At 49.7% G+C, this 72,089-nt stretch overlaps 1 long non-coding RNA gene across 1 annotated transcript; it reads right to left on the bottom strand.

The window, feature by feature from the left end:
* Window positions 1–18,681: 18,681 nt before the first annotated feature.
* Window positions 18,682–49,018, bottom strand: LOC127327950 (uncharacterized). The gene is made up of 4 exons (XR_007868865.2): window positions 48,738–49,018; window positions 48,552–48,648; window positions 33,520–33,634; window positions 18,682–18,943 (listed from the first exon to the last, which is right to left on the bottom strand). It is a non-coding gene; the product is annotated as an uncharacterized lncRNA (long non-coding RNA).
* Window positions 49,019–72,089: the final 23,071 nt, after the last annotated feature.

Here is a 72,089-nt window from a genome sequence, read left to right as displayed (position 1 = left end):
GGGCGGCTAGGGTTTGGGGAGAGGGGGCAAGGGCTGCGACTTGTGCACCTCTTGGGGCTCCCCTTGCCCTCCTTTTATAGGTGGAAAAGGTCCTTGGATCGTCCAAGACCTGCCCCCAAAGTTTGGGAGAGTTCCGGTAGGTTTCTGTCAGCCGAAACCTACCAGAACTAGGACTCTTTTGCCAAATCCGAATCTGCTTTAGGGGAAACTTCTTAACCCTTAAGGAAAACATGGATACACCTATTATGGAACCCTACGAACTTCCTTAGACAGCCCGGGTCGTACCGGACACTTCCGGAACCTTCCACAACATTCCGGACTATTCCGGTCCTTCCAAAACCTTCTAGAAGCTCCGGTCAAAACACCGGACTTTTTCCGAACCCCGGAAAATGACTTCCCATATATGAATCTTATTCTCCAGACCATTCTGGACCTCCTCGTGATGTCCTGATCCCATCCGAGACTCCGAACAAATATTCGAACTCCATTCCATATTCCATATCTACTTAAAATGACATCAAACCTTAAGTGTGTCACCCTACGGTTCGTGAACTATGCAGACATGGTCGAGACTCTTCTCCGACTAATAACCAATAGCGGGATCTGGAGATCCATAATGGCTCCCACACATTCAACGATAACTTAGTGATCGATTGAACCATTTACATACGATACAGATTCCTTTTGTCACGCGATATTTTACTTGTCCGAGGTTTGATCATCGGTATCTCTATACCTCGTTCAACCTCATCTCCGACAAGTACTCTTTACTCGTATCGTGGTATGTCATCTCTTATGAACCATTCATATGCTTGCAAGCTAATTAGACGATATTCCACCGAGAGGGCCCAGAGTATATCTATCCGTCATCGGGATGGACAAAATCCCACTCTTGATCCATATGCCTCAACTCATACTTTCCGAATACTTAATCCCACCTTTATAACCACCCATTTACGCAGTGGCGTTTGATGTAATCAAAGTACCCTTCTGGCATAAGTGATTTACATGATCTCATGGTCGAAGGACTAGGTAACTATGTATCGAAAGCTTATAGCAAATGAACTTAATGACGTGATCTTATGCTACGCTTAATTGGGTGTGTCCATTACATCATTCATCAATGACATAACCTTGTTATTAATAACATCCAATGTTCATGATCACGAAACCATGATCATCTATTAATCAACAAGCTAGTTATACAAGAGGCTTAATAGGGACTCCTTGTTGTTCACATAACACACATGTATCAATGTTTCGGTTAATACAATTATAGCATGGTATGCAAACATTTATCATAAACACAAAGATATATTATAATAACCATGTTATTATTGCCTATTGGGCATATCTCCAACAACTGCAGACCCTGATGGCCGACGGGGAGACTGACAGAGCTGAACGCCAAGCCAACATCGCAGCACTGCAAAACCTTGCCAACCAGGGCCATGGAAATCATGACCACCCCGGAAAGCTCAAGAACTTCCAGAACACCAACCCTCCGGTGTTTAGCAAGACCGAAGAACCCCTCGACGCCGACGACTGGCTCCAGACCATGGAGAATAACCTAGAAGTGGCGGGAGTTGAGGCCACTGAGAAGGTCTTGTTCGCAACCCATTACCTTGCCAGACCAGCCCGAGCCTGGTGGACCAGCACCCGTGCCATGAACGCAGGTCAAGTCATGACTTGGGTGGACTTCAAGCTCAAGTTCAGCAAGTACCACGTGCCCCCGGGTTTAATCAAGAAGATGAGAGATGAGTTCCGCGAACTCAAGCAAGGACGGATGACGGTGGTAGAATATCGCGACAGGTTCCTTACACTGTCAAGGTACGCCCCCGACGAGACCGACACCACTGAGAAGAGGCAGGAGAGATTCCTGAACGGACTGCATGATGAGATGCAGACTGTCCTAGTCAACATCCCCTTTGCCGACCTTGAAGCCTTAGTGGACTCCGCCATCCAGATGGAGGGCAAGCTGAACCAAGCCAACGAGAACCGCAAACGCCGCATGATGCACCAGAGTGGGCCCAGCAATGCTCCGAAGTATCACCCCAGCTCAAGCGGAGGTTTCACCCCAAGAAACAACAAGCCCCAGATGCAGACTTCACGTCCAGGTTATCAGAACCGGAGTGCAGGAAACTCCCGGCCAGGAGGCCACCACAACAATAGCAACAACAACAACAACAACAACAACAACTTCAACCGCGCTTCGCCCAGAGCCCCCAACAACAACAACAACAACAACAACAACAACAACAACACCGCTCCAAGGACTGGGAGCAACGCCATCCCTGTCGCAACCAAGGACAAGGCCACCATCACTTGTTATGAGTGTGGTGTGGTGGGACACTACTCCAACGAGTGCCCCAAGAGGCTAGCCAAGAATGCCGCCAACGCCGCTGCACCTGCTCAGCAACAACGCCGCGTCTCCACTGGCAAAAAGTTTGCCCCCAACAACCCCAATAACCGCAACGGCCGTCTCTTCCACATGAACGCCGAAGAAGCCCAGGAAGCACCAAATGTTGTACTGGGTATGTTTTCTATCAACTCCGTACCTGCCAGAGTGTTGTTTGATTCAGGAGCATCGCATTCATTTGTCACCAAAGACTTTGCATGCACAAGTAAAATCCAACCTATCAGTTTGAAGCATGTCATGATAGTTCAAGTTCCAGGATCAACCACCAAAGCTAGAAAATTTTGCAAAAATGTACCCATCAGAATCCATGAAGTAGATTTTTATGCCAATCTGATTATTCTGGGAACCAAAGGTTTGGAAGTCGTACTAGGAATGGACTGGATGTCAAAACACCATGGACTGATTGACTGTGCCAATAAAGCCATCACCATGACTAGCAGCACCGGCATCCTAGTAGAACATGTATCTGAAAGACTGCCCAGAAAGTTTACCTGCAACCAAAGTGTCGCCAAGCCAACTCTAGATCAGATCAGGGTCGTTTGTCGATACCCTGATGTGTTTCCGGATGATCTACCAGGTATGCCCCCGGATCGGGATATCGAGTTCATCATCGAGTTAATCCCCGGAACTGGACCTATAGCCCAGAGAGCCTATAGTATGAACCCAACAGAGCTAGTGGAGCTGAAGAAGCAGATTGATGATATGTTAGCCAAAGGTTTGATTCGACCTAGTGCATCACCCTGGAGGTCACCAGTTTTGTTTGTGGACAAGAAGGATGGTGCCACTCGTTTATGTACGGATTACCGTAAGCTTAACGATGTCACCGTCAAGAACAAGTACCCCCTACCCAAGATAGAAGACATGTTCGATCAGTTGACCGGTGCCAAAGTGTTCTCTAAGATTGATCTTAGGACTGGTTATCATCAGCTGAAGATTCGTGCCACCGATATTCCAAAAACTTCCTTCACCACCAGATATGGGTTGTATGAGTACAACGTCATGTCATTTGGATTAACCAATGCCCCAGCTTATTTCATGAACCTCATGAATAAGACATTCATGAACTTTTTGGACAAGTTTGTCGTTGTCTTCATTGATGACATCCTTATCTACTCCAAATCCGAAGAAGAACATGAACAACATTTGGAAACTGTCCTAGAAACCCTTAGACACCATCAGTTGTATGCCAAGTTCAGCAAATGTGAGTTTTGGTTGAAGGAAGTAGGATTCCTGGGACATATCTTGTCTGCAGGAGGAATTGCCGTAGATCCCGCCAAGATCAAAACTATTACAGAATGGCAAGCCCCAACCACCCAGACCGAGGTCGCGCTTTTCTTGGATTAGCCGGATATTACCGCAGATTTGTAGAAGGCTTTTCGAGCATCGCAAGACCGATGAACCAACTGTTGAAGAAGGACAAGAAGTTTGAGTGGACTGACAAATGTGAAGAGAGTTTCCAACAACTCAAGAGTATACTAACCTCAGCCCCAATTCTGATCATGCCCAACATCGCCAAGCCATTTGACGTGTATTGTGATGCCTCCAAGATTGGTCTTGGATGTGTGCTTATGCAAGAAGGCAAGGTGATATATCATACCTGTCAAGACAGCTGAAGCAACATGAGCAGAATTAGCCAACCCATGACTTAGAGCTTGCAACCGTAGTCCTAGCCTTGAAAGTTTGGCGTCATTACCTCATGGGTAATCGATGCGAGATCTACTCTGACCACAAGAGCCTGAAATATATCTTCACCCAGAAAGAGCTAAATATGAGGCAGCGCAGATGGATAGAATTAATCAAAGATTACGACATGGAGATTCACTGCCACCCCGGCAAGGCCAATGTGGTAGCGGATGTTTGAGTCGACTGCCGTGTCAGTTGAACTCCATGATCGCGATCGAGCAACCCAGCCTGTTTCATGGGTTTGAACAGTTTAGACTTGAACTCGTTAGTGAAGGATTCCTAGCCAGCATAGAGCTTCAACCCACCTTGATTAGCCAAATCAAGGAAGCCCAGAAAGGAAACGCTAGCATCGACGGAATCAAGAACCAGATAGCTACAGGGAAAGCACCAGGGTTCACCGTAGATGAAGCCGGAGTTCTTTGGTACAAAGGACACCTATGTGTGCCAGCAGATTCTAAACTGAAGCAAGTCATCCTGAAGGAAGCCCATGACACCCTTTACTCAATTCATCCTGGAGGTACCAAGATGTATCAAGATCTGAAGGAGCAATTCTGGTGGCATGGAATGAAGAGAGAAATCGGAAGCTACATCGCCAAGTGTGATATCTATCAGAGAGTCAAGGCAGAACATCAACGACCCACAGGATTGCTGCAGCCATTGCAGATTCCAGAATGGAAATGGGACTCAGTAGGAATGGACTTTATCACAGGTTTGCCCAAATCCAGCAAAGGAATGAATCAATCTGGGTAGTTGTCGATAGATTAACCAAGGTAGCCCATTTCATCCCCGTCAAGACCACATACCAAGGCCCAAAGTTAGCTGAGTTGTATATCTCCAGAATAGTCGCCCTGCACGGAACCCCGAAGTCGATTGTGTCAAATAGAGGATCTCAATTCACCTCAAGATTCTGGCAGAAAGTGTATGAAGGACTAGGGACCCAGCTGAATTTCAGCACCGCCTATCATCCGCAGACCGATGGACAGACAGAAAGAGTCAACCAGATACTGGAGGACATGTTGAGAGCCTATGTACTGGAATATGGATCCAAGTGGGAAGACTGCCTGCCTTACGTAGAATTCTCATACAACAACAGCTACCAAGCCAGCTTACAGATGGCCCCCTTTGAAGCCCTGTACGGAAGGAAATGGCGTACCCCTTTGAATTGGTCGGAAGTCGGAGAGAGCCAAGTCTTTGGACCAGATGTTCTTCGTGAAGTCGAAGAGAAAGTGCACAAGATCCGCGAGTACCTCAAGACGGCGCAATCAAGACAGAAGAGCTACACCGACAAGAGACGCTGAGAGATGACCTTCGAGATCGGAGATTTTGTATATCTCAAAGTATCCCCCCTGAAAGGAATGCAGATATTCTAGCTGAAAGGAAAGCTTGCACCCCGATATGTCGGACCCTTCAAAGTTCTGAGTAGCCGAGGCAAAGTATCTTATCAACTGGAGCTACCAGAAGAAATGTCGGCTGTGCACGACATGTTTCACATCTCACTCCTCCGGAAGTGCCTAGAAGTCCCCGAGAAGACTGACGTGTTCAAGAACATCGATCACAGATCGGTGGATATCAACAAGGACTTGACGTATAGCGAAGTGCCGATTCGCATCCTAGAGGAAGCTTACAGAACCACCCGCACCCGAAGCATCAAGTTCCTGAAGATACAATGGAGCAACCATACCGAAGATGAAGCCACTTGGGAACGCGAAGACTTTATGAAGAAGGAGTACCTAGATCTCTTTAGTACCTAATTTTCTTTTAGATCTCGGGACGAGATCTTTTGTAAGGGGGAAGGTTTTGTAATATCCCAAATTTCAAATAAAGAAAGAAGAAGAATTCCAGAGATCCAAAATTTAGAACCAACAAAAACTTTTATTTGCATATAGTGCTATGCATAGGACTTGTGCATTTTTGAGTGATATGCCATGATGATTGTTATTGTGCTTATGTGATAAACCCTAAAACCCTAATTGGATCAAGAGAAGATCCCAAATCAAATCAAATAAAAAGAGAAAGAAATCAAATAAGAAAAACCCTAAAAACCCTCACATATGGCTTATGCCATTTTTGCAAATCTTTACCCTATACCATTTTGACCTTCACCATTAGTTGTAATATGTTACTCAACACTTATTAAAACTTTTGGAATCAAAGAAATACAAATAAAATCAAATTCAAACTCAATTTTTGATCACATAGAATAATGGTCAATCCTGCCATTTATAATCTGGTCACTACTTTGAGCCCCTGGATTTCAAGTTTTTCAAACCAAACTTTTGCAATTCTTTGCACCTCATCCAAGTACACATCAAGGTGAACAACTTTTGTAAAGACCATCATACCAAATTCTCCTTGGATCAAAATCTATGCTCATGCAAAGTTGAGACTTTTTAACAAGTGCAACAATCTCACACTTTGCAATTTTTGCATTTCTTTTATTTTTTAAATTCCACCACCACCTATGTTTGTCTCTGGTCATTTGCAACTCATCCAAACCAACCATTTTCAAATTTTGGAACCACTTTGCATAGATCAAATTTGGCACAAATTTGAAATTTGCAAATAGATCAAATCCCAACACTATTTGAAATAGTGTTTGCCTAACCCTAAACTCCACCACTTGACACCTACTTTGTCCCTTGGTCCCCTCTCTCTCACACCAGCATAGCAACCCTAAGGATGAGGCTAGCATGGCATGGACATGGCCATGCCGGCCATGTTCCACCATGTCCACCCCAACCCCTCTCTCCCTTCTTCCCCAGCCACGACCACAGTGCCATTGAGCTCCACCTCGACCTCCTACACCTTCCTATGCACTCCATCGCCGGAGAGGAAGCCAACAGCCACCGAAATGCGCGCGCCCAGGGACGGCCACGCCATGCCGATGACGTCGCGCATGCACGCCCGCAGACGCCCACTGGCTGTTGTAGATATGCCCAAGAGGCAATAATAAAAGTGGTTATTATATATCTTTATGTTTATGATAAATGTTTATATACCATGCTATAATTGTATTAACCGAAACATTGATACATGTGTGATATGTAAACAACAATGAGTCCCTAGTAAGCCTCTTAACTAGCTTGTTGATTAATAGATGATTAGTTTCATAATCATGAACATTGGATGTTATTGATAACAAGGTTATATCATTATATGAATGATGTAATGGACACACCCAATTAAGTGTAGCATAAGATCATGTCATTAAGTTTATTGCTATTAGCTTTTCGATACATAGTTACCTAGTCCTTTCAACCATGAGATCATGTAAATCACTTATACCGGAAAGGTACTTTGATTACATCAAACGCCATTGCGTAAATGGGTGGTTATAAAGGTGGGATTAAGTATCCGGAAAGTATGAGTTGAGGCATATGGATCAACAGTGGGATTTGTCCATCCCGATGATGGATAGATATACTCTGGGCCCTCTCGGTGGAATATCGTCTAATGTCTTGCAAGCATATGAATAAGTTCATAAGAGACCACATACCACGGTACGAGTAAACAGTACTTGTCAGGAGACGAGTTTGAACAAGGTATAGAGTGATACCGATGATCAAACCTCGGACAAGTAAAATATCGCGTGACAAAGGGAATTGGTATCGTATGTGAATGGTTCATTCGATCACTAAGTCATCGTTGAATATGTGGGAGCCATTATGGATCTCCAGATCCCGCTATTGGTTATTGGTCGGAGAGAGTTCTCACCATGTCCACATAGTTCGCGAACCGTAGGGTGACACACTTAAGGTTTGATGTTGTAAAAGTAGAACTTGAATATGGAATGGTGTTAGAAGTATTGTTCGAAGTCTCGGATGGGATCCCGGACATCACGAGGAGTTCTGGAATGGTCTGGTGAATAAGATTCATATATAGGAAGTCATTTTGTAAGTTTGAAAATGATCCGGTGAATTTATGGAAGGTTCTAGAAAAGTCCGGAAGAATTCACTTTGGAAGGCGGAGTCCCGGTGGGACTCCACCACCCATGGCCGGCCAACCCTAGAGGGGGGAGTCCAAGGTGGACTCCACCTAAGGGGGCCGGCCACCCCCCTCATGGAAGGGTGGGAATCCCACTTGGGTGGGAGTCCCACCTTGGGTAGGTTTCCCTACAACATGGAAGGTTTTGGGTTGGGGTCTTATTCGAAGACTTGTAGTCCAACACTTGGGGGTTCCACCTATATAATGAGGGGCCAAGGGGAGGAGGCCGGCCACCACAACCACACCACCTTGGCCGCACCCAAGGAGGCTGGCCACCCCCTCTCCCAAACCCTAGCCGCCCTCTCCCCTCCACCTCTCCCGCACCCTTAGCGAAGCTCCGCCGGAGATCTCCATCACCACTGCCACCACGCCGTCGTGCTGCCGGATTCAAGGAGGAGCTACTACTTCCGCTGCCCGCTGGAACGGGGAGAAGGATGTCGTCTTCATCAACACCGAACGTGTGACCGAGTACGGAGGTGCTGCCCGATTGTGGCACCGTGATCAAGATCTTCTACGCGCTTTTGCAAGCGGCAAGTGATCGTCTACCGCAGCAACAAGAGCCACTTGTAGGCTTTGGAAATCTTCAAGGGTGAGTCTCGGTCATCTCCTCATTGCTCTCGTCTTCTAGATTGCATCTTGGCTTGGATTGCGTTCTCGCGGTAGGAAATTTTTTGTTTTCTATGCAACGAATCCCTACAGTGGTATCAGAGCCAGGTCTATGCATAGATGGTTGCACGAGTAGAACACCATGGTTTTGTGGGTGTTGATGCTTATGTTGTCTTTAGTTTGAGTACTTTGCATCTTTGTGGCTTAGTGGGATGAAGCGGCTCGGGCTAACTTTACATGACCGCGTTCATGAGACTTGCTCCTCGTTCGACATGCAACTTGTATTGCATAAGAGGCTTTGCGGGTGTCTGTCTCTCCTACTATAGTGAAGATTCAATTTACTCTTCTATTGACAACACTAGTATCACCATTGTGGTTCATGTTCATAGGTAGATTAGATCTCACTCAAAAACCCTAAACCACGTAAAATATGCAAACCAAATTAGAGACGTCTAACTTGTTTTTGCAGGGTTTGGTGATGTGATATGGCCATAATGTGATGATGAATATGTATGAGATGATCATTATTGTATTGTGGCAACCGGCATGAGCCTTATGGTTGTCTTTAAATTTCATGTTGATTAGTATTTCAAAGAAGTTGTAATAGTTGCTACATGGGAGAACAATCATGAAGACGACGCCATTGACCTTGACGCTACATCGACGATGATGGAGATCATGTCCGTGCTTTGGAGATGAAGATCAAAGGCGCAAAGACAAAAGGGCCATATCATATCACATATGAACTACATGTGATGTTAATCCTTTTATGCATCTTATTTTTCTTAGATCGCGACGGTAGCATTATAAGATGATCCCTCTCACTAAAATATCAAGATAATAAAGTGTTCATCCTTAGTAGCACCGTTGCCAAGACTTGTCGTTTCGAAGCATCTCGTGATGATCGGGTGTGATAGAATCAACAAGTGCATACAACGGGTGCAAGCCAGTTTTGCACATGCGGATACTAAGGTGGCCTTGACGAGCCTAGCATGTACAGACATGGTCTCGGAACACGTGATACCGAAAGGTAGAGCATGAATCATATGATTGATGTGATGAACACTTTGAGTGTTCGCCATTGAAGTTACATCTTGTCTCGTGATGATCGGACTTGGTGTGGTGGATTTGGTTCGTGTGATCACTAAGACAATTCGAGGGATATTGTTTTGAGTGGGAGTTCACCTAGTTTTTAATTATATTGAATTAAAATTTGAACTCAATTTGTCATAAACTTAGTCTAAACTATTGCAAATATATGTTGTAGATATGGCGTCCCCAATCAATTTTAACCAGTTCCTAGAGAAATAAAAGCTTAAGAGCAACGGTAGCAACTTCACCGACTGGTTCCGTCATGTGAGGATTTTCCTCGATGGCGGAAATCTGCAATATGTGCTTGATGCACCGCTAGGTGACCCTCCTGCAGAAACTGAAACCGATGAAGTAAAGAATGTTTACGAGACTCGGAAAACTCAGTACTCTCAAGTTCAGTGTGCCATCCTGTGCAGTCTGGAAGCTGATCTTCAAAAACGTTTTGAGCACCACGATCCTCATGAGTTGGTCAATGAGCTGAAAGCTATCTTTGAAACTCATGCGACCGTGGAATGGTATGAAGCATTGAAACACTTCTTCAGCTGCATGATGGAAGAAGGCAGCTCCGTTAGTGAGCACATGCTCGCCATGACCGGGCATGCGAAGAAACTCAGTGACTTGGGAATAGTGATTCCTAACAGACTGGGGATTAATCGTGTCCTTCAATCACTGCCACCTAGTTACAAGAACTTTGTGATGAACTACAATATGCAGAACATGAACAAAGAGTTACCAGAACTCTTCGCCATGTTAAAATCTGCTGAGATTGAGATCAAGAAAGAGCACCAAGTGTTGATGGTCAACAAGACCACCAGTTTCAAGAAACAGGGCAAGTCTAAGGGAAAATTCAAGAAGGGTGGCAAGAAAGCTGCCACGCCTCCTATGAAACCTAAGACTGGCCCTAAGCCTGATGCTGAGTGCTATTACTGCAAGGAGAAGGGACACTGGAAGCGTAATTGCTCCAAGTATCTGGCTGATCTGAAGAGCAGCCTTGTCAAGAAGAAGAAAGAAGGTATATCTGATATACATGTTATAGATGTTTATCTTACTGGTTCTCGTACTAGTACCTGGGTATTTGATACTGGTTCAGTTGCTCATATTTGTAACTCGAAACAGGAACTAAAGAATAAACGAAGACTACTAAAGGATGAAGTGACGATGCGCGTTGGAAATGGATCCAAAGTCGATGTGATCGCTGTCGGCACACTTCCTCTACATCTACCTTCGGGATTAGTTTTAAGCCTAAATAATTGTTATTTTGTACCCGCGTTGAGCATGAACATTATATCTGGATCTTGTTTAATGCAAGACGGTTATTCATTCAAGTCTGAGAATAATGGTTGTTCCATTTTTATGAATAATATCTTTTATGGTCGAGCACCTGAAAAGAATGGCTTATTTCTGTTAGATCTCGATAGTAGTGATACACATATACATAACATTGATGCTAAGCGAATTAAATTGAATGATAATTCTACTTATATGTGGCACTGTCGTCTTGGTCATATTGGAGTGAAACGCATGAAGAAACTCCATACCGATGGATTACTTGAATCACTTGACTTTGAGTCACTTGATAGATGCGAAGCATGTCTAATGGGAAAAATGACTAAGACTCCATTCTCTGGTATTATGGAGCGAGCTACTGACTGATTGGAAATCATACATATTGATGTGTGCGGACCAATGAGTGTAGCATCACGCGGTGGTTATCGTTATGTTCTAACCTTCACAGATGATCTGAGTAGATATGGGTATATCTATTTCATGAAACATAAATCCGAAACTTTCAAGAAGTTTAAGGAATTCTAAAGTGAAGTAGAAAATCAACGTAACAAGAAGATTAAATTTCTACGATCTAATCACGGAGGTGAATATCTGAGTTATGAGTTTGGCATGCATTTAAAGAAATGTGGAATACTTTCACAATTGACACCACCGGGAACACCTCAACGAAACGGTGTGTCCGAACGTCGTAATCGAACTCTCTTAGATATGGTTCGTTCTATGATGTCTCTTACTGATTTGCCGTTATCATTTTGGAGTTATGCATTAGAGACAGCCGCATTCACTTTAAATAGAGCACCATCAAAATCCGTTGAAACGACACCGTATGAATTATGGTTTAATAAGAAACCTAAGCTGTTGTTCCTTAAAGTTTGGGCTTGCGAAGCCTATGTAAAAAGGTTACAACTGGACAAGCTAGAACCTAAAGCGGATAAATGCATCTTCATAGGTGAAAGAACATCTCTCACATTATGTTTTGTGTGTTTGATGTCAATGTATGTGATACACTAATGTTTGTTTAAGTGGTACAGAGATTACATAGATACATTTTCATGTGTGTTGGATGTGGTCAGTTCTGTCAAAAGGAAGCTGCAAAAAGTTCATCAGGCCGGATAATCCGGGCCGGATATTGTGGAAATATCCGGCCCCCAGTTTTCGGCTAAGTCTTTGAGGAAAAACAAGTCAGTATAGGGGCCGGACATTTGCCCGGATATTGTCCCGGTTTTGTCCCAGGGCCTTAATATCCGGGCCGGACATTTCGGAAATATCCGGCCCCCTCGATTTTGGCTAAGGACCTGAAGAAAAACAAGTCTGGCATAGGGCCGGACATTTGGCCGGATTTTGTCATAGTTTTGTCCCTGAGGCCGGATTATCCGGGGGGGGCGGATTATCCGGCCCTTACTTAGGCCGGAATATCCGGCCCCCCGGAAGCTGCAACGGCTCATTTTCTGAGGGGGGTATAAATACCCCCTTCTTCTACCTTGGTTGCTTGCTCAATCATTGCACAAGAAATCTGCCAAGCCACCTCCATTAGAGCCACCTCAAGAAACACAAGATTTGCAAGATCTCCTTCCTCCCCCAACCAAAGCTCTTGATCTTTGGAGATTCGAAGGAGAAGACACCGATCTACATCCTCACCGAAGCGTTTTTCATTTCCCCCTCTCTTGTTTGAGGGATCTCATGCTAGTGTTCCTATTTGGTTCCCTAGTTGATTTGTGTTGATGTATTGTTGTTGATTGTTGTATTGTTACAGATTTGGGAGCCTCCAATTCAGTTGTGAATGTGTGCCCCAAGAACCTTGTAAAGGCCCGGTTTCCGCCTCGAGGAAATCCCTTAGTGGAAGTGGGCTAGGCCTTCGTGGCGTTGCTCACCGGAGATCTGAGTGAAGCCTTCGTGGCTGTTGGTTTGGCTTTCGTAGCAACCACACTCCTCCAAACGTAGACGTACCTTCTTGCAAAGGAAGGGAACTACGGGAATCATCTCCGTGTCATCACGTGCTCTACTCTCGGTTACCTCTATCCTATTCTATCTCTTGTATTGCTTAGCTATATCTTGCTTAGTTGTTTGCCTTGTCATATAGGTAAATTCACTTAATTGCATATCTAGAGAATTTACCTTTGTGTCAAGCCTAAATTGAAAAAGAACTAAAAATTGGTTAGCACCTATTCACCCCCCCCCTCTAGGTGCGGCATACGATCCTTTCAATTGGTATCAGAGCCTCGGCTCTTATTTCGGGCTTAAACGCCTAAGAGTATGCCGGACGATGGACCTAAGGATGGGGAGGCTCAGATGGTCACCATGGATGATATCAATTCGTTGAGGTCGTCCATGGATGCCCAAATGGCAAGCATGAGACAGATGATTTCTGAGCTTTTGGCTCCGCCCCATCCCGTGGCTTCCACCAAAGAGGATAATGTCACGGATGCGTTAGGAGTGGGTGATGCTTCGGTATTACCCTCCTCTACCACACCCGTGGATGGTGATAACATAAACACTATCAAATCTACCATTGCATCTGATAGGGGAACTAGTGGTGATGAGAGCTACCATCGAGTACCTCCACCTTTCCAATCACCCGATATACCGGTTCCCCATCCTCATATAAACATCCGGGGCGACCCACCTAAGTTTTCCGTTAATGATTACGATATTTGGCAATTTGAGTTTAGCTCTCATGTTCGCAGTGCCTCCAATGAACTTTGGAGAATCATCGAGGAAGGCTTCAAGCCTTACAACCCCAACAAGTTGACTAGAAGAGAAGCGGTTGATAGTCAACTCAACAACACCGCCTTGCACATGATTCAAACTGCTGTGGGGACAAAGGAGTTGTCTCGTGTTCGGCATTTCACCACTGCCAAGGATGCTTGGGATGGTTTGGCCGCGAGTTGCATTGGAAGTGAGAGCACAAGAAGGAACAAGTATAATGCTCTTCGGAATAAAGCCGAAGGATTCATGAGGCTTCCGGATGAAGATCATGAAGACATGTATGGAAGACTTCTCACCGTTCTTTGGCTCCTTCCTAATGTTGGAGCCACTCACATTAATGACTCTTGGATCAAGGAGAAGTACATTGAGTGCATGATGCCGTTTGAGCCTATTGATGTCAAGACTCTTGTCGGAAGAGAATGCTATGCCTCTCTCACCTCTCAACAAGCCGTGCACGAGATGCAAGCTCTCAAGGTGCTTGAGCAAAACTCTCATGATTCCCGCAATCGTGCCATTGGGATGACAAAAGGGTCCAACCTTGCCTTGGTGGTCAACCCCGTGCAAGAAGTGATTCCTCAAGAATCTTATAGGGCATCTTGGAGCATGACCTATCCGGAAGACTTGGAACACCACTACCATGACCACATGGCGTTCCATGCAAACACCTTTTGGATTGATCCTTCCAAGGCCAAGGAGGACAACATCAAGAGAACCAACTCAAGGGGTCCCTCAAGCTCGGGCCCAAGAACAAGATCTTGCTACAATTGCAATGACAAGCGCCATTTCATTGCTGAATGTCCCTATGAGAATAGGGAGACTCATGGTGGAAGGCTCATCCCCAAGGACAAGAGCAAAGACTCAAAGGGCAAATATTCAAAGCCCCCAAACAAGAAATTCTATAACAAGAACAAGAAGGGCAAAAGGCCCTCAAGGATTGTGCTAGTGGCTAATGAAGAATACTCTTCCGATGAGATTGAGAGTGCTAGTGGTGATGAAGAGGAAAGCTCAAGAGAAGTGGCCGCCATTGTCACCACCAACATTCCCTCTTCCTCTCTCTTTGATTCACCCAATGAGAACCCTCAACGCAAGAATGCACATTGCTTCATGGCAAGGTCCACCTTGGACACATCTATTGTGCTATCAACTCAAGAAGAGTATACCTTCGGAGATGAAGATGTTGATGATGAAGAAGATGCAACCTCAAATGGATTGGTTTCCCTTGCCTCCCTCTCTACTAACTCTTCATCAACAAGTGAATCTCCCAATGAGGTCATTCATGTGGAGGAAGAAAGTTGCCCCATGGCTAAATCTTCCGAGGTATCATGTCCTAACCCCTCTATGCCTAACATTTCTAATGATCTAGGGGTTGACCGCGCTAGTCTAAAAGTGAAACAAGAAATGCTAGAGTTTGATGATTTCATTAGGTAACACTAAGAAGCATGTTTCAAGTCTCATGGTTCGTATAGCTCAACTAAATGATACTCTTGAGAAAAAGTGCCAAATAGAGAGAGAAGACTCTCTAGAAATACATGCTCTTAAAAATGCTCTTGAGGAATGTCAAGAAACTATAGCATCTCTTGAAGAGAGGCTAGAAAATCTTGAAGAACCTCAAGATAAACTTAACAAGCTCACTAAAGCTAGAGATCTTGCTAGAGCTAAGACTAAAGTGCTTATAAAGGAAAAGGCCAAATTTGGTGTTGATCATGAGAAACTTGTGAAGGATCTAGATGAACTAGACAAGGCTCACAAAGCCTTGAAGAGTGAATACTCTCTCCTCTCCGAGTCTTATGAGCAACTTCAAATTAGGCTTGCTTCATATGACATACCTAGTACCTCTACCCCTTCATGTGATCATGCAAATATTATTGAGGAAAATGCTAGGTTGAAGGATGAACTTGCTAAGGCCTCCTCTCCCCAAAGTAAACTTTCCTTGGATGATCTTTTGAGTAAGCAAAGATCAAACAATGGGAAGGAGGGACTTGGTTATAATACCAAGGCTAAAAAGGCAAACAAGAAAAAGACCAAGCCCGCACATGAGAAAGCTAATGGTGAAACCCGAAAGGGCAAAACCATTAATGATGATGGTGCGGGAATAGATAACCCTCACTACGTTCTCTTTAAAGATTATTATGGTGATGTTTATGCTAAATATGTTGGTCCATATGATGGTTATATTGCTTGGTCTATTTGGGTCCCAAAGACCCTTGTTGCTAACAAAAGAGGACCCATTGAAAAATGGGTACCTAAATCCAAGAATTGATCTCATGTAGGACTATGCCGCCGGAGGTTCAAAATGGGTACTTGATAGTGGATGTACAAGTCATATGACCGGCGGCAAGAACCTCGTCAAGGAGTTGAGGCCCAACATAAATCATATCACCGTCTCCTTTGGCGATAATTCTACATCCGAGGTATTGGGTTTTGGCAAGGTTGTGGTTGCACACAACATTACTCTTGTGGATGTCATGCTTGTCAAAACCCTTGGTTACAATTTGCTTTCCGTTTCCGCCCTTGGCAAGATGGGTTTCACCGCCTTTATTGATAATGATATTGTGGTCCTCTTGTGGAGCAAGACTCTAAAAGTCGCATTCGTTGGGTATCGCGAACACAACTTGTATGTGGTGGACTTTTCGGGGACCACCACGACAAGTGCGATGTGCCTATTTGGAAAGACGGGCGTGGGTTGGTTGTGGCATCGCCGCCTAGCCCATGTCAACATGAGAACTTTGCAAAGTCTTCACAAGGGGAACCATATTGTGGGACTAATGGAAAATGTGTCTTTTGCCAAAGATCGTGTTTGTAGGGCTTGTGTTGAAGGCAAAATGCATGACTCTCCGCATCCAAGCAAGACCATTATCTCTTCCAAGAGGATCTTGGAGCTCCTTCATGTGGATCTCTTTGGTCCCGTTACTCATGCAAGTCTTGGTGCGAAGAAACATTGCTTGGTGATTGTCGATGACTACTCAAGATACACTTGGGTCTACTTTCTCAAGACGAAAGATGAGACTCAACAAATATTCATTGACTTTGCTACCGAGGTGCAACGCCAACACAACCTCCTCATTATGGAAATAAGAAGTGACAACGGCTCCGAGTTCAAGAACTACACACTCAATGATTTTCTTAGTGATGAGGGGATTCGACATCAATATTCCGCTGCTTACACCCCTCAACAAAATGGTGTTGTGGAGAGGAAGAACCGGACTCTTATGGATATGGCAAGGTCTATGATGGCGGAGTATAAATCCCGCTATAACTTTTGGGCCGAAGCCATCTCCTCCGCTTGTCACTCCTCTAACCGGCTCTATCTCCGCAAGGGCTTGAACAAGACTCCATATGAAATAATCACCGGGAACAAGCCTAATATCTCATACTTCAAGGTGTTCGGGTGTAAGTGTTTCTACAAAATCAAAGGGGTTCGTTTATCTAAATTTGCTCCTAAAGCTTTGGAGGGTATATTTGTTGGTTACGGTGCCGAGTCTCACACTTATAGAATCATTGATATAGCCTCCGGGATTATCATCGAATCTTGTAGTGTGAGGTTCGAAGAAAATGATGGCTCCCAAGTGGGGCAAGTTGATGTATGTGCAGGTAATGAAATACCTCAAGATGCCATAGTAAGAATGGGTGTGGGATTTTTCCGCCCCATTGAGGGACACAGTGTGGCGTCTCGGGAAGGACTATGCTCTACCACGGTGGAGCCCTCATCTTCTCAACATCAACAAACCCCATCAAGTGAAGCAAATTATGCACCAACCCAAGAACAAGAACAAAACCCTCCCTCTTGTGTGCAAGATCAAGGACAAGATCAAGGGCAAGATCAAGGACAAGATCAAGGACAAGATCAAGGTCAAGATCAACCAAGAATTCATGATGGTTCCAGCGAGTATCCATTTGATATTTGCTCCGCACCAAATGATGTCCAAGATCAAGAACATGATGTTGAGCACTCTCAAGAAATTGTAGTTGCTCAAGTTGAAGGTCAAGACGGGGACCCAAAAGATCAAGTTGATCAAGTGATACCTCCAAGGCCAAGAAGAACCAAGGAGGAGATCGAGGCCCGTCGTCTAGCAAGAAGAGAAAGGAACCTTGAGCTTCGTGACCACACTCATGATAAGGTTCTTGGTGATATAAGGGCGAAGGTTTCCACAAGAAGGCAATTAGCTAACTTTAGCAATCATCATGCTTATATCTCCTTAGAGGAACCCAAGAAAGTATTTGAAGCTCTTGAAGATTCGGATTGGTTGGAAGCTATGCACGAAGAACTCAACAACTTCAAGCGCAACAAAGTGTGGACCTTAGTAGAGAAGCCAAAGGGGTGCCGCAATGTTATTGGCACTAAATGGATATTCAAGAACAAGCAAGATGAGTTTGGAAATGTTGTGAGGAACAAGGCAAGATTGGTGGCTCAAGGGTTTTCTCAAGTTGAGGGAATTAACTTTGGAGAGACCTATGCTCCCGTGGCTCACCTTGAGTCCATCCGTATCCTTCTTGCTTATGCATCGCATCATAACTTTAAGTTACAACAAATGGATGTGAAAAGTGCATTTCTTAATGGTCCCTTGCATGAAGAGGTTTATGTTAAGCAACCCCCGGGGTTTGAGGATCTCAACTTCCCTAACCATGTCTACAAGCTTGATAAAGCTCTTTATGGTCTCAAACAAGCTCCTAGAGCTTGGTATGAGCACCTTAAAGAATTATTGGTAGATCGTGGGTTTGATGTTGGGCTAATCGATCCCACTCTTTTTACTAAGAGGGTCAATGGGGAGCTTTTCGTTTGCCAATTATATGTTGATGATATTATCTTTGGCTCTACTAACAAAGCTTTCAATGATGATGTGGGGACCCCGGACTAGCTGTCCGAAATTCCCTGTTATGTATACAGTTCACGATCCCATGATCAGTGTGCCGTGAACACATAACCGAACTGATATCAAATTACACCATCCATTACAAAGCGGAATAAGAAAATTACAACATGGTCACATGACCAATACTTACATAATAGCCTCGAAGGGCCTAACTAAACATCAGAGTAGCATCATCACTTCAGTAGCGTAGTACCCAAGTCATCTGCCATAACCCTACAGGCAACTGACTGGGAAGACGTTCCTAGCTCGCATAGACGTCGTCAACTCCTTCTTCATCTGTCGAACTCCTTCAAGTCTGGCCAAGTAAATAGCCAGGGACAAAGCCGTGAGTACATTTGGAATTGTACTCGCAAACCATCAAGAAGGTGATAAAAATTCTAACTAGAGAAGACAAGAGAGGAAAAATAGTTTCTCTCGTGGATGTAGCATGTGGAAGAGAAATAGTTTCTCTTGTGGATATAGCATCCCGGCATCTCGAGTGATGGGGACACTAAGGGAGTCCTATGACATCTCTATACCTTTGTTAAAGAAGAGGTAGCATACCGCCATCTCAATTGATGGGGATACTAGGGAAGTCCTATGACATCTCTATATCTTTGTTGAAGAAGATACTTCAAAAGATAAACTACGACATCTCTATATCTTTATTGAAGAAGAGTCCCTCTACATGAAACACTAGGAAGGGTCACCCAATTTTGTTTCATTTTCCTCGACCATCTCCATATGGTCGGCACCAGCCTTTCCGTACCCTTCCGGTACATCCAACACACACATTTCCTTTGGAAATCATTTTCTAAACCAAAACTCGACATAGCTCGGTAACGGCCATCCCAACCGTCCATGACCGCGGACGCGGCTATTCGAATAGTTTTAACTCTGCAGAGTGTGCGCACTTTCCCCACAAGAACCGATAAATCCGCCGGGATCATCCCCGGTTCGACATACAAAAGTATGCGAGGCTCGGATAATCAGTCATAGTCCTTCGCCTGTCTCCCTTGACAAGAGTCCTCACTACAGGAAATCCGGTCTATTGCAACAATAATTATTGCAACGCCCAGTTTTCGTTGCAATAGAATGCAATATTGCTACGAAACCCCCATTCGTGGTGATAGCCTCCACATATTGCCACAATTTAGTTTTGTCGTAGTAGCCACATTTTTTGTTGCAAAAGAGGGTGTGTATTGCAACAAAACATAACGATGTTGTAATATGGTGGTCCTATTGCGACAATTATGCTTCGTTGCATAATCTTTCCACCTTGTTGCAATAGAGACTAGCTAATGCAACAAAAGCATAAACTTGTGGTAATATTTGGAAAGATATTGCAATATTTTCCCATGTTGCGCTAAGTACTCACATTGTTGCAAAAAATAGCTTGTATTGCAACAAAATACTAATTTGTCGTAATATTAGTATTTTGCCTCAAACCCATTTCGTTGCAATACTTTTTTTCTTGTGTTCAGAAATTATGTCTGAATTATAGATTACAATAGTTTTTTTCTTGTGCTACCAGCTGTTTACTCAATCTTCATGTCAAATTTAAGAGTGAAATAATTCACTTTATATTGATTCACGGTTACTACATATCATATAAATACACACTTGTTCTATAGCTCTTTCTCTTTTCTATGGAACAGAATGTCCTATAGCATTTCATATGTTTATAATAGCAGCCCTGACATGTTTGTAAAACTTTTAGAGGCAACAATCCTTGTTGGATTTTTCCAGTTAGTTCATCAGGCGAGGTAATTTTCAGTTATAGCATACATTACTTCCCATGTCTTTGCCTATATTGAGAGTATTGGGATTGAGATGTATATGCAGTACCTGAAGCAGTTGGTCCCTAATTTTGCCTTGTAACACGAGTACGACGCGGACAATGCTCCTCGATACACACCAAATCAAATCCGATGAGTAGAACGCAAGGAATAACGAAATCCGTCCGAGACTGATGAAATTGCACGCGGGGCCTCACTTTGCCGTTCGAGATGAGGAGGATGCACCGTCGTTGAAGAACCCTAGCGGCGGCGCTGCAAAAAGAGGGAAGGGCGGCCACGGCGTCAAAGACGAAGGACGGGAGGAGGTGTCGTTGGCACTTTTGTTTTTTTCCCTTAATGTCTAATTTGACCCTCAGCCCAAAGTGTAATAAAGATTTTTTAATAGTAAAATTCACGTAACTTGTCCGAAAAGTTCAAATTGGTTACTGAACTCTGAAAACAAATTAAGCTAGTAGACAAATTTGTTCCGGCCAAACACGTACGATCACTGGGACACATTGGCTACGTATTCTGCTGACGTGGTGCGGTGGGGCTCAGTATTTTGCAGTTTGACGGACTGAGCGTGCGCATTAGGAAAGTTTCAGGGTTTTTTTGAAAGATAAACATACCAATACCAGTACGATTGGTGGCAAGTTAGCAACTCGCAGATAATTCCCCAATCGCCCTGATCTAATCCCCAACCCTGCTTTTCTGGGAGGCGCCCCGATTCATAGCTATTGTCGCAATGTTTGCGTGAGGTAGCTTGATCGGTGGCACCAGCATCGGCGCCCTCTCCAGCGCCAACTCAATCGGCACCGACGGCGTCTGCCTGGTGTTGATCGCCAAAACCCACCGGCGGGCAGCGGCCTGTCAACACGGTAGAGCCGGGAAGAGCCTAGAGCTGCGGCTGGCTGAGACCCCTCCGAGCGACGGCCCGCAATGCTCTTCTGGTCACACGCGGCGATGCGAAGTGCAAGGGCGTGCCACCTGACCTATACCTGGTCAGGAAGGTGATGGGGATGCCTCGCTTAGTTCCTGCATGGCATACACGTAAACATTAAATCAGAGCCTCGATCGGCTCTCAGGCTATCCTGTGAATCGGCTCAAAGAGCCGATCCACCCATGATCCGTACGGGGTGCACGAATACCTGGTGATCCTGCTTGATCAAAATAAAGCTAATGAGATCTACGACGATTTAGGGTTTTCACCGCATAATCGGATCATCCTACTCCAGGTTGGGCCTCGCGGCCACGCACGGTGCTCGTAAGCCGATCCTAAACAAGGCCACACAACCAACGTGACGTTGATCATCGGAACATCCTGTTTAGGACTTGCGAACGCCACCCTACGTGCCGCTGGATCCTCCCCCCCTTCGTAAGGCCTAACTATTGCAGATATTAAACTAATCCTTGCGGAGCAAGGAGCAATCGTAACGGATCAGATCTACTAGATGATGAACAAGCAGGGTGCCGCCCCCACGCCTGAGATAGGCGTGAGGGCGGCTAGACATGCGAGGGTTGCACTACGTAAGCATGTTTATACGAAGAGCTATGCTAACCCTAACACATCTATGATAACTACGTTGCCCGCCATCAAAGACGCTTCAGTACGGGCAACGCATGAACAACGTGGGGCTTGTGCTGCCTAGATCGCAAGATGCGATCTAGGCAGCATGTCGCTTACCTGATTGAAACCCTCGAGACGAAGGAGTTGGCGATGCGCCGAGATTGGTTTGTTTTTGGGGTGAACGTTGTGTTGTTGTTTATTCCATAAACCCTAGATACATATTTATAGTCCAGCGGACTTTCTAATTCGGACGTGCACCTAACCGTGCACGAGTAAAACTCTAACTTTTAATCTAAAGATACGATCCACTAAATTACAGATACAATGGGCAATTCAGCCCAACTTCGTGCATAAGGCCAATTCTTGTTTTTCCTTCCATGTATATCTTCAAGTCTTTCTCAATCGTGGCCCACCTCCGACTCGGTCAAATTCTGGTGATAACACATGCCCCCCTGGTTTTGGAATTGGTAATTCCAAAATCACTCTGTTTTCCTTCGTCGGGTCATGTCGTGGCAGAACCGTCGCAGTATCCTTCATCATGATGCCCTGCCTCCTCAACTTCTCCGCGTGATCTGGCAGTTTTTTTTTCTTCTTAGGCACCACTTCCTCGGAAACTGCTGTGGCATTGAATTTCCACTATATCTCCTTTTATTTAACCGCTACGCACAGTTCTCCTCCGTATCTCCATCGCACTAGCACTCCAAAAGCCCTCCTGCCACCATGTCTTCTTCCTCCTCTGCTCCATCGGGTCCTTCCAGCCAGTCCTCCGCATCCCGTGAGCCGACGCCGGAGTACAATCCGGCAGAGGTCCATGCAGCGAACATCCGCCGCGCCATTGCGGCCGGGGAGGAGTCAGACCACGACTTCTCCATCTGGTCCGAGGACGACCAGTCCTCGACGGACGGGGAGAGCGACCTCCGCTTCCTCGCCGTTGGGGCAACGGAGGAGGAGAGCGACGACGACAGCTTCTCCTGCGACTTCACCTCTTCCGGGGAGGAGGAGGAGCAGGAAGAGGAGGAGGAGGACGATGACGAGAGCTCCTCCGACGAGCCGCCGGCCAAGCGGTTCTGCCCTTGGCCGGGCAATCTTAGCGACTTCGACAGCGACGAGGACGCCGCTGACGAAGAGGATGAAGACAACGAGGACCCGGTCGGCGGCCATTGGATCGACGACGAGCCCGCCGGGAGCAGCGCCGACAGCGGCGACGACGGCGACGACGAGGGCAGTGATGGCCCGTAGATAGGACCTCTAGAATAGGGCCAGTAGTAGTAGATGGGGCAATGTATCCCCTAGTACTTCCTTTTGAGAGCAATCAGCTCTTTTATGTAAGAAATCTAATCAATGAAGAACTTTCCCCAATTTGATCTTGCCGATTTCCTTTGAGTTTAATTTAGCCGATTCCTCCTTCTACTGACCTTGCCGATTCGCCCCCTTTGCCAATGCGTAATGAGCCGATAGTACCACACCGGTTCTTTGAATTTCACCCTTCCCTTCCTCAACTGATGCAGGATCTTTTCAGGAAAGCCTTTGAACTTTCTAACCAAACCCAATAATCCTCTTCAGTACTCATCATCGTGAAGAAGGTTGCAATGAAGGATCAGCCGATAGTATCCCCAATCGGCTCTTTAAACAGAGCAAAAGAGAGCATCCACCAGGCCTGCTGCCCCCCGAGCCTTACTCGAGGCGAGAATGTTAGAGAGAATGCGCCAAAGCCGATCCCTTTTCTTCCTCCGTTAGCCGATAATCTTTCGTCCTAAAGATTAGAAATCCTTGACAACGGGGTTCAGGAACCCGGATCGGCTCGAAGTGGCTGAAGAAGTTTCCATTGTTTTACTCACTCGAGGCAACAGAAGGTACCACCGTTGGCCTGGATCCGGTGGAGACTCGATAGACATTGCATAATTTCTGCTAAAGTCGATGGTTGTGCATCGGCTGTCTTTCAATTCTAACGTCGATGCCCTTGCATCGGCTGTAAATTTTTTTGTTTTTTTTTTTTTTACTGGCCGATTTTCTCCCATCAGCCCCCAGTATTCATTGCACACATGTACCCCTGCATCTGTTCCAGTATTCAGGTGCCCCCCGAGCCGAATCTGTTAAAGAATGGCGGATATCGGCTCTGTAACTCGCACGTCGGCTCCTGATAGGGTCAAAGGTGAACACAAGCAGAACATGTGGTGAGGATAATTTTGGCCGATTGCTGGGATCGGCCTCCATAATGATTAGAGCGCTGACTGAAGGTTCTGTAATGTCCCTTCATAGACCTTTGGGGCCGATCACAAGGATCAGCCTCGCCAAGTTACACGTCGCTTTGCTTTGACTACATGGTCAGGCCGGTGGATAAAACCAGCTTAACCCTTCCTTTTGTCACATCGATGCGTTCGCAGTCGTCTAAGTTGATGCCTGAGAGGGGTTCTTGGCCCGCTGCTTCCCATGCGTTCATGCCAGCCGTTGAAACTTCAACTGAATCATCGGCCTGGACGACTTCTACCTCATCTCCATCCCACTGTATTATGCATTGGTGCATCGTGGAGGGAATACAGCAGTTGGCGTGGATCCAATCTCTTCCCAACAGCACAGCATAACTGCTCGTGCTATCGACGATGAAGAACGTTGTAGGGATAGTTTTCCTTCCTACAGTCAGATCCACGTTCAGAACTCCCTGTGCCTCAGACGCTTGGCCGTTGAAATCGCTCAATGTTACATTGGTCTTGATTAAATCCGAGCTAGAGCATCCCAGCCGACGTAACATAGAATACGGCATGATGTTAACTGCCGCTCCGGTGTCTACCAGCATCTTGTTCACAGGCCTCCCATCGATATATCCTCGCAAATACAGGGCCTTCAGATGCCTGTAGCTCTTATCTTGTGGCTTCTCAAAGATAACCGGCCGTGGGCCGCAGTCAAGTTGTGCCACGGATGTCTCATCTAACCCTGGAGCACTGAACTCTGAAGGGAGGATGAACACCATGTTCGTGCCAGCCGATGTCTCATCATCGGCTCTCCTTTGTTTGGGGCGCCACTCCATTCTCCGTGGACGACCCTCTTCATTCAGGGCTCGCTGAACCTTTGCAGCCAGATCAGGCCGTGCCTTCCTCAACGTATGCAAGTATAACCTTTCGGCTTCCTCCAGGCCGCGCAACCGCTGAACCCTGCGTTTCTGCGAACGGCTGAGTCCGTCAGGGCACCACCTTGGACGGTGGTACCTGTCTTCTTCTTCTTCTAGTCCCTCGTCTTCTGAATCCTCAAGATCTGCCCAACGAGGTGACTCAGCGCGTTTGCTTGGTGGTGGGAGAGGCCCTAAGCGCTCAAACACAGACACGTTGGCTGCCTCCTTCTTCTTCTTGTTGCATTCTGGGCAATTGCCGATTGTGGGCAATCGGCTCATTCCTGAATCCCAGCAGTGTCTGAAGAAAGGGCAATCCCAGTGTCTGGCGTTGTCTTCTTGCTCCCTTGGCCTGTCCGTGGCACGGCGCTCGTGCTCCTCCTCATCGCGATCCTGCCGACGATGTCTTCTGGCTTCTCTAGCCAGACGATCTCCTTCATCATCATAGTTGGACCGTCGGCGTTGGTCATACTGACTCACATATTTGTTGAGGAGGTAATCAGAGAGAGGTCGCTGATATCTTATGTTCTTCACTTCTCCCTCTGTGACGTAGCGCTTGCCATCATGATGGAGCCGATCGCGTGGAGCGGCCTCTTCTGTGTCCTTGCTATGAGAGCAGCTGCCCTCATCTCCATCTTTGCCAGAGTGGTTCCCAGGCCCTACCATGTTGACGCTGAACGTGGGACCTGGCTGGCAGCCCTCGGGGTAGATGACTTCTACCATATTAACGGCGGGGAAGGGCTGGGTGTCTACCTTCATGGCGTATTGGTTGAAAATTAAACGCCCCTTCTCTATCGCCGCTTGGATGTGCTGACGCCACACCCTGCAGTCGTTGGTGGCATGGGAAAGCGAGTTGTGGAATTTGCAGTACGGCTTTCCGTTTAGCTCTTGCGCCGTAGGGAACTTGAGACCTTCAGGAATCGTCAACTGTTTCTCCTTAAGCGAGGTCGAAGATTTGTTCAGTCTTGGTCACGTCAAAATCAAATCCCCAGGCGGCCCTGGTGGTTTTACCCATTTGCAGGATACGGGAGTTCCTCCCCGAGTCCACTCAGCCACCGCTATTTCTTGGTCTCCCGCAGGCACTTCACCTTCCTCTGTATCGACCATGACTACTGCACGCTTGAACTTGTCTTGGTACAGGTCTGGGTGGCGCTGTTCATATGCTGATAGTTTCTGAACCATGTGCGCCGGCGAGGGATAATCTGCTTGGGAGGCCATGTCGGTGAGCTGTGTTGCAAGGCCAGCCATCGCCCGATTGTTGCTTCCTTTTCAGCTTATACGAACCGAATAACATCGGTTCCTAAGATTCCTGAAGCGCTGGATGTACTCTGTCACCGTTTCTCCGCGCTTCTGACGTAGTTGTGCTAGATCGGCAATGCTAGACTCGGAAGCTTCTGAATGGTATTGCGTATGGAACTGTTCTTCCAATTGCTTCCAAGACTGGATGGAGTTTGCCGGCAAAGAGGTATACCATCCAAAAGCCGATCCTGTGAGGGACTGTGAAAAGAGCCTCACGCGTAGCTGATCCGACACCGGCCGGTCCTAGTTGCGCCAAATATCGGCCGATGTGCTCGATGGAGCTGGAGCCATCCGATCCACTGAATTTGGAGAAGTCAGGGAGCCGATATTTAGGTGGCAGCGGGATCATCTCGTACTCGTCGGGGTACGGCTTGGAATAGCCGATTGCCCTCCTTTTCGGCATAATGCCGAACTGGTCTCTCAGTATGGTACTGATCTGATCCACCGTACTGGCTGCAGGAGATGTATTCTGAAGATTCGCCGGGGTGGCGTACTTAGCCAGCCATGTTTGCTTTTCCAGCTCTGAGCCAACTGCAGGAGCTGGGCTCGGGAGTTTCGTCGGGGTGGCGTACTTAGTTAGCCACGTCTGCTTCTCAAGCTCGTTGCCGACGTTCCTCCTGTTTGCGCCGAGTCCCCGACGTTGTGGCCTGGTTTGAGAGTGGCCAGTTGCCACAATCTGGCACATACGTGCATGCATATCCTTGAGGGATCTCCTTGGGCGCCTCAGCCAAGAACTGGTAGTCACTAGGGTCACCACCGATCTTGTAAACGACGAATGCCGGTGTAGCCGGCACTTCAGCTGGTGCTGCCAACGCGTATGGCAGCGGTGGACGGGACTGGAGTGGCAACTCTCCTTGGTGCGTCCCGAGAGCTGGTCCTGACGGCGAGTACTGGTGGCTCATGATCTCCTGGATCACGCGCAGAGCGAGACGCTCCAACACGTTGACCAAGTTTTCAGAGTGGCGGTGTAGCGAGTGAGCCACCAAGTAGTTGATCTCCTGCCGAAGGGCCCTGGTGCGTTCCTCCGACGGAGCAGAGAGATCTATCCCATCGAGTGCACCTTGTGGTGAGAACCCCTTCCATCTGATGCCATGGGTACGGGTTCTCTGAAAAGAGCCGATGAGGTCGGCTTCGAGGGTGGCCTTGATCTCGTCATGTTTCTTCTTGAGCTCAGCAGGCAGCTCCTCGTAGGTGACTGGCGTGCCGTCCGCCGCCATCTCAGATGTAGATGGCGATGTGGTTGATGTAGATGATTGTCCCACCGGGCGTGCCAGAATGTGTTGATCGCCAAAACCCACCGGCGGGCAGCGGCCTGTCAACACGGTAGAGCCGGGAAGAGCCTAGAGCTGCGGCTGGCTGAGACCCCTCCGAGCGACGGCCCGCAATGCTCTTCTGGTCACACGCGGCGATGCGAAGTGCAAGGGCGTGCCACCTGACCTATACCTGGTCAGGAAGGTGATGGGGATGCCTCGCTTAGTTCCTGCATGGCATACACGTAAACATTAAATCAGAGCCTCGATCGGCTCTCAGGCTATCCTGTGAATCGGCTCAAAGAGCCGATCCACCCATGATCCGTACGGGGTGCACGAATACCTGGTGATCCTGCTTGATCAAGATAAAGCTAATGAGATCTACGACGATTTAGGGTTTTCACCGCATAATCGGATCATCCTACTCCAGGTTGGGCCTCGCGGCCACGCACGGTGCTCGTAAGCCGATCCTAAACAAGGCCACACAACCAACGTGACGTTGATCATCGGAACATCCTGTTTAGGACTTGCGAACGCCACCCTACGTGCCGCTGGATCCTCCCCCCCTTCGTAAGGCCTAACTATTGCAGATATTAAACTAATCCTTGCGGAGCAAGGAGCAATCGTAACGGATCAGATCTACTAGATGATGAACAAGCAGGGTGCCGCCCCCACGCCTGAGATAGGCGTGAGGGCGGCTAGACATGCGAGGGTTGCACTACGTAAGCATGTTTATACGAAGAGCTATGCTAACCCTAACACATCTATGATAACTACGTTGCCCGCCATCAAAGACGCTTCAGTACGGGCAACGCATGAACAACGTGGGGCTTGTGCTGCCTAGATCGCAAGATGCGATCTAGGCAGCATGTCGCTTACCTGATTGAAACCCTCGAGACGAAGGAGTTGGCGATGCGCCGAGATTGGTTTGTTTTTGGGGTGAACGTTGTGTTGTTGTTTATTCCATAAACCCTAGATACATATTTATAGTCCAGCGGACTTTCTAATTCGGACGTGCACCTAACCGTGCACGAGTAAAACTCTAACTTTTAATCTAAAGATACGATCCACTAAATTACAGATACAATGGGCAATTCAGCCCAACTTCGTGCATAAGGCCAATTCTTGTTTTTCCTTCCATGTATATCTTCAAGTCTTTCTCAATCGTGGCCCACCTCCGACTCGGTCAAATTCTGGTGATAACACCTGGCTGGCGCCAGCTTGCCAGATGTGTGTTCGCTAGCTGCAGCTGCGTGCAGGTCGCCGAGGGTGGAGATGAGTTGTCCAGTCGATGAAGGGCGGAGGCGCAACTGTTTGCACGCTAGCTGACACTGCCATTTTTATACGGACGGACACACGTGTGGGATCACGATCGATCCATCTTCAGGACGACGTGATGGCACGAAGCGTTTCCATCCTTACAGCATCATGACAGCGTCAACAAAACGAACAACACCGCCAACAGTAATTTGCTTCCTACCTCTTCCCATCCAAGAACTATACAACTAGTTCGCCGGCGGCAGAAATAATTTTAGTAACATTATTTTTAGCAGCATATATATTTCATAATGCTAAGAAATATTATTTTTCAATTTTTTTTACTGCAAACATTCTCTCCAAAAAGAATTACTTTCCCACCACCTAATTAGTGTTTACCCAAAAAATCAAACCTCCCGCTAAACGCCCGAATATTTTTGTTCCCACCAAAAAAAGTAGCCTATTTAACCTTCCCGGTAAAGGCACCTGACAACTACTCCCGATTAGTACTCTAGCGAAATCACAGCATCATCACGGTGGCGATTGGATCTGAGTTCTCGTCTTCGTCGGTGCTCACGGCGTCAACACACCACCGCCGATCGGGAGTACAATCTCTCAGGTTATTTTCTTCCAATCCCCTCCCATCGTCATCAGGCTCCTCCACATCGCCCACTCACATGAACCACGCGTTTCAGCGCCGCCGCTACCGCCTGCCACCAGCGCAACCATTGCCGCGCTGCCCCACGTCGCCGCTATGCCATGTATTGTCGGGATGTCCGCCGCCCTGCCCTCTAGTGTCGTTGCCGCGCTGCCCCACGCCGCCACCCCGCCCTCAAATGCATCTGGGAATGTTGACGCGCTGCCACTGCCCTCGACTCCGTCAACAACCTGGCGCCAGGGGCGGAGGCAGGGGCGAGCAGGAGCGAGACCAATCGATCGAAACTGCAGTAACTACTGGTATGTGCGCTAACAGCTGGAGATTAGCACTAATAGTTAGCCCATGATCAATTGATTTAGATTAAAGCCCTGTAGCCCATCTCTCCATCCATAGGGCCTTAGTTTTCCTGGAATTAGCAGATGGATCGTGCCTTCTTGGGTTTCTTGAACCGTGCCTCTCCATGAATTAGAAGGGCATCACTGTCACATTGTAATATTTTGCTAATGATCTATATTTTGAGATTATACTAGAAAAATCGGTTGTACTGTGTGCGTGATTACATTAGAAAAATCTAGTCTCACAAGTAAATCGAGTCTGACTAGTTGTAGATTGATGAATGCTTGTACTGAATCCTTTTCTGATTGGTGAATCATTGTATTAGATGCTCAACATGGATTCTAACTTTAATCCTTTTCTGATTGGACATTGTACTCCCAATGATTTTACTGAATCTAGTCTCAACATGTGGTTTATTCTCATCCGAACTGAAATAATAATGTTCATCTGAACTGAAGCATGTTCAGTATTCATCTAATATATGTTTTTGTCATTAGAAGTTCAGCATATCTTCACACATAAAAGGTCATTGGTGTTCGTACAGTACACATGCTTCTACTTCAAAGCATGTTCATCATTTTTGTTTTTGATGATTGGTAATTGAATTTGTGATGATTCTAACTGAAAAGGTGTGCTTAATGCATGTTCTGGATTAAATCGTGCTTCTGAACATTTTGTACATTGTGAGTTTGTGATCTTTTATAATTCCAACATGACACTATCCAGTTGCTTGTGCTTTCCTTCACAAATGGCAATTCAATGTGTGATAATAACTATGTAATGACAGGCTTCTCTTGTTTATAAGATGCTTTCAAATTCTTATATAATGGTAGACCTGCTATCCAAATACTTTGTAAAATCTGCATGTGCATGCAATCATACTATGGAACTCTGAATAGTTTTCTCATCTATTTGACTAAAGCAATGTTAGGATGCCTTAAGTAACCTGATAATTTTGTCCTATGGTTAGGCCATAGATGCAAACGGAATCCTGCCAGTAGGTGATTCATGCTTTGGACTTGTGCCTTTTCTATATGTAATGCTACCTCTTCAAGGTAGTTTGGCTTGAACAGAACTAGTTAGTAAGAGAGCCACGCGTAGGTGCTAAGATAAGGTTTCTGGAAAATATTTAACAGTTATGTGCATTACTCTGAATCTGAGGTGTTATGTTCTCTTTGTGGTACCTCTGGTGGAAACAAAATGTGATCCATTCAGCTTGTCTATATTTTGTTGGACATGCATACTATCATAGTCATTCTTGCATCCTTTTATTCAAAAAACTCAACTGCCTGCATATTAAGCAAGAGAAATAATACAAGACATTCTAAAAGATTGTTTCCAAGATATTGAAGTGCTAAAGTATGCATGCTTTATGTTTTGTGTTTTTTTTTTCTGAATATGACTCAATTTCTGATCGTACCTACTCAAGGGCACAAGGATGAGTTCACGGTGGATGCTGCTGGTACACAACATATTTACTTCTTGATCAAATATATGAATGGTGCACATCAAATATGGTTTGTTAATGCTATGTCCCTTTATTGTTTTTGTGCGCAGTAAGAAATGGCTCTGTTGTCTTAACAAGGATGGAAAGTATAACATAATACATAAACAAGGGTGAACAACCCAGATCTGGTAAATTGTTTATCTCACTTAAGCTATCCATAGCATTTGCTATAATGCATAAAATCCTTGTATGGGTTAAATTGCTAAATCTTCAATATTGCTAAATCTTGTATAGGTACTCAAGGACAATCTGACACTCCAGTATCTGCTAATGACATGTGTGCGCTGGATGTTGTGATAATAAATTGCTACCACATTTTTCTGCATGTTGTGATAAATATTTTGCGCCACGGAACAAACTTTGTTGAAATAGAGTATCGCCACAAAAAATTCAAATTGTGGCGGTAGCTTCTTGCTACAAACATTTTGGATGCTGCAATAAGTATGTAGCGCCACAACAGTGCATAATGTTGAAATAGAGTATCTCCACAAAAAGTTCACATTGTCGCAGTAACTTCTTGCTACAAGTATTTTCCCTGTTGCGATAAGTATTTGGTGCCACGAAACTGGATTTTATTGAAATAGAGTATCGCCACGAAATGTTAAAATTGTCGCAACACCTTACCGCCACAATTTTTTACAGTTGACATACCTATTTATCGCGACGAGTGGAATGATTGTCGCCATAAGTTAATAACACGAGGGTAGCGATCCGTGGCAAATGGCTAATGCTACAAACTAGTAGATGTTGCCATAGGTTATCACCACGGCTCGGTATTGCCACAAAAGAGAGTGCGCCACGAAACGTAGGTCGTTGGTATAGGTTATTGCCACAAATGTATATCACCACAAACTGGCAAATGCCACAACATGGTTGCATGTTGCGACAAGCTATCTCCACAAACCAAATTGTGGAGATAAGTGAGTGCTGCCACGGGAAAACATGTGGCAACTTCCCACATAGTTGTTGCAATAGATCACTTTGTTGCCACAATCGTGTTTTCGTTGCAAAAGCCTATTACCATACATGTAATTGTAACGCTTGCCAACGAACGTCATTTCGTGGCAATAGGTGCGTATTGCCACAAAACGGCATCTATCGCGACAATTATTTTTGTTGCAATAGACTCGATTCCTTGTAGTGCCTTCCCTGCGGGCTTACCCCTTCCCGGCACCCCGGTAGCATACCTCCTTTTGAGCGTATCTCCGGCGCCATGACAGAAGACCCTCAGTAGTCGTCCGACTGCAAGTTAATGCAGTGTATTGCCTCCTTCAGAGCGCAACCCGGTGTCAGAGGTCATCGTGACCCTCCTAGAGAGTTGTGAAGGTGGCTTATGCCAATTTCAACAGACGTCAGACTAAGCCCGTACCCACTTTGGATAATGTGGTTGCGCTGTGTAATTGTTCCGGGCGAATACAAAGAACCATGTGTCGTTTTTCTCAAAACCCCAAGTCACACCCACACTTTCCTCTTTCCAACCATCTTTGTCAAGATCCTTTCCTTTCATAAACCATACGCTTGGGTAAGGTTGCCTCACCCAAGGTTTTCATAAACATTTACAACAAGGTAAACCTTGAGGGGTTCCCAACCTAAAGTTTCATGAGTTGACTAATACAACACTATGGCCGAGATGAGGGTCATCACACCATTGAGGGTATGAAAAAGAGGTATTGGAGTGGATCATACTTGCTTGGGCTAAGCATGTATTATGACAACATAAGATGAAACTATACTTTCAGATTTGTGGTGCTATCTAACCCAATCAACAGATAGGGATGAGAATTGACCAAAACCAACACCATTTAGGGAATTAGGCATACTCATCACAATTTGAGAATACACCAAGGTCATGGTATTGATACTTCTACACTAGAAGGTGGTGTAGTATGAATCTTGTCCCGAGGTGGAACATGATCAAGCTAAATATAGAAAACAAGTTGGGTAGCAATGGACATGATACCATACACCCAACCAATTACCAAGACCTTGACAAGATAAAACTACTAGAGGTACCATGCTTGCATCCAAGCATAGATGACAACAACATGGAGATCATCACACATAGAACCATGATGCTATTGATAGCACAAGATGACATCCAAAGAGACATCATATCAGAGATCAAAAGATGGCTTGCCTTGGCTTATTTGTCCCTGGACTTCTTCAACTCCATCAAATAAGAATTCCCACAGTACAAATAAAATCCTTGTCCGATTCCACTTCTTCTTCTTCTCCTCCGAAATTGTTCGCATCTATCGCCGGAAAATATAAAAGGAACACAATCAATCACATTGCTCCAAACATAACAAGCATGCAACATTCAACAATCAATAGCTAACCACTTTACTAAGGGCTAACATACAAAAGACTTATAGATACTACAAAGCAACTAAAAGAAAACCCCATTTATTTACCTAGTAAAGGTATGAGAGTGCCACGACTTAGCAATTGCCTCTCTAGGTATTTCCATGGCACAACTAAGTATCCCCTGGTAGATAACATCATAAAGAGGACAAGAGCATTAGTTTGACATCAAAAACATTCACAAAACATTTTCAAACATTTTTGGAAAAGTAGAAAACAGTTTTCCTAACTTAGTTTGCTCACATAACACAACATCCAAAATAGGAAGCAAACCACATTCCACATCATTTGAAAACTTAAGCAAAACAATAGGGCTAAAGTTGAGTTGCAGAGGTTTTGTTTTGCAAGCATAAAACAAAGGTTGCCCAGTTCTAAATAAAAGAGTTGGTCAAGGTTTTTAAATAAACCCAACAAGTTTTGGTCCAACAATGCATGTCACACATATACCTTACTAACAGTAACGAAAATGCATGAACAGAGACTAACACTATTTTTCCTAGATGGCCAGTACTAATACAAGACTAACCCAATTGGATTCACTCAAAAATATTAAACCTACAAATTTAGGAATTTGTTTGAATCTGACTGTATAGAAAACAAGATCTGTAAGCCATAAATCGTAGAAAAATCCTAAAAATATGGGACCACTGGCATTTGAAAGGTATTTAAACAGAGAGGCATACACAATTGGATTTGGGTTAAAATTATTTCTGAAACTCTAACAAATGGATTGACAAGATTACTGCATGTCTATACCATTTGCTTTACCTCTAGAGTTACAGAACAGATAAAGGTTTGAAACTTGTTTGAGATGATTAAGAAAACATTCCGTAGTCCTACAGAACTGGAATCACTCAATTAGGTTCAAAAATGGATTTTTGGTGATTTAAAAGCTAACAGCCATGCCTGCAGAACACACAGAACAAGTTTAATTCACCACAAATCGTACACGGCTCATAAAAATATGAGGTCAGCTGCATTGGAGAGGTATTGAAAAGCTGGTTCTTACCCAATTTGTTTCATTCAAAAATTCGTTTCCAAGCTCCTGGTTTAATTTGACAAAGCCAGATCTGTTGTCGGGGGGAAGACCCCGGATAGGGCAATGGACGCGGAGCAGCCGGCTGGCCACTGGCCGGCTCGCGGCAAAGGCCGGCTGAGGAGCAGCCGGCTGGCGCCGTGGCCGGCTGGTCCGGAAGCCGGCTGGCTCTAGGTCCTAGTCGGCCTGGCTACGGCCACCAATGCTGTAGCTGGGCCGGCTTCTACAAGCCATATCCGACTGGGGTTTGTACCTCAGACCGACTCGAGGCTGGCGAGTCTTGCACTGGAAGGAACCGGGTTGGTGGTCCGGGTTCCTAAAGTCCACGCTGACTCCATCTTCCGTAAAGCGCGGGGCACTGTGGAGCAATAGTGCCACGCGCCGGACAGGCCGTCAGGGCTTACGACGATCCGTACTGGCTACAGTGGCTGACGGAGACAGGGACACCTCCTCTCCATACCGCTGACCGTGGCAGCCGGATGGGACAGGCCACGATGCCTCAACCACTCCTGACGTCACCGCCTCGGGAAGGAGCGGAAGCCGGAGCCGGCCAAGCCGGCCAGTAAACTATAGGGTCTTATATGTAAAGTGCCGGTGCCTATATAAGCCGCACTACCCCCTCTCGTGCAGGGGATCGATCATTTTACTACTTTCACCCACCTACAGAGCTGCCCTGTGAGAGAGACCATCATCTCCCTTAGCCTCTCAGGAGCAGCCGAACACAGCTCTAGGAGCACCATTGTATTGTGTGATCATCATATACACTCATAGCAGGAGTAGAGGTTTTACCTCCATTGGAGGGCCTCGAACCTGGGTACGTCGCCGTGTCGCTCGTGCCCATACCCGCATCCGGATACCGCCGTGAGATCCCTCAGGAACCACTTCGATTAGCCACCCTATGGCATATGCCGTGACGATACCACGACATTTGGCGCCCACCGTGGGGCCCTCAGCATCCTCGGCCGGTGTCTTCATCCGGACGGGCCTCACCATCATCACCGGCGAGCGAGTCGCTTCAGGCTTGATCTGGAGATTCGGCTCCCTCAACTGCGTCAGCGACAACGCTGGCTGCTTCGCTGACCGGCCCTTCCCAGCCGGCGGCAGCGTCATCTCCTTCGGCGGCTTCGACGTCTACGTCGCCACCGTCGCACCGCCGCGCTACCCGCGGCAGGTGCTGCGCTGCGCTAGCCCTCCTCCGCGAGCCGGCAGCAGCGCTTCCGCTAGCCCCGCCGTCGTGCAAGTCATGATGGCTGGCGACGAGCTCCCCACCAAGAACCCGCGCATGCGTGGCCCCAACTTGGAGCGCAACATCGACCCCAACGCCTCCGGCTCGGGCCCGAAAGCCCCACCACCACCGTCCCGGCTGGATGCAGTCCGGGCAAAACTGAGCACCCCGCTCACGGCTGGTGCAGACCCCACCGCCATCGAGGCGGTCTTGGAGGCGCACCGCCAGCTCCTCCTCAAGCAAACCGAAGAACTGGCTGCTGCTAAGCGCCAGATGGAGATCACCCAGCGCGAGTACAACCGCGCCCACGGCCTCACTCCAGGCGGCGACGAGCCAAGCCGAGCCGGCCATATCCGCCGCAGGGGCCGCGACCTTGGCGCTGAGATCGCCCGCGACGGCGCTCCTTCGCCGGCTCCGTCCGCGGAGCTCCCCGTCTACAACACCCCCGACAAGAACGTGCACGCGGCAGAAGCCGCCGCGGAAGAGCTGAACCGCCTCGAGGGCGAAGAGTTACGCCGCCAGACCAAGCGGGTGACTGAGCTGCTCAACGCAGCCAACAGGCAGATCGCCGACCCCAGGTATGTCAATGCCCCCAGAGCTTCTCACGCTCGTGGAGCTGCAGGCAACGACAGGGAAGGCGCCAGGGACACGGCCGAGTCCGCCTCCCCAACACCAAGCCGGCGCCATGACTCCCGGGCCACGCACAGCTCGGGCCGGCCAAGCCACCAGCCGAGCGGCAGCAGCCGCAGCCGGCCCCCTCCAAGCCGGAACCAGGAGCAAGACTCCGGGCCCCGCCGTCATCACCGGCCGGCTCCAGAAGCAAGCGGCGCGCGCCAGCCGGCACACTCCCGGCTGGGCCCGCGCATCGAGCCCACCGACGCCCGGGACCGCCTCGACCGGCTGGTTCCATCCCGCATCGCGGAAGAAGAGGGGCCAGCCGGCCCAAAGTGCTTCGGGCCGCGGATCCTCAACGAGCCCATGGTCGACGGCTTCCAGCTCCCGCGCGACACCCCCAAGTACGACGGCACCGCCAAGCCGGAAGACTGGCTGCTGGACTACTCCACGGCAGTCGGCATCGCCAAGGGCAACAAGCGCTGGGCTGTGCGCTACTCCCCCCTCATGCTACTCGGCTCCGCCCGCACGTGGCTCAACAACCTGCCAGCCGGCAGCATAAACGGCTGGCTGGACTTCGAAGCCGCCTTCATCAGCAACTTCACCGGCACTTATCGCCGGCCGGGTCGCCCTCAACAGCTTGAGATGTGCAAGCAGGGCCCGGACGAGACGGATCGCGCGTACCTGACGCGCTGGTGCGAGATGCGCAACTCTTGCGAGGGCGTGCACGAGATGCAAGCCATCAGCTTCTTCATGGGCGGCTGCCGGCCCAACACCATGCTGTGGCACAAGTTGCGCCGCAGTGACCCCAAGTCGATGGCCGCCTTGATGGCCATCGCCGACAAGTACGCGCTAGCTGAGGAAGCCGGCAAGGCACCGGCTGACGTTTCGCCGGCCCCCACCAGAAGGGACAACAACAAGCCGGCTGAGGGCGCCTCGCACGGCAGCCGGCGGGACAACTACCGCGGCAAGCGTCACAGCGACCAGCCGGACCGCCGGTACGGCTCCACCCACGTAGCCGCCGTGACAGACAACGCGGCAGGCGGCAGCCGCCGCCAGAAGCAAGACCGGCAGTGGAAGCCGAAGTACACCTTTGAGCAAATGCTCGACTCGCCGTGCAAGTACCACAGCGGCAAGAACCCCTCCAACCACACCACCCGCGACTGCCACTTCATGAAGCGGCTGACAAGCGGTGAACCTCTACCGCCTCCCCCCCCCCCGCCCCCACCAGCCGGCGGGCCGGGTGGCCAAGCCGGCGCAGAGAACGCCAACCTCGAGCACCACGAGGCTAACCAAGTGCACCATGGCGGCCGATATCTGGCCGAAGATGCCACCTACATCATCTTCACCTCCGAGCCCGAGGATAGGACGAGCCAAGAGCGCCGTTCCCTCGAGGTCAACGCGGTCATACCGCCGGTCCCCCAGTACCTAAACTGGTCAGAGCAGGCCATCACTTTTGATCGCCGCGACACACCGGCTGTCCTGCCGAAGCCGGGCAGCTACGCCATGGTCCTCGACCCCACCATCGGCACAACCCGGCGCAGCGTGCGTTTTTCGCGCGTCCTCATCGACGGCGGCAGCAGCATCAACATCCTCTACCGCGACACCGCCCGCAAGCTGGGCATCCAGGAGGCCGAGTTGCGCCCCACCCCTACCGTTTTCCATGGCATCGTGCCAGGCCATTGCTGCCAGCCGATCGGCCGGATCACGCTGGAGGTGATGTTCGGGAAGCCGGACCACTTCCGCATAGAGAGAATTGAGTTCGAGGTGGTGGACCTCGTGAGTCCCTACCACGCGCTCCTGGGCAGGCCGGCCCTGACCAAGTTCATGGCGGTGCCCCACTATGGGTACCTGAAGATGAAGCTGCCTGGCCCCAAGGGGGTCATCACCATAGCCGGCGACTATCGTCGCTCCATGGACTGCGCCACGCAGAGCTCCAAGATGGCCCAGACGTTGGTCATCGCCACCGAGAAGCAGCTCATCCACGACGCCGTCGCCCTCGCCAAAGCCGCGCAGACAGACATGCCGGCTGCGGGCAACCCGGCTGGGACGACTCACTTCCAGCCGGCCGACAACACCAAGAAGATCCTGCTGGACCCGGCGCAGCCGGACAAGTTCGTCACCATCGGTGCCGGCTTGAACAAGAAATAGGAAAGCGAGCTCACCAGCTTCCTCCGTGAGAATCGGGACATCTTCGCATGGACTCCAAGAGACATGCCGGGTGTGCCGAGGGAGTTGGCTGAGCACCACCTCCACGTCCGGCCTGAGGCCAAGCCGGTGAAGCAGCCTCTCAGGCGCTTCGCCGAAGAACGAAGGAAGGCCATCGGTGAAGAAATCGCCCGGCTCCTAGCTGCCGGCTTCATCATGGAAGTGCTGCACCCGGACTGGTTGGCGAACCCGGTCCTGGTTTTGAAGAAGAACGGCTCCTGGCGCATGTGTATCGACTACACCAGCCTGAACAAGGCATGCCCGAAGGATCCCTTCCCCCTGCCGTGCATAGATCAAGTCATAGACTCGACTGCCGGCTGTGAACTGTTGTCTTTCCTAGATGCCTATTCAGGCTACCACCAGATTCCTTTGAATCCGGATGATCAAATAAAGACTTCGTTCATTACCCCATATGGGGCTTACTGCTACACGACTATGCCGTTCGGCTTGAAAAATGCAGGCGCCACCTACCAAAGGTGCATGCAAAAATGCTTGCAGGATCAAATCGGCAGAAACGTTCATGCATATGTGGATGATGTCGTTGTAAAGACCAAGGAGACGACTACCCTCCTTGATGACCTGAGAGAAACCTTCACCAATCTGAGAAGATTCCGGATGAAGCTCAACCCGGCCAAGTGCACATTCGGCGTGCCGTCTGGCCAGCTCCTTGGCTACCTCGTCTCTCAGCGAGGGATCGAAGCCAACCCGGACAAGATCAGTGCCCTGGAGAAGATGGAACTGCCGCAGTGCCTCAAGGACGTCCAGAAGTTTGCTGGCTGCCTGGCTTCCTTGAGCCGCTTCGTCAGCCGGCTGGGAGAGAAGGCACTGCCCCTGTATCAATTGATGAAGAAGGCGGACAAGTTCGTCTGGTCACCACAGGCAGATGAGGCCTTCCGTGACTTGAAGCGCGTGCTCTCAACCGCGCCAATCCTCGCAGCGCCGGCTTCAATGGAGCCGATGCTGTTGTACATCGCAGCCACCAACCGAGTGGTTAGCGTCGTCCTGGTGGTGGAGCGCAAAGAAGCCGAAACGAGAGCGGCTGGTCCAGCGCCCAGTCTATTACCTCAGCGAAGTGCTCTCCCAGTCGAAGCAAAACTACCCCCACTACCAGAAGGTCACCTACGGCGTGTACATGGCGGCCAAGAAGCTCAAGCACTACTTCCAAGAGCACCCCATCAGGGTGGTTGCCACAGCGCCTTTGGCGGAAATCATCGGCAGCAAGGATGCCAACGGCCGGGTTGCCAAGTGGGCCCTGGAGCTAGCCGCCCACACCATCCTCTACGAGCCACGCACAGCCATCAAGTCGCAGATCCTCGCGGACTTCTTCGTCGGCCCAGGCTGAAATGCAGTACCTGCCGCTTTGTGCCGGATTCCACACCTTTGGAAGATGCACTTCGACGGCTCGAAGATGCGCAATGGCTTGGGAGCCGGCATCGTCATCACCTCTCCCAAGGGAGACCGGCTGGACTACGTCCTGCAGATCCACTTCGCCGCATCCAACAATGTGGCGGAGTATGAAGCGCTCATTCATGGGCTGAAGCTGGCCAAGGAGATTGGCGTGCGTCGCATACTCTGCTTCGGCGACTCCGACTTGGTCATACAGCAAGCATCGCGGCGGGACGCGAAGGACGCCAACATGGCCTCGTACCGCTTCCATGTCCAGCAGTTATCCGGCTTCTTCGACGGCTGCGAATTCCACCACGTGCCACGAGCAAACAACGAGGCGGCTGATGCCTTGTCCAAGATTGGCTCAACCCGGCAAGCTATTCCGCCGGGTGTCGCCTTGGCAGTTCTCAAGAAGCCGTCCATCATACCGTCACCGGACTCGGATTCAATATTCGTGCCGGCTGACCCGGGGGCTGCTCAGCCGAACCCGGGGGCTTCATCGCCCAAGTCGGGGGCTAACAAGCCAAACCCGCCGGCTAGCATGCCGAACCCGGGGACTTCTCAGTCCAACCCGGGGGCTTCATCGCTAAACTCGGGGGCTAGCAAGCCGAACCCGCCGGCTAGCAAGCCGAACCCGGCGACCATGCAGTCGAACCCGGAAGCTCCCACGCAGGAGGCCCTGTTGGTTAGCGTATTCGAGATAAGATGCGTACCTTCATGGGCACAAGAATTCCTCTCCTACCTCACCGACGGTGTGCTGCCTGATGATAGAGTCCGGGCCGAGGCAGATTGAGAGAAGGGCCAAGGCCTATACCATCATCAACCACCAGCTGTACAAACGCAGCGTAAGTGGGGTGTTCCAGCGGTGCGTCGAGCCGGCTGAAGGGATTGAACTCCTACGGGAAATCCATCAAGGAGAGTGCGGACATCACGCCTCATCCAGAGCCATAGTGGCCAAAGCCTTCCGGCACGGCTTTTACTGGCCGACTGCGCTCAGAGACGCAGAAGAGTTGGTGAAGAAGTGCAACGGCTGTCAGCGCTTCGCAAAGCAGAGACACCAGCCGGCTTCCGCCTTGAAAACCATCCCCATCACATGGCCATTTGCCGTATGGGGCTTGGATATGGTAGGCCCATTCAGAACAGCGCGAGGCGGCATGACACATCTCTTGGTGATGATTGACAAATTCACCAAGTGGATCGAAGCCAAGCCAATCAAGAAACTGGACGGGTCCACAGCCGTCACATTCCTCAAGGAAATCATTGTGAGATTCGGCTACCCCCACACCATCATCACCGACAACGGCACCAACTTCTCCCAAGGCATCTTCTCTCGCTATTGCGGGGAAATGGGGATCCGGATGGCCCTATCTTCTGTGGCACACCCAGAGTCCAACGGACAAGTGGAAAAGGCTAACGGCTTAGTACTAGCCGGCATTCGGCCCCGGCTGGTGGAGCCGCTCGAGCGAGCAGCCGGCTGCTGGATTGAAGAACTGCCCAATGTGCTGTGGAGCCTGCGCACAACGACAAACCGCTCGATCGGCTTCACACCTTTTTCCTCGTATACGGGGCCGAAGCCGTCTTGCCGGCTGATATCGAGCATGATGCGCCAAGGATCAAGCTCTACACGAAGCGAAGCCAAAGAAGCTCGCGAAGATGGAGTTGACCTGGTCGAAGAGGCCCGGCTGCTGGCTGAGTCTAGATCTACTATCTACCAGCAAAGCCTCCGACGCTATCACAGCCGGAAGGTCCAGCCCTTGGCATTCCGAGAAGGAGACCTAGTGCTCCGGCTGATCCAGCGGACAGCCGGACAAAGATAAACTGTCATCCCCATGGGAGGGTCCCTTCATCGTGAGCAAGGCAGTAGGCAATGATTCCTACTATCTCATAGATGCCCAAGAGGCTAAGAAAAACAAGCCGGACAAGGCTGACGAGGAGACTAAACGTCCCTGGAATGTCAGGTTACTCCGCCCATTTTACACATGAGAGCAGGAATGTATGTATCCCTTGTATCCCTTTTGTAAGTTATGAAAAAGCTTGCGCCGAGAGCGCCGTTTCCGACAAGTTTTTCGCATACTCTATTTCGTTTCGCCAATTGGCTTGAACCCTTTCACGTGGTTGGCTCAGTAACGTGATCCGGTTTCCGACAGCCGGCTTCCGATCCAGCTACAGACCGCAACCCGGCTGTCCGGCTGGCGGGAGTAAGGCCTAGGGAGCCGGCACGCGAAAAACGACTAAGGGAAAGAGTAAAAGCGAGTTGACTTGCAACTTTTCATAAAAGTGCCGGATTGCCGAATTCAGCTCGGTGGACTGAAATACTGTCGGCCTCACCCAGCGGCCCGCTCTTGATCCGGCGACGGATCGCAAGTCGGACGTACGACCGGCAAGGGCACAGCCAAAGAGTGGGGCGGATGGGAAAAAGCGAACGAGTCGAAAGAAAGCAACTCGGCACGCAAAATGATTAACAAACACATTAAAGTGTGACTTAATTAAAGGGCGATAATACTGTCTTACATATGCACCCAGCATCCCGGGGATTTAACGAATTGTCTTGGCAAAAGCAACAATTGAAAGACAGGTAGAAGCTAAGCACCGGCTGAATCAGGACCAGCCGGAGGAGCATCAGCAGGGCCGGCTGCCGGGTCATCCTCGGGCACGTCGTCCGCCTCTTCGTCCTCAGCCTCCTCCTCCTCGTCGTCAGACGGCGGATTCGGGTCCGCGATAAAGATGGACTTGTCGACGAAGTCGGCAATGGCGCAGGCGCGGGCAAGCCGAGCAGTCTTGTTCTCCGCCGGGAGCTTGTCCTCCACGTCGGCGCGCCGGAACTCCAACTGGTCGAGGCTAACCTCGTTATACCAGGAAAGCACAAAAGATAGCGCCATATCGGCTCCGGCGCGCGTGGCCAACTCCTTCCAGTCCAAGAAGCGGTCGGGAGCCCTGTCCAGCCAAGCGATGAGATTGGAAAGATCTTCCGGCAGCGTCTCCATCGGCCACAGCAGTCGGATCAGCTCCTCCGCCGCCTTCCGCAGCTCCCAGCCAAGCTTGGTGACTGGCTCCACGCGGGCGGCGATGGACGCCAGATAGTCGTCCATGGTGAAGCAGTCGGAGCTCTGCTCCCCAGTGGCCTGCCGGCGATCCTCCCGCGCCCTGCCAACAGCCGCTAACGCCTCCTCCTGCGCCTCAGGGAAGGCCGCTGCAAAGAAGAAAAGCATGTCAGAAGCCATCAAAGCCGAAATAAGCTGAAAAATGCAAATTTTCGAAGTCCTAAAGTAAGCCTAGCGGCAGCCGGCAAGATCCGACTGCCCCCAGCCTGAAGATGGAGATTCTGAAGCTCTAAAGTAAGCCTGGCGGCAGCCGGCAAGAACCGACTGCCCCCAGCCCAAAGATGGAGATTTCAAAAAAAAAAAAAAAAAAAAAAAGCCTGGCGACAGCCGGCAAGAACCGACTGCCCCCAGCCCGAAGATGGAGATATCGAAAAAATCAAGTTTCTGCCGCCGGCTGCCAACCTAAGCCGGCAGCCGACGGCCGAAAGCCGGCAAAAGGGAAGGCATAAGACAAAAGACTCACCCGCCAAGCCGCGGTCGAGCGCGCTAAGTTCCCCCAACCACCGCTTGGTGGTGGCCGACAGCTCGTTGGACTTGGTGGTCACCTCTTGCTGGAGCGAAAGCCGTTGCCGCTCCACCTCCTCCAACCGCTTGCTCAGACCCTCCAGCTTTTCCTCCTGTTCCTTCTTGAGGGCGGCAAGTTCCTTGAGATGGTTAGCCTCAAGAAGGCGCAGCCGTTTCAGCTCCCCGTCAGCCACCTTCAGCTTGGCGGCAGCGGCCCGGTTCGCTTCCTCGCTCGTGGCGCATTGAGCGCGGGCAACTCGGAGGTCCGACTCAAGCTGCGGGACCCGGGCGGCCTCAGCTGCAAGCCGGCAAAAATGGGCCGTCAGTAAAAAAGAAACTCACAGGAAAAGCAAGTCAAAAGAGAGAAGGCCTCACCCTTGACAGCCTCCAGCTCGCGAGCCAAGCCGGCTCGCTCGATCTTGGCCTTGTGGTAGCTAGTCACCACCTTGTTGTACAAGACGGTGCGTCGCTCCGTAACCGCCTGAAAGGAAACAATCAGATATCCAGACGAAACCCGGACCGGCTCCAAGCAGCCGGACCATGCCTCGGAGGGCTACCAGGATAATAACAAAATTGCAAAAACAAGAAGACACCTACCTTGTCAGCATCCTCCAGCGTTGCTAGCTGGGCAAGGGCCTCGGCGGCCTTGTTCTTAAGGCTGGCCCGGTAGCCGGAGAAGACCATCTTCATGGGCGCCGCACCAGGCTGTCCCTCCCGGTTGAACACCTCGCAAGAATCCGCCTTGTGCCACGCAGCCTCCATGGTGCCAGCCGAGCCAAGGCTGGAGTCAGAGGCAGACGGCACATGCAGCAGCCGGGCCCCCTTGGCCAAATGAAGGCCCTCAGTTGGGCCCGGCGGGCCCCTCGTCCTCACCAGCGCCCGGGAGTCGGCGTCCTTCGAGCGCGCTGGCTCCTCCCTCGCTGACTCCTTCCCGGTCGGCTCCCTCCTCGTCGGCTCCGAAGCTGGAGGCGGCGCGGTCGAAGCAGTCGGCCCGGTGGGAGCCGTCGCATCCGGCGCTTGAGGCGCTCCTTCCGGAGAGCTCTCCAGCACCACGATGTTGGGCGCGGGCCCGCCGACTCCGGTCGAAGGCGGCGCAGCCCCACCAGCTCCAGCTCCAGCCGCAGATGGCATGCCCCTGCCAGCTCCGGCTGCCTGCTCCACAAACGGGGCGCGGCGCGGCGCGGGAACATGTCGTCTAGGGTCGGCCGGCGCGCCGACTGACCCTGGTCTCCGCCGCCAGGCGCCGCAGAAGGCGCCGCAGAAGAAGACGCCCCCGCAGAAGGTGGTGTGGCCGCAGGTGGCACGTTAGCAGCCGGCGGCGTGCGCGCGCGTGCTGAAGGTTGCGGGGTTGGCTCCCTCCTTTGCCGCTGAAGCAGCGACATGACGGGAGGAGCCTGCCGAGAGCCGCCTCCCTGGGTAAACTTAATCGCGGCCCTAGTTGAACAAGCAAGAAAAGATAAGTACAGAGAGGAAGGAAAGAAAAGGAATCAAACAACAAAGGAAAAAGAACTCACCCGGCTTTCTCCGGGACCTTCTTGGGCGCCAGCCGGCGCTGTTTCTTGGCCCTCGCCTCCGAAGCGACCGTAGACCCGACGCCGGCCCGCTTCCTCCCCTTCGGCGCAGAAGTCGCCGTGCTCGTAGGCGGCACCGCGCGCAGAGGCACCACCGGGATGGGCCCCGTGCCGGATTGGGCCGGCTCCGCCTGCTCCTGCTCCTGCTCCTGCTCCTGCTCATGCTCAGGCGAGGGCGGCGGGTTATGCTCCCCACAGCCGCCACGATCCTGCACCACCGGCAGATCGTCGTCGCCGGCTTGGTCGCCGGCTAGGTCAGCCGGGTCGATGTGATCCGGCGTCCAGACCTTCGTCGCCAAGTCGCCATCCTCGATGCCTTGGCGGGTGAAAAGCTGAAAACAACAAGATAAATATCAAGTCGGCCACGCAGCCGCAAGCCGGAAGACGGCAAAAACGTTAAACTTACCAGTTCAGGCGGCTGCTCCCGGTTGTAAGGTGGCAGCCCCCAATTCCAGTTGTCCGGCATGTTGGCCTTGGTGATGTTGTTCACCCGGTGAGCCACCTGGGACTTGGAGAGCTCCACCTTCGACGTCCGTGTCGGGTCGAGCCGGCCGGACATATGGCCGATCTTGTGGACGCGCCACTGGAGCGGTATGACCCGGCGCGAGATGTAGGTGCAGAGGAGGTCCTCGGCACTCAGCCGGCCCTCCGCGACGCACTCGCCCAGGAAGTCCCACAGGAGGTTCACCTCCGCGTTCGGGTCCGAGGACTTGGCGTTGTAGCCCCAGTTGATCCGGCCGACTGGCGGAGCCGGGTTGTATTCCGGCAGGTTGAGCCGGTCGAAGGCCGGGCTCTCATTCCGCACATAAAAGAAAGACATCTGCCAATTCTTTACAGAATCGACAGTCGGAATCCGCGGGAAGGACGTACCCGTGCGAGGATAGATGGAGGCGGCGCCGCAGGTCCTCAGGTGGCCTTCGGTCGTCTGCGCCTTGATGTAGAAGAGCCGGCTCCAAAACTCCACGTCCGGCCACAAGCCGGCGTAGCCTTCCATGAAGGCCACATAGCAGCTGAGGAGGATCATGGCGTTGGCCGGCAGGTGGTGCGGCTGCAGGCCGAAGTGGTCGAGGAACCGGCGGAAGAAGTTGGAAGCCGGCAGACCCAATCCGCGGTCAAGATGCGCGCCGAAGACCACGCGTTCGCCGGGCTCCGGCCGAGGCTCCTTCTCCGCACCCGGCGCCCTGGTAATCACCCCTGCCGGGATGCGGCGGAGGCGCACGAGCCGGGCAATGTTGTCCTCCTGCATATAGGAACCCTTCCAGGAGCCGCTCGGCTGGGCCATCGAGGACGAAGAAGAAGAGGAGGTCCAGGAGAGGCGGAAGGGCGAAGAAGAGCCGCTCCTCGCTGGAGGAGATCGCGGTGGAGAAGGGCGCGCCGTCGATGCGCGTGGCCCCGTGGCGCCGGATTGGCGGGTTTGCGGCGGCAGCTCGGCGGAGGATCGTCGGGGCAACCGCTCGCTGAGGTTCGCCCGAAGAACGGAAGAGGAACGGCGTCGGAGCAGCGAAGAGCCCGAGTGAAGAGAAGGAGCGAGGCAGGAGCGCGAGGAGGAAGAAAGGGGCAAGTGCCGCCTCGATACCGCCCCCGCGGCATTTATAGCCGACCGCGGCGGGCGGTTGGCCTCCAAGTGGCCGACGTGGGCCACGTCTCCGGATTTACTGCGCCGTAACTCCTCCCACGACCGCTACCGTTACCAGAAACGGCCACACCACGTCGCCCACTACCGCACCAGATCCGGAGGGACATTGATGTGACCAGACGAACCGACCGCCAGGCCAGGCGTCAGATCAGTCAAGTCGGGCGCAGGGCCCGAGGCGGCGGAGACTTCGGCGCGCCGCAAGCCGGAGCCGGACGATAAATTCCATTCGAACCAAAATTCATCAGCAAGGCGGAGACGCCATCAGATCTTGCGAGAAAGCGAAAATTGTACAAGTGTAAAAAGCAGCCGGCGGGAACGAGCCGGATGAGGGCGCAGCCGGCTGAATGGAAATTCTCAGTCGGCCCCTCCTAGTGCCGTCAAATATATTCGAGAAGCCAGGAAAACCTGCCTAGGTCCTTCTAAACGCAGGACCTTGCCAGCTTCGGGGGCTAATGTCGGGGGGAAGACCCCGGATAGGGCAATGGACGCGGAGCAGCCGGCTGGCCACTGGCCGGCTCGCGGCAAAGGCCGGCTGAGGAGCAGCCGGCTGGCGCCGTGGCCGGCTGGTCCGGAAGCCGGCTGGCTCTAGGTCCTAGTCGGCCTGGCTACGGCCACCAATGTCTGTAGGCCGGGCCGGCTTCTACAAGCCATATCCGACTGGGGTTTGTACCTCAGACCGACTCGAGGCTGGCGAGTCTTGCACTGGAAGGAACCGGGTTGGTGGTCCGGGTTCCTAAAGTCCACGCTGACTCCATCTTCCGTAAAGCGCGGGGCACTGTGGAGTAATAGTGCCACGCGCCGGACAGGCCGTCAGGGCTTACGACGATCCGTACTAGCTACAGTGGCTGACGGAGACAGGGACACCTCCTCTCCATACCGCTGACCGTGGCAGCCGGATGGGACAGGCCACGATGCCTCAACCACTCCTGACGTCACCGCCTCGGGAAGGAGCGGAAGCCGGAGCCGGCCAAGCCGGCCAGTAAACTATAGGGTCTTATATGTAAAGTGCCGGTGCCTATATAAGCCGCACTACCCCCTCTCGTGCAGGGGATCGATCATTTTACTACTTTCACCCACCTACAGAGCTGCCCTGTGAGAGAGACCATCGTCTCCCTTAGCCTCTCAGGAGCAGCCGGACACAGCTCTAGGAGCACCATTGTATTGTGTGATCATCATATACACTCATAGCAGGAGTAGAGGTTTTACCTCCATTGGAGGGCCTCGAACCTGGGTACGTCGCCGTGTCGCTCGTGCCCATACCCGCATCCGGATACCGCCGTGAGATCCCTCAGGAACCACTTCGATTAGCCACCCTATGGCATATGCCGTGACGATACCACGACATCTGTCCAGATCTTGATCTGTGAACCATTTCAGTTTCACGAGGTCAATCGAAGTGAAACCACCGCCAAAATGAAGGTATTGAAGTGGGCTTTCGCCCGCAGTTGAGTTTGCTCAAAAAGGTTTTGTAAAATGGAACAAATCTAACAAACAGTGAATCTGCATGTTTCCAGAACTTTATTTACCAGGGAGAATCTGTAGCGAATTTGAGGATGAGACCAACGCCAAGTTGTAGATCTTTTGAATACCTATCCGCGGAACTTTGAATCACTCGATTTGGATCTGCACACGAGATTTGGTGGATTTTACAAGTTAGTACCAGAATCTGAAACAGCAAGATAGCAGAAATTACTGCAGGGATTTGGACGAACTTTGCTCAAGAACTTCAGATCTGAGGATTGCTCAAGCTTCTCCATGCTTGGACCAACATGCACCTGCATCAAGATCCAATCTTAGCAATGGAGGAAGAGGAAGAGGAGAGAAAACCATCTAGGGTTGGGGAGAAGAAGGAGAGGGAGGCTCTCATGGTGAGGAGGAGCTTGAGGGAGGAGGGAGCTTCATCTTGGAGTTCTTTCCATGGCCATGGCCGGCCATGGGAGCTAGGTGGAGCTGCATTTTCGTGGGGGAGAGTAGGAGAAGAGTGTGAGGGAGTAGATAACACTAGTAGAAAAAGGGGCAATAGGCCCGGTCCATTTGGGCCTTCAGACCCGGTTCCCGAACCGGGACCAATTAGGCGGGACTAAAGGGGGTACCCTTTAGTCCCGGTTCAAAGATTAACCGGGCCTAAAGGCCTCGACACGTGGTGCGGCCAGGGAGCTCGCGGTGGAAGGCCTTTGGTCCCGGTTCGTGGTACGAACCGGGCCTAGGTTTCTCTGCCGCGGCAGAGAATTGCTATTTCTCTGCCCGCGCACGTATTTAGGCTGTACCAGCGTTTCTCTGCCGCGGCAGAGAAACAGGGCGTTTCTCTGCCGCGGCAGAGTTTCAGCAATGCATATATATCATTCAAGAAACCACAAAAAATCGTCATGAATATATATAGACATCGTCAACAGTACACGACATAGTCAACACAGTACACGTAATGCATGCATATTTACAATACAACATCTCCTCGACGAATATCCTCCGCCGTCACGATCTTCCGATAGTGCTCTCCACCTGGGGTAAGGACCTCGGTAATAAAGAATCCCGCGATTTCCTCTTGAATTGCTTTTATTTGATCCGCTGTTATGAGAGTGTCCCGCAGGCGTGTCATCTATATTTAAAAAAGGAGATCAATATATGAATGGAACTCAATACAATAGATGGTACTAATTAAGATTAATTGTGAAAAAAATTTATCGTACACGAGTGTGGTGTATTTGGGCATCCCCACCCTTGGGACAGGACATGTCACGCATGAAGGTGCAGACGTAGTATCCACATAAGTTATTCCCTTGTTCCTGCCTCATACACTTTACGAAAAAATAGTTCGATCAAACTAATAATCAAGCATCGTATTGAAAGTAAATATCATATATAAAGTTTCACGGACATAGCTATATATATAGTACTACTTACAGGGTAATCTTCAAATGTAAGCTCCGGTTTCCATTTACCCGGAACAGTATTGATGAACCGTTTCCAAGCCCTGCCCGGCAAAAAATAATGAGTAAATGAGTAATTGATTAGTTGATGATATCTTCGAATTAGAGCAGATGAAGATGCCAATACGAAATTGATTGAAACTACCTCTGGAGGATGGCAGCCATGTCCGCCCATTCCGCATATTCTTTATGTTTCGAGTCCATGACTTTTACGACTCCAAGGTGAAGATCAATGATTAGGAGAATAAAGTGGAAACTGCACAAGCATAGCTCAATGATTACGAGAATAAAGTGGAAGGTGCACAAGCATAATGTATGTTATATATAACACTCACTTGAAGTTGTAGGGAAAGAATATATTCTCTTTGTCTGCTTGCTTCTCTAAAAACATTACGATGTTGTCCTCTGTGTCCTTGGCGAAGTCTCGAACCGTAACTTCATGAACTGTGTTTGGGTCTATGAACCCCAGCGGTAGGAGCTTGCCTCTTTTGTATTCCAGCTTCTTCATTCTGCATAATTAAATGTATAGCGTACACAAAGAATATAATGAGGATAATTGTTAGTGCAAATGAATGAGCTACAAACTTAATTACACAAATAAATCACTTACGAGCGTGTAACTGATGACAGCTTTGTCGAGGGCGTCTTGATTGAATAACTGAAATAGTTCTTCTAACTCAAGGTTTATCTCGTCTTTCCCCCGGAAGTAATGCTCATCTCTAAGATACACGGTGAGGTAGGCATCACCTCTTCGACAGGCTTTCAGGTACCAGTCATGCAACCTTCGCATCTGAGTCCCTAGACGCGCGAGCTCGCCAGGTTTGACGAGATCAGATCCGTATCTATACTTGTTTACCACTTGAGCCGTTGGATAGTAATCTTCGTACTCAACTGATGCTCCCTGAGCTCTAGCCGCCCGTTCGATCATCGATGCCATCTCTGGATCATGATAGGGCTCCACGATGAAGTGGGGTACGGCCTGAATGTCCTGCTGTCCAAGCTGGGCGACTTTTTTTGCTTCTTTGCTCGCTCTAGAGGACTGTCCAAGAGAGCGGTCATAATCAGCTCTCAGCTCAGGTCTCTTCATTCTCGTCTCGGCAAAGTGCTTCACTGTCTGCAGTGGAATAAACATCTTCTTCGGCGCAAGAAACGCCTTTTGCTCTTCAGTCTGCTCATGTGGTAACAACTCTGGAGTCTGTGCCCTCATTGGAGTTGATGATCTCTTCGGAGCTGTAGGAGGTGCCGCGGACCGCTTCCTCTTTTGCTTAGGTGGAGGCGGCGGAGTCTCCTAACGAGGAGGAGGAGGCGGCGGAGTATTTTCATGCGGAGGAGACTGGTCATGGATAGGGGAATCATCATCGCGCAGAGGAGAATCATCACGCGGAGGGAGGCACACAGGTGGCGGAGGAGGCGGAGGTGGCCTGCTTGTTGGCTTCTCACCTGGAAACACAATGTTCTCCTTCCGCCATTGCACGGTGGTTCTACGGGCTTCTCCTAGTTCTTTGATTTCCCCATCTTCACCTGCAGGGTGCTCAAGCACCAACCCCTCATACTCTCTCAACACTTCATCCACCATCACAACAGCAAAGTCGTCTTGGACCGGACGGCAATGGTAAGACCTTGTAGGTAAGAGGATACCGACCGCCGCCTTGAAGGATAGGTTGAAAACTTTAACATGCAGCTCACAAGGACGGCTCTCAGTGAGATCATCCACGGGGGGGTAGCGAGGAGGCTCGACCACCTAGTCATCATCATCATCATTATCCACCTGCTGAGAGGAAGCCACGCTGCTTTTCCGGTGTGGTTGAGATTGCAGCGGGGCGAGGGCATTGAGCAATGCAGGATCTACAGCCTGCCCCTGAGCCATCTGAGATGTAAGTACTTGGCTTACCATGGTTAATTGGGCTTTCATGGTGCTCATACCCTCCTCTAAGTTAGCCAGGCGGTCTGTTTCCCTTGCCTTCCTCCTCTCATGGCTTTTATCAGGAAATCTCTTCCTTTCCGCAGGAAAGCCATACTTCCACGGAACGGAGCCTTCTGTGCCTCGTGTTCGTCCGGAGTGTTCTTTGTTCCCAAGGGCGCGTGTCAGCTCATCGTTCTCTCTTTCGGGCTGGAACAACCCCGCCTCCATGTCCCTATGTGCTTTTTCCAGGGCATCAATGGGAACCTTCAGATGAGCTTTCTTATAGATGCACTTCCCTGTTTCTGGATCCAACGTTCCCCCAATCCCGTAGAACCACTCCTTGCACCGTTCGATCCAACCGTGTGTCCCTAATCTGATCCCTTTACTAGTCAGTTCCGCCTCAGCTGCCTGCCACTTAGGATGGTTAGCCCTGTATCCACCTGGACCCAGAATTTGGTGATATAGCTTCAACGCAGCATTTGCCTTATTTATTTCCGACCTTCTCTTAAATTCTTCGACTCCGTGTCAGTACTTCACGAATTCGTCCCAGTGATTTTTTACCTTCTCACTGTCCGGAGTCTTCTTTAACTTGATAAGGCGGCGCAATCTTTTCTTGTGGCTCTTGAATAGTTCGGCCATCTTCTTCTTGCCAAACTCGCGGAGGGCCTGCTCCATCTTGGCCTTTTCAGCGTCACCCCCCTCTTCGGGTACTATGTTGAAATGTGACATGAGCTTGTTCATAATGCTGTTTTTGGCTACATCATCGATATAAAGACCTTGAGCTTCTTCCTCTGCAGACAGCACTAGTCCCTTCGGCTTGTGCCATTCTCGAACGGTGATCGGGACGTGGTCCCTAACAAGCACTCCGCATTGAGCTATAAATGCCTTTGCACCTTTCTCTGGAGCAATCGGTTTACCATCCTTTTCGATGTGGGTGATGTCGTGCCTAACACCGTCATCCAACTTTTTGGCCGGGCCTCGCTTCCTCGACTTTACAGAAGAAGTGCTCGATCCGGAGGGCTAAAAAAGAAATAGTTCATAGTCAGTACAATTTAATTAGTTAATGCATCTAGTCGATCAATAGCGGCTTAATTAATTTATATACCTCGGTGATAACTACAGTTCGGGAGCCATTATGATGATCTTGTTCCTCACCGGCGCCACTAGGATCTTCTTCCTCAATATTCTCCGCTCCCTCACCGGAGTCATTCAAATAAGTTGCGGTGACATCGTCACCGCCATCATCTGGAATAACGTCATCGTCGCGATCATCCAGAGTACCGTTTGCTATGAGTTCCTCCATGAAATTTTCTTGAATTTCATCTCTGTCCATGCTTTCTACAACGACCTGCAAGCTATACATAGGAACCATCATATGATCAAATTAAGGATAATGCAGAAAACTGAAAATGGAGTTACGTATGTAGTTCTTAACTAAGGATCGATAATATAGTGCTGAAAGCAGATACTGCAGTTACATGCATACATAGATCGGGTTCATGTTTATTTAACCCTAATACATATCAATCACTACTACAACCACTCAACCGCGCAGACCGGATCCTAGAGGGCGCCGACCGGGTCCTGAGCCACGCTGGGTGTACCCCCAAAGCCACGGAACAACAACGGGAGCATAGCTAACATGAGATCCCCGCATAACGCTCCATCCGGTCCTATACATGTTGTCTAACGCGTACATGTAACGGCGAACGTGCTGGTCCTCCGCTTCAATGCGCTGAGCTACCTCCTCCGGCGGGGCCGGCTCCCTCTGAAACGACCGTGGCCCATAAGACCTCCACCAAAGAATATCCGGGTCGACAACGGGACCCGGATTCCGCACCAAGGTGCGCGACCCGGAAGCTAAGACCTCCCAGTGCCACCCCGGCGGAGCCCAGTCCCGGACCTCCCCCATCTGCTCCATCTCCTCTAGAAGAGTCAGACCACGGCGCGGCGGCTGTCGCGGCATCGTAGCTACGAAAACAAATCATATATGTACTAATATAAATAAAAAACATGATATTGTGCTAAATAAAAAACTTCACTACTTTTGTACTAACGCCGCGTTCCACGACCCCGGATCGATCGATCCGGATCGGGGGTCGGGAACGACAGCGGGAGCGGTAGCGGGAATTGAATGACCCTGTTTTGGGGGCGTCGGCAGGGGCGCCGGCAGTACCGGCACCGCCACGGACTCGGCGCTCCTCCTCGCTCGCTCTTTCTCTATTTCGCGACCCTAAGTCTATGTTGCGGCGGCACCGCTACGGACTCGGCACCGCCACGGTCTAAGTCGTCGGGCGCGCGGGGGCGGCGCCGACATAAATGAATCTATTTTGTTAATTTTTTTGTAACTAATAACTACACTAATTTAAATCAAACTAACTATTTCTAACTAATTTACTAACTATTTTTGTAACTAAACTAATTCAAACTATGTACTAATTTAAATCAAACTAACTATTTCAATTCTAACTAATTTACTAACTATTTTTGTAACTAATTTACTAACTATTTTTGTAACTAATTTACTAACTATTTTTGTAACTAATTTAAATCAAATTATGTACTAATTTACAAATCATCTATTTTGTAACTAAACTAATTAATCTAACATATATAAAAACAAAAAAATTGAAACTATATGCATGGCCGTGGCGCCGCCGGTCGGCCGGCCGGAGGAGGGAGAGGAGGGAGAGGAGGGAGGCGCCATACCTGCGCGCGTGGTGGCGGCGGCGGCGGCGGAGGTCGACGGTGAGGAGGCGGAGGCGAGCGGTGGCGGCGGTCGGCGGTCGAGGAGGCGCCGCGGCGGGCCGGGCGCGCGCCAACGCGTGCGCGCGCGTGCGGGAGAGAGAGGAGGGCGGCGGGTGGCGGCGGCGGCGGCGGTGGCGATGGCGCGCGCGGGAGGGCGGCGGCGATAACGGCGGCGGCGGCGATTCGGCGACTGGCGGCACAACTGCTTCGTCTCCGCGGGATTGATCTCCGCGGAGACGAAGTGTTTTCTTTTATACTGCCCCCCCCCTTTGGTCCCGGTTCGTGTTACAAACCGGGACCAAAGGCCACTTTTTAAAAAAAGTCCACTTTAGTCCCGGTTTGTAATACAAATCGGGTCCAAAGGCCACTTTTTAAAAAAAGTTTCATTCCCGCCTTATTTAAAATGAAAAAAAAGTCACCGCACTGCCACACGTGTCCACCGCCGCCACCGCCATGCATGTACAGGCCACCGTCGCCACCGCCGTGTACTGGCCACCGTCGCCACCGCCGTGTACTGGCCACCGTCGCCACCGCCACCGCCTGGCCACCACCGTCACCGCCATGTACGGGCCACCGCCGTGTACTGCCCACCACCGCCACCGCCATGTACTGGCCACCACCGCCACCGCCACACGTGTCCCTTCCCCGTGCCACGTGTCGCCGCCGCTTCCACGTGCCTCGCCCCGCCACCACCATCGTGCGACGTGTAGATCCCGCTTCCACGTGCCACGCCCCGCCGCTTCCCCGCGCCACCTGTCGCCGCCGCTTCCACGTGCCACGCCCCGCCGCTTCCACGCGCCACCTGTCGCCAAACTTGCTGCGTCGCTGTGCTATAAAGTGCCGCGTGCGCGCGGAACCACACGTCGCCGTCGCCTCCGTTCATTCGTCGCCGGGATGCCGCCGCGCCGTCGCGGCTCGTCCGACTTCCGTGGCGTCCGAGCGCGTCCGAACGGTAGGTTCTACGCCTAGATGCGCGCCGGTCGCTTCCGGCTCACCCTCGGCACGTACAACACCCCAGAGCTGGCGGCGCGCGCTTACGACGCGGCCGCATGGCGATTTCGGCGGCCACGGTGCAACATGAACTTCCCAGACGTCGAATCGCTAGAGGAGGCGGAGTTCCTCGCGCCGACGCCGTGCCTCGTCGACGACGAGGACCTTCGCCGCCACCGCCAGGTGCAGCGCCGGATCGCAATCGCCGAGCACGACGAGGAGCTGATGCGCCAGTGGAGGGCGCAGTTCCCCAACGACGTCGACAACACCGCCGCGTTCTTCGCTGACCTCCGGGCACAACGCAGGTCCAACAGGCGCCACCGTCGAGCCGTCGCTGTGTTCGAGCTCGATAACCCGAATACAACTTGGGCCGACAACGACCCTCGGTGGGACGACATTTGGACCGAGACAACCTCCGACGATGAGTAGATCGACTAGACTAGTTGTTTATCTATTTTATTGTATTTTCAATAAAGTCGTTGTGGCAGACGCTGATGATGAGAAAAGTTTCCCTTGATTACATGTGGAATTAAAGTACAGAACTCAACTGAAAATTAATTAAGATACATGGCCAGATAGTACTCGTGCCTAGCCCTATAGTACTCGTGCCTAGCTCAACTGAAAATTAATTAAGATACATGGCCAGATTCGACTGTTCGAGTCATTCAGTCATACTCTTGCCTAGCCCTATAGTACTCTCCACTGTAGTCATCGTAGTCGCCGTCATCATCGTCGCTGGCATCGGGGTCGCAGTAGTCAAACCTCGGCGGGAGAGCACGCGTGGGCTGGGACTGAGGGTAGCGCAGGCGGGGGCCACGGTGGGCCATGATGCCCTGGAGAGTTCGGTCGCGCCACCACAGCCGACGGCCGGCCTCGTTGAAGTTCGAAGGAGGCGGGCTGCCCTCCTCGTGCCTGGCGAGCGCCCTCTCACGCCGATTGATGAAGAAGCTTTCCCAAGTCGGGCTGTAGTCGGGATGCCACTGGGGATTCCTCCGCTGCTCTGGCGTGAGCTCGAAGTAGTAGTGGTTCGTGATGGCCATCTCGCGCGCCACACCTAGAGGGACAGGAGGGACCGGTACCCCTCCGACGCTCAGCAACCAGCCGGTAGGGACGCGGTAGCCCGGCGGGCAGGGGTAGTTCGACGCGCAAAGCGCCTCCGCCTCCCGGAGGGTTAGAGATACGATGGAAGCCATGTGACCTGGTGATGAGGTTTGCAGATATGAGTCTAGATGTGATATGTAAATGGAGGCCAAGCCAACATATATATAGTGAAAAAATGGCGGGAGGACGGAGGCGGGAAGCAGTGGAAAGCGCGGGAAGAAAAATAGGCGGGAACGCAGTGGCGCCAAAAACTGTCGGTGGGATAATGTAACAACCCAAAAATTTCAAAACAAACAAAATGAATTTCCCTAGTTCCAAATTTTGGAACCAACAAAAACTTTTATTAAAATGAGATTTATACATATAGATCTTGTTCAAATCTTGTGTTTTACCATGATGAGTGTTATTATGCTTATGTGCTAAACCCTAAAACCCTAAAGTGATCAAGTGAAGATCACCAACCAAATAAAATAAAAGAGAAAGAAATCAACTAAGAAAAACCTTAAACCCTAATCTTCTCCAAAAATCATTTTTGGATCTATTTTGAGAAACCCAAAATAAAGTAGAAGACATATAGGGGCATATAGCCCTAATAGGTAAATCTTGAACCCTACCTTTATATTTTTATGCTAAATGGGGGTGAACCATGGTGAACCCCACTAAACCCTAAACCTCACCCCTCTTTTCACCACTATTAGTTATAATGAAATAAAAAGAAATTAAATAAGAAAGAGGCATATGTGCCTATGGCTATATTTATAAAACCTTACCCTAAGCCTTTCTACCTTGCTTAGAGGTTTGGAAAACCTTCATACACCTTACCTAGTACCTATCAAACCAATTCCAAGTGGTTTCCAAAGAAATTAAAAGAGAAACTAAAAATGCCATAGAGGCATATGAGAGAAAGTGCAAATTTGTGAATTTAAGGATCTTGACCCTAAGACTTGTTGTGAATGGTGGGATCACTCCTATATACCATTTCAACACTCAACAACACCAATTGGGTCAAGTCAAGTCAAATTAACACTCAAATGCAACATATGCATAGAAGCATATGTGCCACATAGCCATTTCCCCAAATCTTGACCTATGCCCTTCTACCTTGACCAAATGGTGTGAAACCATCTCCAAACCTAATATAACCCTAAATTGACCCTAACCCATGCCCAAGTGAAGCAAGGGGAACAATTTACACAAAATAATAAAATTTGAACCTCACCCCTTATGTGTTATGGCCAATTTTGCAAATCTTTGATCAAGACCTTTTGGAATGGATTCAATGGTTTGAAAATGTTTCTAAACTAATAAGAATCACATTAGAGTCAACAAAAGTCAAAACAAATGGAGAGAAATCAAATAGGGAGAAAATCCCATTTTTGCTCACATACACATTTAGCCATTTTTGCAAATCTTCAACCAAGGCCACCTTTGCTTGATCTATTGTTTGTAAAACTCTTATATATGATAAACAAACACAATTGTATCAAAGAAACAAGAATCCAATCAAAGGAAATCTCAAATTCAATTCACATATGATAATGGTCATATGTCACTTTTATTTTTTCTTCACCACTTTGCACCCCTGGTTTGGACTTTTCCTAAACCAAACTTGGTCAACTATGACCATGTCATCCAAGACCATGTCAAGGTCAACAACTTCCATGTTGACCACCATACCTAATGTTGACTAGGTTGACCAGAATAGAGGAGACAAGTGATGACATTGAAATAAAGAGAAGATCATCTCACTTTTGCCATTTTGCATTTCTTTTCCAAATTGAACCCCACCACCACCATTCCATCTCTCTGAATATATAAATGAGATCCACCAAAGGATTTTTCCAAAATTTGACAAAAACTTTCTTTCGGGCATTTCCACAAACACCTTGTGGGCAGAGTGAAATTTGAAGCCCATGCTGCATTTTTGCTTGGACCAAGTCTACCTCTGCCCTTGCCTGCTGCTCTGGAGCATCCTGCACCTCCCCTCTACCTCACCATCCACTGGCCTGCCCTTGCTTTGGACATCTTGACCAGAACTAGACCATGCCGGCCCTCTTGTCACCTCACCATGCTCACCCCTCTCCTCTCCCATCCAGGCCACCTCAACATATCACATAGCTTGCCCTCACTCTACTGATCATGACCATACACTTGCTGACCCAAGTTGACGACCACACCGCCCAGAACCTGTGCGCCCAGACACGCCCAGCACATGCCAGGATCGGCATGGACGCGCGCCAGGACGTCCCTGGACGCGACAGAGCGCCACGATGCCCCACTGACCCAGCCCTCGCCTCGCCATCAGCGTCCGCCAGGAGAGTCGCCATGACGCCAGCAGCCTCCCAGACAACCCCACTGGCCCGCGGGAACCCTGTGCACGACGCCATGGTCGACGCCATCCGCCACGAACGCCAGGGTGCGAAGACGATGACGAGCGCCATCGGCCCTCGTTTTCACCACAATCACGCTCTACAGCTCCGCCATGACGTCGCCTGCACGAGAGCATCATCGCCAGTACCCCTGCGACCCCTTACCGTCGTCACCATGATCGACCGAACCATGCCGCGCTGCCCTCCCTCGCCCGCTATAAAAGAGGGCATCCCTCGGACGATTTCTTCACTCCACCTGCTTCTCCTCTCATCCCTGAACCTCCCTGACTCCTTCCCCTCTCCAATTAAGCCCGAGGCCACCGGAATTTGGACGGAGTCCGCCGCCACGGAAGCTCAGCGCCGCCGTTGATTTCCTCCACCCCAAGCTCTGCCGCGACCACCCTCTGCCTCCTCGTCCTCGACAACGCTGCCGCGAACCCTCGCTGTGCCTCGCCGGAGCTCCGGTAAGCCGCCAGCACCAAACCCTTGCCGTGCCTGTGCCGCCGCTCGTCGACGTCGACGACGACTCTGCGTCGTTAGATCCTCATTTGATCCTACGGTCCACAACACAGCATACCGCTTCGGCGTTTTAAACGCCCTGACAGTGGACCCCACTGTCAGGCGGCCCGCCCGCATCGCCAGCGAAGCTGGGCCGGCCCATTTAGTCTCCCGCCCCCGTTTGAATTCAAACTGGTTTATTCCTTTTTCTTTTAAATTTGCAATCTGGTGTTAACTTTGAAATTTAATGGGGACAAATCCACTGAGCCAAATTTTACAAATTCTATATATTTAGAAAGCTCATGAAAGGCCCCATCCAACCACACTGGATTCAAATCAAAATATGTTGTAGAATTACAGTGAGAAAATAAACAAGACAGGGACTTTTCTGCTTTAGAATAATTATTAAAAATCAACCCTTTTGAATTTTGAAGTGATTCCACCTCTCAAAATTCACTTTTCAAATACTCTAATTGATTATGTAAAAAGGTGATATGAGTACTGTATATGATCATGGGTTAGAATCAAATAAGGGCTATGTAGCCATTACTAGCCCATTTAAATTTTTCCAAATTTAAGATTTCAAATCTATGAGGTGTAGCACCTCATTTAAATCATCTTTTCAAGTTGTATGAAGTAATGTGATGACCCTGGTTGCTTGGTCTCATAATTGCTCACTTAAGAATATTAAATGTTTGCCTTAGTAGCATTTAAATTGTCCCAACAAATTATTAAATCTTATGGGAGTGTTTCTCTCATTTAAATCTTGTCATGAACAATTCAAAATGAGGTAGAGACTCTGGTCATTTAGGTCTCATATGAATTGTTGATGATATTAAATCTTTACCATGTTAGGATTAAAAAGGTATGAGGTGTTCACCTCATTTAAATCATTTTCTCAAATGATAAGTATGAAGAGGTTGACTTTGGTCAACCTAGGTCATATATTGTTCATGAGAGAAATTAAATCTTAATAAGATAATGGGAGGAAATTATTTCTCTAAGTAATTAAAAGTAACCCCTTATTTAGTATGAGAGGAAATTATTTTTCCTAAATAAGAAGAACAACACATTTACCCACTTAATAGTAATGAGTGATGCTAGTTTACTTGTGTAACTTATATGAGGTGTCTCACTTCATTTAAATCTTGTCCCAAGTACTTTCATATGAAGTTTGAACCCCTGGTCAAATACTCTCACCTGAAATACTTGGAGATTTTAAATCATAATAGGCATTATTAAATGGTATGAGGTATCCCTACCTCATTTAAATCATTTTCTCAAATGATGATGATGAATGGTTGACTTAGGTCAACATAAATTCATGTGTGATGATTTGAGAAATTAAATCTTAAAGAAGATTCAATGAGAGGAAATTATTCCTCGAGAACTATATGGAAACTATCATTTACATATAAAATGAGAGGAAATTATTCTTCCTCAAAGCAATACCACCAATGCACCAAATTGTATTAATTGTGTGCATAGAATAGTTTGTGTGAATATATGTGATGTTTGGAATAGCCAATGAATTGTTTGGTGATTGTATCCTCGTATTCGTATTTTAGACGCTAGTACCGAGGAGTATCAAGAGGAGGAGGAGATCTACTTCCAAGGAGAAGAAGAGAACTTTGACCACCACCTCAACCAAGGCAAGCTACCACCATTGCAAGCTAATCTTCTTGCAAGATAATACCCTTGCAAAGTGCAAAGCTCTACAAGAGCAAGGCACCATTACCTTTTACTCGATGCTTAATGATCCTATTTCCCAGTTTTACTTTGCAAGCTTTATTTACTTTTGTTTTATCAAAGTACTTTTTGATTCATGATTCATTTGGTTAGTATTGGATTAGTACAAGAGTATCAAAGTTAGCCTAGAAGCAAAGCAAATTACTTAGCACCCCTCATCCTTAGATGCTAGTTGCTAAATTGAAAATGACTACTCTAGTTGGGAACTTGTGAATTGAAATGACTTTGAAAACCTTGGAATGATGAGTCATTCTATTGAAAGATTTTGAAGGTGAATATGACTGGTGAATGACTTGGTGAATTTTACCAAAACTGATGTTTGGGTTCGGATGCGATACCTTTCCAATTTTGCAAGTACCCCCACAATACCTGATATGGGTAGGGCTTAACTAGAAGTTTATGTATCTTAGTATGGGTTCCCTCTAAACAAGCGTCATCGGGGTTATGCTGGAGGCTGCCTCTACAAAAGTGAAGTGATATGAAATGACGGGAAATGAGGTGAATGTCCGGCCCAAGCCCTGTGCAGTTCCCAGGCTGACAGTTTGTCTTCACTGGGAGGCCAAGCTCATGGGGAGAGATGCCTATACTAGGATATGTAAGTGAAAGGTTATGGTTGGTAGTCCGCACACGGAGTGTGGTAAATCAGGGCCAGTTAACCCTGACGGATTATTGCAAATGTTGTGGCATAAGTGTACGACCTCTGCAGAGTGTAGATCTATTCGGATAGCCGCGTCCACGGTTATGGACGGTTGGAAAGGCCATACTGTTCCGTCATCAGAACTTTTCTGAAAAATATGAATGGTGACTTGTGACTTGAGTTTGAAAGGTGACTTTGACTTTGAATCACAACTGAGTTGTGGGAATGACACTAATGTTCCCACTTGAGTTAGTTGAGCAAATGAAGGTTCTTGTTTACTAAAGTGTTTATGAAATAAAACCAGCTTTATGCAAATGAAACTAGAGCTTAGCATCCCCTTCCATAGTTGATAATACTTACCTTAGTATTAGTTTGCGAGTACTTTAAAGTACTCATGGCTTTGTCCCTGGCTATTCAAATGGCCAGACTATGAAGAGGAGTACCAGAACCCGGAAGAAGGACAGCAGGACGTCTACGACAACTAGGATCACTCCTGACGTCAACAGTTGCCTGTGGAACAGATGGACCACGACCGCTACTACTTCGCTTCCGCTATGTGTTTTGTAATAGGATCTCTAGATCCTCTATGTTGTATTAAGACTGGATCATGTGATCCTTTGTTGTAAGACAATTAGGCGTTGTAATGAATGATGTGTTGTGATATTAATCTATTATGTCTCGCAAAAACAATATTCCTGGGATTGCGATGAATGGCATAATAGGCATCTGGACTTAAAAATCCGGGTGTTGACAAGTTGGTATCAGAGCCATTGTTGACCTTAGGAGACCCTAGTTAGAATGGACGTCTGCAAAACTTAGTTTCAAAAACCAAAGAAGTAAATATTTGTGAAAAACTTATTCTCACTCTTATCCTTGAAATCTTTTTCAAAAGGAGAAATTCATACTCTACTTTCTTTGCAAGCCTACATAAAATTTTGCACACCTGACTACTTCTCTAAGTTACTCCTCCTCTTTGTTCACAGATGACGTACCAATGGGAGTCCTATCAGCTTGGTTCCGGAGGCGACCTAAGGATCGAAAAGGAGTTGAAGCAACTAGTGGACTTTCTAGGACACCCGTATCCCGAGTTCTTCGGAATACCTCTCAAAGCTCAGTTAGGAGAACCACCTCGGTGGGACGTTTCTACTGATCTACGAAGGAAGCTTGATGCCCCGGTATAGGAAACCATATGGTTTTCTGTAACGGGAAACACTTGGAAGGAAGGACTAGACAAAGCTATGCAAGAAGCAATTTCCCGTCTGTGTGGACAAAATGAGGACAAGATCAAGAACACTCGTTTCATATACTACCCAAGACATGACTCCATGGGAAGACCGATGACCATGCCCCCACCACAACCAAAGATGAACCCCTATGAAGCACCTCAGGACTTTAGGCAGTACAAAACCCGCAGAGATTTGGACAACGCCCTCGCCTCTCGCCAAAGCACCTCACCCGTGAAGACGAAGAAATCCCCCCTGAAGAGTAGTATCATTTAAGCACTTAAGTAGGTGTGAGTTGTATCAGGATCCCCCTTGTATCGTAGAACGATGAATGGTTCTTCAAACCAACGGTGTGTTAGCTTTGTAATGTATGATGCTTGGTATGAATGTGTTATCACCAGATTTTGGACAAATCCAGAGGTGGGCCATAAGAGAGATGGGCTTAGAGGACTACACGTGGAAGATCTCTGAAGCGGCCTTGCACGGAGAATTTGGGCTAGTTTGCCCGTGTATCTTTAATTATAGTAGGTCATATCTTAGATCAAGGTTTAGAATTTGTATCGCGCACGGTGGGATATTCCCACGTTAGAAAGTCCGCTGGACTATAAATATGTATCTAGGGTTTATGGAATAAACAACAACACAACGTTCACCCCAAAAACAAACCAATCTCGGCGCATCGCCAACTCCTTCGTCTCGAGGGTTTCAATCAGGTAAGCGACATGCTGCCTAGATCGCATCTTGCGATCTAGGCAGCACAAGCCCCACGTTGTTCATGCGTTGCCCGTACTGAAGCGTCTTTGATGGCGGGCAACGTAGTTATCATAGATGTGTTAGGGTTAGCATAGCTCTTCGTATAAACATGCTTACGTAGTGCAACCCTCGCATGTCTAGCCGCCCTCACGCCTATCTCGTGCGTGGGGGCGGCACCTGCTTGTTCATCATCTAGTAGATCTGATCCGTTACGATTGCTCCTTGCTCCGCAAGGATTAGTTTAATATCTGCAATAGTTAGGCCTTACGAAGGGGAGGATCCAAAGCGGCACGTAGGGTGGCGTTCGCAAGTCCTAAACAGGATGTTCCGATGATCAACGTCACGTTGGTTGTGTGGCCTTGTTTAGGATCGGCTTACGAGCACCGTGCGTGGCCGCGAGGCCCAACCTGGAGTAGGATGATCCGATTATGCGGTGAAAACCCTAAATCGTCGTAGATCTCATTAGCTTTATCTTGATCAAGCAGGATCACCAGGTATTCGTGCACCCCGTACGGATCATGGGTGGATCGGCTCTTTGAGCCGATTCACGAGATAGCCCGAGAGCCGATCGAGGCTCGATTTAATGTTTACGTGTATGCCATGCAGAACTAAGCGAGGCATCCCCATCACCTTCCCCGACCAGGTATAGGTCAGGTGGCACGCCTGCACTTCGCATCGCCGCGTGTGACCAGAAGAGCATTGCGGGCCGTCGCTCGGAGGGGTCTCAGCCAGCCGCAGCTCTAGGCTCTTCCCGGCTCTACCGTGTTGACAGCCGCTGCCCGCCGGTGGGTTTTGGCGATCAACACATTTCAGCACGCCGGTGGGACAATCATCTACATCAACCACATCGCCATCTACATCTGAGATGGCGGCGGACGGCACGCCGGTCACCTACGAGGAGCTGCTGCTGAGCTCAAGAAGAAACATGACGAGATCAAGGCCACCCTCGAAGCCGACCTCATCGGCTCTTTTCGGAGAACCCGTACCCATGGCATCGATGGAAGGGGTTCTCACCACAAGGTGCACTCGATGGGATAGATCTCTGCCCGTCGGAGGAACGCACCAGGCCCTTCGGCAGGAGATCAACTACTTGGTGGCTCACTCGCTACACCGCCACTCGAAAACTTGGTCAACGTGTTGGAGCGTCTCGCTCCGCGCGTGATCCAGGAGATCATGAGCCACCGGTACTCGCCGTCAGACCAGCTCTCGGGACGCACCAAGGAGAGTTGCCACTCCAGTCCGTCCACCGCTGCCATACGCGTTGGCCGCACCAGCTGAAGTGCCGGCTACACCGGCATTCGTCGTGTACAAGATCGGAGGGGACCCGAGTGACTCCCAGATCTAGGCTGATGCGCCCACGGAGATCACTCCAGGATAAGCATGCACGTATGTGCGATTGTGGCAACTGCCACTCTCAAACCAGGCCACAACGTCAGGACTCGGCGCAAACAGGAGGAACGTCGGCAACGTAGCTTGAGAAGCGACGTGGCTAACTAAGTACGCCACCCCGACGAAACTCCCGAGCCCAGCTCCTGAGTTGGCTCGAGAGCTGGAAAAGCAAACATGGCTGGCTAAGTACGCCACCCCGGCGAATCTTCGAATACATCTCCTGCAGCCAAGACGGTGGATCAGATCGGTACCATGCTGAGAGACCAGTTCGGCATTATGCCGAAAAGGAGGGCAATCGGCTATTCCAAGCCGTACCCCGACGAGTACGAGATGATCCCGCTGCCACCTAAATATCGGCTCCCTGACTTCTCCAAATTCAGTGGATCGGATGGCTCCAGCTCCATCGAGCACATCGGCCGATATTTGGCGCAACTAGGACCGGCTTCAGTGTCGGATCAGCTACGCGTGAGGCTCTTTTCACAGTCCCTCACGGGATCGGCTTTTGGATGGTACACCTCTTTGCCAGCAAACTCCATCCAGTCTTGGAAGCAATTGGAAGAACAGTTCCATATGCAATACCATTCAGAAGCTTCCGAGTCTAGCATTGCCGATCTAGCACAACTACGTCAGAAGCGCGGAGAAACGGTGACAGAGTACATCCAGCGCTTCAGAATCTTAGGAACCGATGTTATTCGGTTCGTATAACTGAAAAGGAAGCGATCGAACTGGCGTAGCTGGCCTTGCAACACAGCTCAAGGACATGGCCTCCCAAGCAGATTATCCCTCGGCGCACATGGTTCGAAACTATCAGCATATGAACAGCGCCACCCAGACCTGTACCAAGACAAGTTCAAGCGTGCAGTAGTCATGGTCGATACAGAGGAAGGTGAAGTGCCTGCGGGAGACCAAGAAATAGCGGTGGCTGAGTGGACTCGGGGAGGAACTCCCGTATCCTGCAAATGGGTAAAACCACCAGGGCCGCCCAGGGGATTTGATTTTGACGTGACCAAGACTGAACAAATCTTCGACCTCCTGCTTAAGGAGAAACAGTTGACGATTCCTGAAGGTCTCAAGTTCCCTACGGCGCAAGAGCTAAACGGAAAGCCGTATCGCAAATTCCACAACTCGCTTTCCCATGCCACCAACGATCGCAGGGTGTGGCGTCGGCACATCCAAGCGGCGATAGAGAAGGGGCGTTTAATTTTCAACCAATACGCCATGAAGGTAGACACCCAGCCCTTCCCCGCCGTTAATATGGTAGAAGTCATCTACCCCGAGGCTGCCAGCCAGGTCCCACGTTCAGCGTCAACATGGTAGGGCCTGGGAACCACTCGGGCAAAGATGGAGATGAGGGCAGCTGCTCTCATAGCAAGGACACGTAAGAGGCCGCTCCACGCGATCGGCTCCATCATGATGGCAAGCGCTACGTCACGAGAGGGAGAAGTGAAGAACATAAGATATCGGCGACCTCTCTCTCGATCACCTCCTCAACAAATATGTGAGTCGGTATGACCAACGCCGACGGTCCAACTATGATGATGAAGGAGATCGTCGGCTAGAGAAGCCGTAAGACATCGTCGGCAGGATCGCGATGAGGAGGAGCACGAGCGCCGTGCCACGGACAAAGCCAAGGAGCAAGAAGACAACGCCGACATCGGGATTGCCCTTTCTTCGCATTAATCGCTGGGATTCAGGAATGAGCCGATTGCCCACAATCGGCAATTGCCCGTAATGCAACAAGAAGAAGAAGGAGGCAGCCAACGTGTCCGTGTTTGAGCGCTTAGGGCCTCTCCCACCACCAAGCAAACGCGCCGAGTCACCTCGTTGGGCAGATCTTGAGGATTCGGAAGACGAGGGACTAGAAGAAGAAGAAGACAGTACCACCGTCCAAGGTGGTGCCTGACGGACTCAGCCGTTCACGAAACGCAGTGGTTCAGCGGTTGCGCGGCTGGAGGAAGCCGAAAGGTTATACTTGCATACGCTGAGGAAGGCACGGCCTGATCTGGCTGCAAAGGTTCAGCGAGCCCTGAATGAAGAGGGTCGTCCACGGAGGATGGAGTGGCGTCCCAAGCAAAAGAAAGCCGGTGATGAAACATCGGCTGGCACAAACATGGTGCTCGTCTTGCCGACAGAGCTTAATGCTCCACGATTATACGATGCTCTCAAGGTGGATGACAGCAGGCGCATCAAGTCAGAGGTTGGGTTGGTTTTATCTAGCCTAACCAAGTAGCAAGATTAAACCAATGAGCAAACCGTGCGAGGCTGATCCTTGTGATCGGCCCCAAAAATTTTATGGAGGAACATTACAAAACCTTCATCGAGCAAGCAATGTGGAGGCCGATTCCCGCAACCGGCCAAAATTATCTTCTGCACATATTCTGTTTATGGTCAGCAACGATCTACTGGGCAGCGGCCACGTCGGCAGATGGAAGTCAGCATGAATCTTTGCGAAGACGACGTGCAAGTGCAATGCCCTGGCTTACCAAGAAAGCCGATCTCTGCAATCATTTGGCAGATTCGGCTCAGGGGGCATGTAGTCAGATGAACATGCGCAGATAAATATGTGCAGACATGCGTGTGGTGGAACATTGGGGGCCGATTAAGAAAAATCGGCCAAATAAAAAAAAAAAACAACACCAAAGTTTAGCCGATGCAGATACGTGGCCATCGACTCTAATGGAAGAGCTCCTCAACTGAGTGACTTGATAACTTCGATTCAAGAACCTTTGGTTTCCTCTTTGCGAGCAATGTGCAGATCAGGTTAAGGATGGGTTGCATCAGATTCACCACAGGGGAGGAGCCGATCTGACTTGCAAAGCGCGAAAGTGGACTGAAGAAGCTCGGGGGGCAGCTCACCCTGAAGGTTCTCTGCTCTGGAGAGCCGATTTTGCTGAGATCGGCTGGTTCCGCGTCATGACTTGGAAACCGATGGCGACACATTTGGTTAGTCCACTGATATGCTCGCTTTGATAAAGGCTCGGGGGGCAACTGATGGCGCAGAATTTGCCGTTCTTAAGAAGCCGATTGAGATTTCATCAGGCTGAAAACACAATGGTATCGACTTCGGGATCAAGTCGTTTCGGCGATGATTCTGGTTCCCTCGTGAGAACATCGATTTGCCTAGTTGTCCGCCAGAACTCAAAGGGATGGGGCATTAAGTTACCGGTGCGTTGTCATCGGCCTGTTGGCCATTGGCTAAGTGACGATCGGTGGGGTCGGCAGAAGAGAGAATCGGCTCAATCAAACTCAGAAGAAATCGGCAGAATTAAGATTGGGGAGGAGTTCTTCAACGACAAACCAGATTTCTTACATAGAAGAGCTGATTGCTCTCAAAAGGGAGTACTAAGGGGATACATTGCCCCATCTACTGTTGCTGATCCTATTCTAGAGGTCCTATTCTACGGGCCGTCAACGCCTCGTCGTCACCATCGTCAGCCACTGTCGGCGCTGCTCCCGGCGAGCTCGTCGTCGTCTGTAGCAGCCGCCGGCAGGACCTTCGTTGTCCTCGTCCTCCACGTCGTCGTCATCGTCGTGCCGCTATCATAATCACCGAGATTCCCCGACCAGGGGGCAATGGCGCTTGGCTGGCGGCGCGTCGGAGAGGCTGTCGTCGTCGTCCTCCTCTTCCTCTCCTCCTCCTTCACCTCGGGGAGGTGAAGTCATCCCAGGAGAAGCGATCGTCGTCGCTCTTCTCTTCCGATTCCCCGTTGGCGAGGAAGCGGAGGTCGCTCTCCCCGTCCGTCGAGGATTGGTCGTCCCTCGGACCAGATGGAGAAGTCATGGTCCGACTCCTCCCGGCCTCAATGGCGCGATGGATGTTGGCCACATAAACTTCTTGTGGGCTCGGTGTCGGTATCGGCTCGGGAGAAGAAGACTCGAAGGAAAGTCTGACGAGGCAGAGGAAGAAGAGGACATGGTGCGCGAAGGGTTGTTTTTGGAGTGCCGATGGCTGGAACAGAGGAAGAGGATAAAGATGACTATTTAGTCGGCACGGTTAAATAATGAGAAACCTGGTGGGAATTACTGCCATCACAGTTTCCGAAGGGGTAATGTCAGAGCTGTCAAATTTTGCAGAAGCTGAAAGGACAGGCATAATGATGACGGAAGGCGCAAATGGCTCTCGTCGCCACGACATGACCCTTCGAGAGGAAAATACAATGATTTTGGAAAAATTATTTCCAAAACCAGGGGGGCATGTGTTATCACCAGATTTTGGACAAATCCAGAGGTGGGCCATAAGAGAGATGGGCTTAGAGGACTACACGTGGAAGATCTCTGAAGCGGCCTTGCACGGAGAATTTGGGCTAGTTTGCCCGTGTATCTTTAATTATAGTAGGTCATATCTTAGATCAAGGTTTAGAATTTGTATCGCGCACGGTGGGATATTCCCACGTTAGAAAGTCCGCCGGACTATAAATATGTATCTAGGGTTTATGGAATAAACAACAACACAACGTTCACCCCAAAAACAAACCAATCTCGGCGCATCGCCAACTCATTCGTCTCGAGGGTTTCCTTCAGGTCAGCGACATGCTGCCTAGATCGCAGCTGGCGAGCATGGCAGCACATGCCCCGCGTTGTGCAGGCGTTGCCCGTCTTGAAGCGTCTTTGATGGCGGCAACGTAGTTATCATAGATGTGTTAGGGTTAGCATAGCTCTTCGTATAAACATGCTTACGTAGTGCAACCCTCGCATGTCTAGCCGCCCTCACGCCTATCTCAGGCGTGGGGGCGGCACCCTGCTTGTTCATCATCTAGTAGATCTGATCCGTTACGATTGCTCCTTGCTCCGCAAGGATTAGTTTAATATCTGCAATAGTTAGGCCTTACGAAGGGGGGGAGGATCCAGTGGCACGTAGGGTGGCGTTCGCAAGTCCTAAACAGGATGTTCCGATGATCAACGTCACGTTGGTTGTGTGGCCTTGTTTAGGATCGGCTTACGAGCACCGTGCGTGGCCGCGAGGCCCAACCTGGAGTAGGATGATCCGATTATGCGGTGAAAACCCTAAATCGTCGTAGATCTCATTAGCTTTATCTTGATCAAGCAGGATCACCAGGTATTCGTGCACCCCGTACGGATCATGGGTGGATCGGCTCTTTGAGCCGATTCACAGGATAGCCTGAGAGCCGATCGAGGCTCTGATTTAATGTTTACGTGTATGCCATGCAGGAACTAAGCGAGGCATCCCCATCACCTTCCTGACCAGGTATAGGTCAGGTGGCACGCCCTTGCACTTCGCATCGCCGCGTGTGACCAGAAGAGCATTGCGGGCCGTCGCTCGGAGGGGTCTCAGCCAGCCGCAGCTCTAGGCTCTTCCCGGCTCTACCGTGTTGACAGGCCGCTGCCCGCCGGTGGGTTTTGGCGATCAACAGAATGAAAAAGTGTTGTTGGTTTTTACCCCCACAACACTACTCAAATTTTTCAATTTGTGAACTTTTAAAAAATTTAACAAAACAAACCATAGAAATTTCCCTCTTATCTTATCATCTACCTCAATGTTCAGATGGCCCCACCAACCCGCAACACCACCCAGGATGCCATGATGCAACTGCTGCAGACGATGATGGCAGACCGGGAAGCCGAGAGAGCTGAAAGACAAGCCAACATTGCAGCCCTTCAACAGCTTGCCAACAACAATCCAGGCCATCATGATCACCCAGGATCAAAGCTAAAGAACTTTCAGAACACCAACCCACCTATTTTCAACAAGACTGAAGAACCCCTAGATGCTGATGACTGGCTCCAGACAATGGAGAACAACCTCGAAGTTGCGCAAGTTGAAGCCGCAGAAAAAGTACTGTTTGCCACGCACTACTTAGCAGGACCAGCCGTAGCTTGGTGTACAAGTGCCCGTGCAATGAATGCGGGACAGATGATGACCTGGGAAGACTTCAAGCTAAAGTTTAGCAAGTACCATGTGCCCCAAGGACTGATCAAGAAAATGAGAGACGAGTTCCGTGAACTCAAGCAAGGAAGAATGTCCGTGGTGGAATACCGCGACAGGTTTCTTACTCTGTCAAGGTACGCCCCGGATGAGACCGACACCAACGAGAAGAGAAAGGAAAGATTTCTGAACGGACTGCATGACGAGATGCAAACTGTGTTAGTGAACATTCCGTTCGCTGACTTAGAAGCCCTTGTAGACTCAGCCATACAGATGGAAGGAAAGCTACATCAAGCCAATGAGAACCGCAAACGCCGAATGATGAACCAGAATGGACCCCACCATAATCAGAAGTATCGCAATAACTCCTCTGGAGGATTCACCCCAAGATACAACAAGCCCCCTGCCCAGAATTATCGCCCCAACTACACCAACAACAACGGAGGACCCCCGAAGCCCAGAGGCAACAACAACAATAGCCACAACAACAACAACCACCACAACAGCAACAACAACAATGGAAACAACAACAACCCCAATACTGCCCCAAGGACTGGAAGCAACGCTGTTCCCGTCAACCCCAAAGACAAGTCCACCGTCAACTGCTACGAATGTGGAGTTGTGGGTCACTTCTCCAATGAGTGCCCCAAGAAGCTTGCCAGGATTGCTGCCAATACCGCAGCACCTGCTCAGCAACAGCGCCGCTTTGCCGGAAGAAGGAACCAGAACAACAACAATGGCCGTCTCTACCACATGACTGCCACTGAAGCTCAGGAAGCACCCCATTCCATGCCAAGTATGTCCTCCTGTTAATAAAATACTCAATCTCTCTTAGGAACCTAACTTTTCTTAAAATCTCGGGACGAGATTTGTTTAAGGGGGAAGGGTTTGTA

This window comes from Lolium perenne, chromosome 1 (genome assembly GCF_019359855.2).
Source record: "Lolium perenne isolate Kyuss_39 chromosome 1, Kyuss_2.0, whole genome shotgun sequence".
In the NCBI taxonomy this organism is placed as follows: Eukaryota; Viridiplantae; Streptophyta; class Magnoliopsida; order Poales; family Poaceae; genus Lolium; species Lolium perenne.
Note: the sequence above shows the minus strand (reverse complement) of the source record. Positions and strands in the feature narration are given on the sequence as shown.